The following is a 72,089-nucleotide window of genomic DNA, read 5'->3' as shown; positions in this document are numbered from 1 at the left end:
TGTATACATTCTTGTGTTTCATATTACATGCTATTTTATATACATTTTGTTCATTTTACAATGTTTTTTTTTAAAGAATATTTGTACTCTATGTTTTAATTTTTATGTATTATTTATTGTTTTTTTGAACTGCTGTGACATCTTAAGTTTCTCCAATGTGGGTAGAATAAAGGTATATCTTATTTTATCTTAACACTCTTAGTCAGTCCAAAAAAGGATTGGGAGAAGCTCCTTCTGCGCCACGTAGAGTGAGTTATCTTCAAATTATTCTTATTTCCAAATTGTAACTTGAAACCAAAAGGTATTTTTCTGTTTCTTGTATTTTTAAACAACATTTTCTGAAATTTTCATTGAAATCCATGCAAGAGATTTTCCATCAACATTCTTAATGAATTACACTAATGTAAAAAAAAACGAACTCAAATATGTATATGTTTATTTATTAATTATATGTAATAAGTATCAACATTTGTATAATACATGTGTGTTTTTTTTATATTTTTTCATTTATTTCCCCTCAAAAAGCACAATTCGAAAAAACAATTCGAAAAAAAGGCCTTTTTACCTCGAGATGAACCTGAAAGTTCTGACAGTATGAGGTCACACACGTTAGTCCATCAGGGATCAGTCGGGTGGAAAAAACAATCTCCACAAGTGAAGAGCCGCACCAACATACAGGAGCAGCAAACTGTAAATTACACTCAGAAGAAACATCAGCGTCAAAGATCCTGACACCACTTATCCAAAGTGACGTGGAGGTCTGAGGGCAACTGTCCCCTCAAGGACACACGTCCGACATCAGAACTTCAAGAGCTAAGCTGCGGGAATAACACAATGTCACACACAGCTTAACTCACACCAACACACACAAACATACACAGGTGGACACACACATGCTTGAACGGACTCTAACAGACACACACGTGTATAACCCCCCGCAAACCCTCAAAACAAAAACACACACACAAAGTCACAAACTTAAACGAAGATACACAAATCCACAGACACACTTAAACACTCACTGATAGAAATACACGCACGCACAACCCCCCTCACACAAACAAAAGCGGACACAGACACAACCACTCGGTGAAACACGCACGCACACACTCACACCTATAAACACATAAATGCATACATACACACACACACACACGAACACTGACACACACAGACAGACAGAGAATAACACACACGCGATCAACACACACAAGAACACAGAGACACACACTAACAGAGAGACACATACATACACAAACAGAGACACACACACACACGGACAGAGACACTCACACACATGATCAGAGACACACACAAAAACAGAGATACACACACACAAACAGAGAGACACACGCTAACAAAGAGACACACACACACAAACAGTGATACATACACACACAAACAGACACACACACACAAACAGAGACACACACACAAACAGAGACACAGAGAACCACAGACACACAAACAGAGAACGAATGAGATACACACACACACACACAAACAGAGACACACACTCAAACAGACAAACACGAACAGAGACACAGAAAACGACAGACACACACACACAAACAGAGACACACAGAGAACGACAGACACACAAACCTATACACCCAAATGACAGACACACACAGAACAACAGACATGTACACCAAACGACACACACGCACACACACACACACACAACAACAGACATATACACCAAACTTCAGACACACACAGAACAACAGACAAATACACATGCACACAAAAAGAAATCAAAAAACAAGCTCAGGGGTTTGTTATGTTTTTAATCTTCTAATCTTTAATCTTCAGAAGCTTTTTAGATTTGAGATGATTTTTTAAAATTCACCCTCAGGTTCGTCACTTTAATAACAGTAAAGTTTCAGTCCATATTTGTGAGTGTACATCATGATGTCATCTGTACAAGTGCAGTTCAAAGGTCATCTCTTCATCGTGTCGTCATCGGACCACACTTGATGAATTTCCCGTCCAGTCGGAGCCTCTGGAAAGGAGGTCAAGTGTGAGTCACTGTGATGAACATATGGATGTTGAATATGAAAAGCGCTCGCAGGCACATTCATCCTCTCACATACAGGATATGAATACCACATAAATCATGCACAACACACACTCCCACGCACACGCACACCTCATTATGTTTCAACACACCTCTGATGGACCTGAATTATTCACGACCACCATATTTTATGAATCGTGGAGCTTTTAATCAATAAAATCAATCGAGTTAGTTCCCCGTGGCGACCCCAGCCTCATTGTGGAGGTAATATCACGACAGATTTAACTTTTTTTTATCGCTTTAGCTGGATTTTAATCTGCTTTCTAACTGTTTTTTTTTAATCTTTTTTTTATCCTGCTATAATCTACCACCTTATAGTTTTGAGGGTTTGTGCATTTTTGATCATTTTAAATTGTATTTGTCGACAAACTCAAACATTTGCATCAACAGATAGTTAATAAATATACCTATAATTCAATGTATCATGTTTTTCTTTATATAAATGTTGCAATTATATACAATAATAGAGCAAATAAGTGTGTTTTGGGTGGTATGTGTACGTTTTGACTCAAGTGAGCAGAGTCCTCCTCTGAACCAGACTCAGGGCAGTCACGACTGTGTGCGTCAGTGTACTTGTGTTGACACAATGCCACTTGACCTCGTCTTCACATCTTTGTTCCCGTCCTCGCACTTCTCGCCGGCAACATAACACCCTTTGTGTCTCACTCGTGTGGAAAAAAAAAAACGCTTACATGATCATTTATTTTGTCATTTTTAATGTCGATGGTCAGAACCAAAATAAATGTGAGCATATTTTTACTTAACTTGAATAAAAGGACAGACTTCAGATTCAGGTTTCGCTATATATGGTATCATATTTTAAATTATTGACTTGTAAATGCACACAGTGAAAATAAGAAATGGCAAAATGAGGAAGCCACTATATTGCAGTTACAGTATTCCGACACTAGGGGATCCGGAAACGATTCTTTAAATCTTACTTATTGGGTATTTAACGTCACATAATGTCAGCCCATTTTAACCTAAAATAATTCTCTTCTTCATCTTCCCAAAGGTTTTTGATAAGAATTTTCTGATCTTTTCATGTGGAAAATAAGAATAGTCAAAATGAGGAAGCCACTATATTGCAGTTACAGAGTGACACTAGAGGGATACAGAAACTGTTCTTAAAAATCTGACTTATTTTGTATTTAATGCAGCATAATGTCGGCCCTTTGATACTTAAATAAATCAGCAAATCCTCATAGGGCTCTTTAATGAAAATGTTGCAGATATTTAATGTGGAAATTAAGAAATTATAAAATGTAGAACCACTACATTGCAGTTACAGTATTCCGACACAAGGGGGATCCGGAAACGATTCTTTAAATCTTACTAATTGGGTATTTAACGTCACATAATGTCTGCCCATTTTAACCTCAAACGATTCTGTGAGTCTTCGCAAGCCACAGATCAGATCTTTTCTTTTGAAAAATAATGGAAGAGCCACTTAATTGCATTTACAGGGCTCCGACACTAGGGGGAATCGGAAAAGTTGCTTTCACTCTTACTCCTTGGTTCTTTAATTCAGTGCAACGTCGGCACATTTAAACCTCAAAATAAGTATTTCAGTCGTCTCAAGGATTTTTGATAATCATTTTTCTTTATATTCATTATGTGAGATTCGCAGTCAAATAATAATGATGATGGGTTTTATAAATGACTTAATAATGTTCATATTTGAGGAATAAAAGTTGGTGTACAGCTGGTATGAGTTGAAATGGTTTGAATCAAATGTCCAAACCTTGTTTTTCTTTGGATAGTCACACGCAATTTTGTAGCGAAGGTCACCTTTCAATTAAAAGTCTAGCAACAGACCCGGCCAAAATTGTAGCAGCCGCTTTTTAGTTTTGATTTTCTTTTTTTTTTTATGTTCCGACCTGCAGCAGAGGGAAAAGGGTGTTGGCTTCTCCTTCAGGGGCCACATCAAATGGTTCGGTCTTTGAGGCAGATGAGAGAGTCGCGTCGTCTTAATCTGTCGCTCCCAGAAAGAGCCTCTCTACCTTTAATCAACTCGCCGAAACTCTCACTGCTGACTCACACTTCCTCTTTTTTTTCATCTCGTTCGCTCCCAAACGGCGAGGCCGCCGAGGACGGCCGAGGCGACTCATTAACACCAGACATGTCCTGGCCTGGAAACATGCCTGCTCCATGTCTCAATTAACGGAATTTAATTAGCACTCTAGCGATATTGAATTATACCTATAATCTAATATAAGAAAATGATAATAAAATAGGATTTTGCGGCAGCGTGGATTAAAGGGGGAAACGCTGAATAACACCGGGTGTATAATATAGTAACGCTAGGAGCCATATGCTCCACCATTAGTCACGTTGCATCCGAATGTTTTGAGGAGGGGTAAACAAATTAAATATAGGCGCGGATTTGAGGAGAATCGTATCACACTGAGGTAATATCAGTGTCAGAGTCTTCCCTGCAGACAATGACACTAAAGAGCGATTAACTATGCGAGATGACTGTCGATTCACGGGAAAGAAAAGAAGCGCAGCTAGCATTTTTTATTTACCAATCCGAGTGTCTTCTAAAGACATATAATCTGAGCGAGGGACCGTGGGGTGTTATTCATTTGATCTCCCTTTAAAGACTCTTTGAGATAAGAACACAAGAAGAAACATTATTTAAAAAAATACTGTTCACAGGAGTCAATCAAATCCAGAGATTGACATTGATCAGCCCAAGACGGAGGGAGCTTAAGGTTTTTTTCATTCGCCAAAGCCGAGATTACATTCATGCGTTCTTTCAAGGAATCTCCGAGGGGTTAGAGATGGTTGAGTTTAGCTCAGTTTTAGCGACACGTCTGCAGTACACGTCAAGAATAGAGAGCGGTTTCCATCACCTGGATGATTAAGACGCCCCTTGTTTTTGTGGCTAGTGCATGGATTGCATTTGAGTTACTAAGATTTCTGGTTAAGACCAGGAGTCATCAATATTCTTCCCCCAATGGAAAAGTTAGCATTGTTTTATGGATAAGCCAGATAAAAACTACAAAAAAAAACAAACATTAGGGGCAAAAAATAAGCAAGTAAACATCACCAACTAAAATGTTGCTAGTTCACAAGCTTCTTTGATTCGAGGGGGATTCTGGCGGCGAGTTGAACAATATGCAGCGAGAAGTCACAAGAGGCCTGCAACAGACTGTCAGTCTGCTGTGAAGTCAGCCAGATGGGAGACAACATCTTTTTCACCGCAGGGAGAAGCACTGGACAGAAACAGGTGAAGAGAGAGAGAGAGAGAGACAGAGGCGTACAATAAAGAAAAAAAGTGAATTAGTGAAACCAACTCTGGAAGGGGAATAACCACGCAGCAGAGAGTGTGAACAAAAGAATAAAACAAGAGAGAGAAGAAGCTCATGAAATCTTAAGTAAGAAATAAAATATATGTACATAATAAGGCAAATATATGTTTTGTGATTAAAAAACAAATTATTTAATACTGATATTAAAGTCAAACACGGCGTCTGACCTGTCCCGGGTCTTATACTTCGATTTTGTATAGGAAAGGAACAATCCAGAGTATGTTCGCGTCGTTTATTTACCACTTCCAAGCAAAATAAATACAAGCTTCCTTCACGATCGACCGGGCGTCCGTCTTACCGCGACTCAACAAATTGACAGTCCAGAACAGAACAGCGTCGAGCTGTAGAAAGCTTGACGCTATTTACATCCATTTCCCCGACCAGGTGGTCGGTTCTTCCGGCCAAATTGTTCTTCTTTCAAGTTTTCTGATTCCCCGGTGTCCCACTGGGAGAGCTTTCCGGTTGTCTCATGTAATCTAATAATTCAAATGTTCCCGGGCGGATGTCACACCCGTTATTGGCGTTGGTTCCTGTCTTCGCTTCCCCCATGGGGTCTCGTCGGCCTCGTTTGTCCTTGTCCTTTTGGGAACATCTTTAGGTGTGGTTTCCAGGGAGACAGAAATGTTTATTCTACCGGTGATTGGACTCTAACTTAGTAACCAGTATGCATGTATGTTTATTGTGTGTGTGCGGGGGGGGGGCAAAAGTTCCTCGCTCTTAGCATCAAACATAGTATATCTTATTATTAACACTTTATTTAGTACTAGTAAAAAAAATCGAGTTCATATTTTAAATAAACCCCAGACAAAACTAATTCGCATTAAACTTGAACGTTTCTGTTGGTCCCATTATTTAGCTTTTTACAAATGCCATGGCCTATTGGAGTTTCTTGCACTTTTTGGCGACCCAGTCCTGGTCTTTTAATCACTGTTTACGTCAGAGACTATCTCCTTAGCGAAGGAGTAATTGGTTTATTGATCCCTCTTTGGTCAATTCATCAATAGCTATCGCATTTAGCCAGATATCGGCAGATTTGCACTTAATGGTTCTCAAGAAGAAGGGATGCGAGAGCTTAAGTGGACGGTGCAAATCATTACTCGTCGATGCTAGTGATTTTATCTGACTGTGGTTTGGTCCTTCAAGAACTTTTTGTTAAAATGTAAAATATTAACCTAGAAAAGCAAAATTCAAGGCCCACAGACCAAACAGCTACATCATTTTAAGTAGTCTCTGAGTCTTGGAATGATGTATTCATTGCTGTCAGCTTCAAAAATCTGTTGATTTCCCAAATCTACTTATCAGAGGTTGTTGTTGAAAAGCGTTGATTAAAAAAAAAGGCAAGCAGTTATTGGTGCTGTCTTTACAAAGCAGCATTTTGCACTGTGAGCACATTTGCCAATACAAGGTTCTCATATCAACATCAGTTAGTCTTTTAGGACGGCCAAAAATGACATATCTTTCCCATGAGGTAGAAAAACTGCAAGTGGTCGCCATACATTTTGCTAATTCAAGTAGAAAAAAACAGCTACTGTTAGTGCTGAAGTACAAATGCTAAATACAGCAACAGACAGACTTGTATGGATGGATGTATGGATAGGTGAGGCAAGTCACTGTGGTGCCTCACCGCCCGATTTTTTTTCAGCACAAATATTTTAGGACATTACACAGAGACCTTTAGAATGTCATTCTATATAACAAATAAATCTGTAAAGGTTATGTTGGCAATATGCTAAGAACAGAAACAGAAAGACTTTTTGTGACCCAGTTTGTATCGGATCTTGCAGTCACAAGTTTGATCGCCACTTGAATCATTTAAATTTCAACCCCTTTTTTTCAGAACGTTAGCCACAGCTACACAGCTTTGTCTTAAATAGGGTTTTCAAAAGTATAGATTGATGTTTGGATAGAGGTGAGGCAAGTCACTGTGGTGTCTCACCGCCCATTTATTTTTTTCAGCAGAAATATTTTAGGACATTACACAGGCAGTAAAATGTCATTCTGTATAACAAATAAATCTGTTAATTTCATGTTGGCAATATGCTAAGAACAGCAACAGACAGACTTTACGTGACCCAGTTTGAATCGGATCTTGCAGTCACAAGTTTGATCGCCACTTAAGTCATTTAAATTTCAACCCCTTTTTTCAGAACGTTAGCTACAAAACTTCATCTTAAATAGGGTTTTCAAAAGTATAGATGGATGTTTAGATAGAGGTGAGGCAAGTCTCTGTGGTGCCTCACCGCCCGATTTTTTATTTAAGCAGAAATATTTTAGAACATTACACAGGCTGTAGAATGTCATTCTGTATAACAAATAAATCTGCAAAGTTCATGTTGGCCATATGCTAAAAACAGCAAAAGACAGACTTTTTGTGACCCAGTTTGTATCGAATCTCGCAGTCACAAGTTTGATCGCTACTTAAGTCATTTAAATTTCAACCGCTTTTTTAGAAGGGGTTACACAACTTTGTCTTAAATAGGGTTTTCAAAAGTATAGATGGATGTTTGGATAGAGGTGAGGCAAGTCAGCGTGATGCCTCACACACTCATAAATACAGACAGTAAGTTCCTGATTATCGCTATCGAGCTGAAAATGTCAGTATCAGGACAACCATAGTCGTAAGGAGGGGGGGGGGGACAAATGGCAGCTCAGTTTAATTGACATTTCTATTTCCAATCATTTGGAATGGGTTTTTAAATTGATCGGACGATGTTTCTAAAGTTCCACAGGTAACTGAAATCTTTCATTTAGGGTAGAATCAAACCCTGAAGGTGATTTTAATCCCCTACTCTGCCTTTAAGCGACAAACAAAGATGCCTCCTTGAGTTCAAACCAACTCGCTACTTCATTTATCGTTTGGTCTTCCTTTTCCTTTTCGTATCGCAGCCCTTCTGTACGACTCTGTAATTAAGATGTAATATATCGACGGAGCTTATTTCCTCCGACAGCTCAACCGACAACCGCACGTCTCAGATCTCACTCGGCGTCGGTCGCTCTCCCCCGTCAAGCCGTCATGATGGAGAACTATTACAAGGGCCATCAATTCTGACAACCAGGCCTCTATCAACAACAACAACAACAGCAACATATGCCACGACAAGATTTATCACCTTCGCACACCGTTCTCTCGATCTTGGCCAAGCTCTCTAATCTACAACTCGTATTTGGACGGAGGAGTTATTTCCTAGATTAGCCAGAGGACGGAGGTCGCTCGCGTCGTGTAACCCTGGAGAATCGGCACTCTAGACAGCTTCGTCACGAGGTCGCCCCGGTTAAATTACCCCCCCTCGCTTATTAATTCTGTCTGTCAGACTCGGGGTACAGTTGAGGAAATTATTCAGGTCAAAGCCCTTCAGCTGCTGAGCAATGTCATTTCTATGGAGACGATTAACTGGAGAGTGTGAATGCTGGTCAGCTCTTTTTTTTTTTTCTCACGTTGCTACATTCTTACATCATCTTTTCGTGGTGGGAAAAAAAACCCCCAAAAAAACCTCTTGAATCGTAGAAACGTACTGTACGTTGAAAGCCAGGTCAGAGAATGGCAGCGTGAATCTTTTTACCAAAGCGTGCATGGAAAAAGAGGAGCAGATTAGTAAATACACCCATGAGAAAGGGAAGTACTGTACAGTACATTCAAGAGGCGTTGCTAGGAAACGCTTCTGCTGGGTGAGTCAATGAGCAATTCGCCGGCTCCAAGAGGCGCTACAATAAAACAGAGCAATACAGCCACACAATAATCTCAATACACTCGGCCAGCGCGATGAAGCTAATAATTATCATCGGAGGGGCTGTAGCGACCGCGAAACGGAGGCGATCCGTCCTGAAACGGCCCCTCAGCACCTTAACAAGCCGGACAATGGAGAATAGTTTTTCCTGTGTTGAAGCTGATAGAATTACACCTCCGAGCACATGGAGGCGCCAAGTTTGTCCGGAGAGGAAATGAACACATCAATTATTTTTCGAAGCAGTAGCCTGTGAAACCGAAGGACAAAAAAGTAAAAGAGTTGTCGTAAATTTATTTAAAAAAAACGTTCTCCTCACAGATGGACACAGTCGGGCTGGAATCTTTCTTGACTCACGAAACCGCTGATTCTATTCAAATTCATTTATAAGTGTTTATAAATAAATCAGCTTTTCCCCTGGTGCATAATCGTATATACCGTTATCATGCTCTCGAGTGATGGAACATATTGTACTCAGCATATTTACAGCTTTATAATGGAAAACAAATTGCAAATACTCTCTGTACCGGACATTACAAGAAGAAAGAAAAATAAATTGGCGTCCATTTTGGGATTAAAGAGCCTCCTTTACATTATAGCTGTAGGGCCACGAGATGGTTGGTTTAAATCAAACTGGAATAATCTACCATGGTGATAACTGATTGATGATATATCTTTATTACTACCTAAAACTTTTTTTTATTTTCAGCAGTACATATACATTTTAGGACATACAGTATACACATTTAAAACAATAAAAACCAAACAATAATAACTAAAAAATAGGTATAAATAATGATAATAATCGAAATAATTAGACTTCAATAACTCTAGTAAAACAAACGAACTGATAATAATAATAATAATAATAATAATAATAATAATCTCTATTTATATAGCGAGTTATTAATTATTATTTTTACTTCACATTGTTACTTTAAAATGAATAAATACTTCAAGGAAACGTGAAAAACTTGTTGAAGCATTAATGCATAGTCACCCAAGTACAACAGTGACATCTACTGGACTACAGTCCAATTCTCTCTAATACATGATGAAACGACATAGCATGCAGCTAAAAGTACTAAACTAGTACAGATAATATTCAATAAAATAAATGTAGGATTGCTGAAAATATATTGTTTGAATTTTACGTCATTTTATTTTTGATCCTCAAAAGGTTTTTTTTCAAGTTCAAGCTAATTTTAAGTTTAACATATGTATTAATTTACAAATTACTAATGATGCTTCTCCTTCGATGTTTTGATAATTAATTCAAATAAGTAAAGAAAATATAATAACGTGCATTTAAAATGGCACCAGATGGCCATAGCAGATTTGTACAAGGGGACAGCGGCCTCTAGTGGGTGTTTGGTTTACTTGCAACACAAAGTAATGATGATTTGATCGTTTAAAAAATATTTTATTTTAGTAAAGATAGTTTTAAAATGTATTTCCATTTATCTTAATTATCAAATATAACTTATCTTAACTCATTCCAGAATTCGTTATTTACAATCTCATTGGCGGATTAACCTGTCAATCAATCTCATCTGGCCAATGCTGGATTTATTCACTTTCCAAAATGCCGTCGCCGGCGTTTCGACAAAGTTTTGATGGAGATAAAATACTTGTCAATTCCTGCAAAATAGACACGTTTAAAAATTAAAATGCTCGTTTTCAATTACGTTTATTCCTTTCAAAAGGAATTCAGGAAGATAAAGAGACGTAAATGCAACTTAAAGTCACTTCCGGTAAGTTAGCTAAAGTTTCCATGACTAGCTAACAACATCAATTTAATGTTTGTTCAACTTAAGGAATGATCTTTTTTGAAGAATTCTGTTGTTAACCATGAAACAAAGTGGTTGATACTTGTATAAGAAAGTGTTTCCACGTCGAATTATGCCTGAAAAAGCTTTTTTTTCATCCTTTCTCGTTTCTTTTAACCTAAAAAACATAGTTTTTATATTTAAATATTTTATCATTTGTCGAGCCTAAAACTTAAAAATACATTTAATATAAATAAATGTATCGTTTGTAGAGCTTTCCTGTGAAGTATTACACTATTTCTCTTTCCCTTAAATACTACTGAAAAAAAAACGCTTACATTTTAAATCAACATCCATTTTTGTTTATAATATTTGGTGTTAAATGAAACTTCTAACCACATGTATTCAGTTGAAGCTCTTCCAGGTTATATTTGTGTCACACATTTGGGTTCACATCTTAAGAGCCAAGAAAAACAAACAAAAAATACTTATAATAATACTTAAATAATAATTTAGTTTTGTTTGAATTATTCCATAGGTTATTAATGGGAAATGATAATCTCTCATGCTTTGAATGTATTCTTTTTAATATTTGAAGTCGTGTATAAATATTTATATATACAGTATGTGTATATATATATATATATATATATATATATATATATATATATATATATATATATATATAAATCCTTTTTTAAAGTCTATTATTTCAATGAACCTCCTCACAACGTTGTAGTGAATGTTTCGTCCACTAGATATCAGCATAATACCATTTTATTTCCCTTCAGACTTTTAAATTCTTTGTCAAAGCAAAGACTATTATGCAACAAGGATAAATCACGAATGGGATTTATTTTTGATTATTAATACAATTTTTGGTTTCATAGAGCCAAAAGAAAAAAAAATACAAATTGTAAGTAATATTACAAATATTCTTAAATTCTGTTTACGTTTATTTTACCCCAAATTTAGGTTTGTAATGTAAATAAAATTGATAAATGTTGAAATAAATCTACTGCTAGAGATTCTATTTCCAAAAGAGGGCGACATTACATTGTGAACGACTTCATGTTCACCACATGTTACTTCTTTAACAATTTTGAATAAACCTAATTGAATCTCAGACGTAATGTTATGTCTCATTAAAGCCTTTTGTGTTTGTTTGTAACTTATAGGAGGACGCCGCAGTAGTAGCAGTGATGCAGAAGAAGAAGAAGAAATGCAACAGCGTGGAGCTCCTCGCTCGGGCCCTCGGTGCCGGTGGTCCAGGGTGACAGCGGCACAGCGGTGAGCTCCAGCTTCTATCTGCCTGCTGGAGATCTTGTAGTGGCTGCATGAGTTTGCCCTAAGCCGCTCTCCCCACGCAGGGCTCCCTTCACCGGCATTCACCTAAATCTGTCACACAGATTTGACACTGCGTCACTTGGAGTGCACTCTGAAATGACATGTATATAATGTGGAATAGTGTGCACATTTACAGCCCCAACCTCCCTCTGAGCATTTACCCATTTGTAAAAACACAAGTCGGCGTTGAATAAAACACATTGTGTTAATATATTAAAAAAAAAGGAAAAATCGGTGATGCATCCGACCAAAAACAAGTGGTTTCGCTTTTTATTATTTTGGATATGATCAGAAAACGTGTTAAAAAAAATGAGGTGCCGTCATGGAGGCCCCGGCTGGCGGGGAAAGAATTTAAAAAAAATGCAGGTTAATGTTTTTACAGTGCGGTCGTTAATTAAATGCAACGCTGGCTTAATGTGCACGTGGACAGTTAAGATTTAATGAAGATTATTAGTGAGCTTAAGCTACTCATTTAATTCTAAATTTAAATACTTGCTATTAAAATGTAAGCTGTCATAGTGGAGCTGGGATTGTTTTTTACCATGAAATGTCTGGATATATTTGATAGTATTTGCTTAAAATGTATTTTTCCGGACAGATTTCTTACGACCACTTTTTAAATATATTAAAGCTAGTTTACATTTGATTGACTTCCTTAACATAATCACATTATTGTTTAGGGTTTTTTGGTGTCGACTTTAAAATGAGGGTTTTAAGTGAAAGTAATTCAATCAGAGCTGTAACTAAAGTGATGCATGTCCTTCTCTGCTGATTACATGCTTCTTTTATTTATCTATTTTCAAGACTCTACTGGTAAACAAAAGGATCTGCAACGTTAAACTTACATGCACACGATAAAAAAAGAGTAAAGGATCAGTAAAACGACTTAATGTATCTACACTGAGAATAGAAAACGGCTAATAAATAACTCAATGGAAGAAATGTGTTTTTTTTATTGTCCATGTACAACCGAATTCACCTCATAGCCCCAGGACTGAAGCCCACAAACGCAGCTTTGAAATCTTTCATTTTGGTTTCTTTACCATGAATCGCCCTCCCGACAAACCCAGATGCATAAAAAATTGTAGTTTTATTGTGTGTTTAATTCTCCGACAGGCCTCCGAGGATAATTAAGACGATTCCTGTTGTAAATGAGGACTCCAGGAAGAGGCAGCTCCTCTGGGAATCTCCAGCCCTTTGAAATGAAAATGGAGGTTAAAAATCTGCTAAACGAGTTGGAAGCGTCCAGGATTCTCCAACAGGTAATGAGTTTGATTAATTTTTGACCTTTTGAGAAACTTTTTTTCCTTTTTTTTTTCTTTTTTTATTCTCACCCATCTTACCCACAGTGGGATAATTAGCAGCTAAAACAGACACATTGTTTCGCATCATGATTATTATAATCACCGTTTACCCAGCGTTCTTAATTGTATATTCCTTAAAACAAACACTGACGCGTCGTTAAATAAGGAATGTCGTCTAAAAAAATCTTAATTAAATAATGACTGTTTTTTTAAGATGCTTTTTTATTAAATAAAAGTGATTTATATGTCGTATTCATGTCAGATTCATTTGAATTTAACTTTGTGAATCAACTTCAACTAAATGTAAATTAAAGGTTGAGATTAAATGAGTGCAAAGTGTAAAAGAAGTCAACTTCGTCGGTGTTAATTCAACATCTCAATTTAAAAGACTCTGTGTGACAAACTCTTAGTTAAAGGTATGACATTATATTCATGATTTTATGGCTCATTATCAAGCAATGTAATTTGCTCAAATCTAGTGTTCCTGTTGTTTTTTTTTCTTTTCCACTCCTGTCGCTCAAAGATATACCGAGTTAAACTGATGACTTAAAATTGTCGGTGGATGTGTTTGCTAAGTGGTCGTCTGTCTATATGTGCCTTGCATGATAAGTAGCTTTGAATAAGTGAAAGAAAAAGGTGTATTTCTGTCGTCCATCCTCTTTAGTTGTGATTTTCTTATTTAAAAATAAATGAATGTAAATGTAAACCATGACGAGCGTCTTCACAGACATTGTTATCTTCTTTTATGATTGAAATGTTTTTTAAGCATATTTTTTTAGCTTAAGATTTTCAAAGTAAATGAATCAATGGGGAAAACGACACGTTAATTATTAAACAAAAAGAGAATAATGTTGGATATATTGTCACGGTAACACTTATTAGGTAACGCATATTGCCATTAATAACCAACATACTTGTAAGTCTATCAGCAGCATAATCATCTTGAAATAAACAACTTTTTTAAGCATCACAATAGAAAAAGAGTTGATTTTAACACTAACCTGGGTTGTTATTACGGTTATACAGAAGTAATCCATGTATTAATGGTTTTAATGTGTTGATTTTTCATGTTACTTTTTATGAAATTACACACAGAAACTTAAAACAATGTTTTTTTAAACACATTTTAATTGAGTTTCAAGGATAAAAGACAAAAGTATTACACAAGTAAAACATCCCTCTACCCCCCAAAAAACAGCTGGCAGCATTACTTGGGGAAAGAAAGGGAAAATATAAATAAATATTAATGCTTATAAAAGTAATAACAAAGATGGACATAAATCGCATTCAAATATACATCGTTTTTCCAGGTGTTTAGTTCTGATGTCATACGTAAATGAGTTTAAATCAAAACATAAATAAAATAAATAGCAGGTGAATATTCACGCACCATGTCTCCATGTTTTAAGCATTATCTTTTAACTCCAAAATGTAAAGTTTTGTAAAAAAAAACCTATGACGTCTCAAAGTTTCTTGTGTGTGATGTGAAAAGTTCTCCATAACTCCGGGGCCAGCCAATGACGTTTTTCCAAGCCTCTGTTTTTCCCGCTCTCACACAGGTGTTTAGTGATTCTCGCTCGGATAAATCATGATTTGTAAACTTTCCCTAAGACAGCAGTGACAGCTTTCCCCGGTAATGTAGAAAAATGGGGGGTGAGGGGAGCGAGGGGGCCGGGCTTAAGTAGAGCTTTGATTTAGAGCGGCGAGATGCTGCATCTCTCCCTTCCAGTGGAGGCCCTCCTGGGTTTGATTTAATTCTCTCCTCGCACTATTAAAAAGGCCTTCCACTATCTTCACGCCGTACACCTTGCTGTCATAACCGGCACAAAATCATTTATCAACGGTAGGCAGAGAGTACGAAGGTCCTTCACTGTATATATGTTGTCCATTATTGATCGCGGCGCCACTACAAAGTCTCCACCTATGTTGGGGTGAGCGCGTGAGTTCAGGGGTGCGTCGGATTGATGAAGTCGCCAGGCTCCACCTCGCCAAGATCTGATGCCGGATGTACAAAGAGCGAGTTATTTTGGGCGGGAAGCCTGTGAATGTCAACGTCCCCTCTTTGTTGTTTAATTTATTTTCTTTTCAAAGTGAAGGGGTGGCGTCCTCGCTGCGAGAGTTAGTCATTGATGTGGCTATAGTTAGTCCGTCCCCCGCCGCGACCGTCCTCTCGTCTCGGAGGGATCCGTTCGAGGGACTCCTGGTCCTACGTCGTCCCTCCGTCCAGAAAGTTTCAAATATCAGGTCAAAATGTTTAGTTGTTTACTTTTAAAAGTCTCAGCATTTATTATAACAATACTTTTAAAAGGTTGGGTTGGATAGGCAGCGGTAATGGTTAGTACTTCTTAAGGCTGGGTCTCTTCCAAACATTTTTGATACTGGTACCAATACCTTTACTTTGACGCCAGTTCTTGAGCAATACTATTTCAATATCAATTTAATGATTTTTTTTAATCTTAAGATCAACTTGGAAACTAAGAAAAAAATGTGAATGTTTTCACCTTTGCTTAAATTTGGCCAAATTGCCAACTAGGTCAAATTGGTAAAAAAAAAAGGTTTGGAAATTGCATTTTTAATTTACTACCAGTTTTAACTGAATTTATATTATAAGTCTACCATGTTAAAGCTGCAGAATAGGTACCGAAACTTGCCACCAAATGACGAAGCATGTTTTAATAGTGTACTCTGAGTACTACTTAGGAATTTTAGTTGGTGCCACAAAAGAACTGAAGTTTGGTACTCGTGTCTTCTTGTGATTCTATTTAAGGCAACTCTTTATTTGTATGTTCTTTTATTCTTCTTCCAAATGTCTTTTGAATACTGTGTAAGTAGTTGTCGGTGTATATATGTATATATATTTATTAACTAAAATATGTATCAATAGGAACATGGATGAACTAATGAAGTGATCAGTACTGGAATTTTGGAAGCTAATCCAGGACTAGGGTTACATTAAAATACTTAATTGGCTCTGAAAGCGTTGGGCTTTAATCTAAATATATCTTTAATTTATAATTTATTATCAATATTTGAATTGAAGCAGTGAGAAGCATTGTATTTTTCTCCTTTAATTTCTCCTACCTTGCCTTTGTGGTTGATATTCTTTTATTATCCGGTTGTTGATGTTGTTAATGATATTGTTGTGATGTGTTGCTCATATTGTTATCATCTTTGTTAGTGTATTGTAGAGATGGGCTGAAGATTCATGAAGCAGTGTCATGTTGTTTTGAGTTCAGTAGGTGGCGCCATCAGTTTAAAAATGATGTGATGTTTCATCAGAACAGTTGTTCAAAACAAAGGAAAATATTGCAGAGACCGCCATCTAGTGGACTCTGAAATAAATGACACTGCATCATGAATCTTCATCAGAACATCACTATTGATGAGGTTAATGAGGCCTCATTGAAGCAGATGCTGTATCGTGATACAGTTGAAAAGGCCACTAGATGGCAGTCTTAGTTTGAAAATCATGGTTTTAATTAACTTAGTAAATAGAGTTAAAAAAGAAGACAGTGTATCACGATACATCTGATGGTGTATCACGATGCCAAAGATACCCATCTCTAGTGAATTTCTCGTCTTTAAGTCGAAGGTTCTTGAAAAAGATTTCAAACTTAACAAACTTTCTCAAAACTCAAGATCTATTTCTTCACACTTCACAGAACAATGACTTGACCACAAGGTAGATGATTATTTCTTTAGTGTTCATCTGAGTCTACTTATTTTTTTTGTTCCCACAGCGAAACGAAGAAAACACTCATCTCCATGGCAACCAATAATTTCTCCGTCTGAACAACAGCATCTCTTCTCTGATGAGGTAAGTTAAGGCAATCTTTTTTTTTCTTTAATGTTACTTTTAAATGTAAAGCATCTCAATGCATAGTCAGTGATAAGACTTTGTATGACCAAGGTCTTTTAAATATGAAAAGATATAAAAAGTGGTCTTGGAAAAGTTTTACTCTGCATTTTGATTTGGAAGATGGATCCAAAAACTCTGATCTTGTGGTTTTTTTATCCTCCCTGTATCTGTGTGAGATGCCTGGCCACCAAGGGACATCATATAGGTCTCTCTGCAGGCTTTGTGCTGTATTAAGAAGTCATAATCCTCAAACAAACTTAAATTCCTCCTGAACGTCTCTTGATCCCGAATCCACTCATTTTCTTCAAACACCAGAAAAGAGGGAGATTTGTGCATGATAGGAATCTGCTACAAGTGGGCATGAACACACACACACACACACACATCCCTGTGGTTGTCCATTAATGCGTAAACAAGCCACACACACACACACACACACACACTCGAGGTTGTCGCGAGGATTCTCTTTGAACACTTATTAAAAGGTAAACCTCTCTAAGGCCAGGGAATCATGTCAATCATGGGTTGTGTTTTCTGCAGCGAGCCCAAAGCCGGCGCTCTCCAGTCTGTCAGCAGACGTTATCACCCTCAAAGCTATATCAGTATAGTGTTTGTTCTGCGCTTTAGCTTCACCCACACGGCGGATTCAAAAAGGTACAGGTCTATTTGATAGTGTATATTTCATCGCCGGGGAGAGACTGTGTTTGTCTTGCCGTGTTTGTCAGCTCATATTTGAGCTGAGAGTTCCTATTAAAACTAAACACCACATCAGAGGAATATTGCCACTTGCTAGGCTCTTTAAAATCGCATATCGAGCCCCTTGGAGTGTGGAAGCAATTTAGTTGTGATGTAGTTTTTTTCTGTACTCGTGCTTTTTGCTGTTTACTCTCATCTATTTATTTTGCCGTAAAGCGGTATCTTCCCCGCAACACATTTCATTGACTCTCATACTGGTTTGAAATTATATTTTAAAAATACCTTGTTTGCTTCTCGTTCTGCTTCATACCAAGATAAATATTCATATTTATTATTTTTTCTTCTCTAATTAAGTCATTCCTTTGACATTTCTACTAATTGAAGATGTGACTAAATGTTGTATTTTGTATTACTTAGTGGTCACATATCAATCCCCAGTGACTTTTGAGTCATTGAATTTAACATTTTATTTTTTAAATATATTTTTTATATAATTTCTCTATTGAAAGGTTTCAATTGATGAAAGGCTTTATTGAATTAAATAATTCGAAAATTGAAAGTTTGAATTAGTTTTTAGTGAATGAAAATTAAATGAATGCATTTTTTTACATAGAGTTTAATATTCGTATTCCAATAATTCAATAATACATTTTTGAAATTCATTATTTTTTTTATTTATAACCTTTTCAATTCAATTTTTAATTCAATATAAAATGTTGGTATAATAGTACCACCGGACGATACCAATTGATTGAACTTTCAGCCAATCATGCGTCGCGCTGCGATCATGTGATTACAACTCTGAATTTGGTGACGTGGCCCAGAGGGTTGTTCAGGCGACCAATGACATTCATGGATGTAGTAAGTGAGGTCATATGACTAGAGAGGATGGTTGTGATAGGGTAAAGGAGGATGAGGCTGACCTGTTTGGCAACTCTTGATCTTGATGCTGTAATACTAACATTCTTTTTACTATTTCCTTTTATGTTTTTTTTGTATTTTTAAAGTTGTTCAAATAACTCATGACTCTCTCCCTACATTTATATACACACACAGTTTTTTTAATATATGAAAGTAGTTGTGAGGAAACTCTCTTCACCTTCACGTTAATCGATCAATAAATGTAAATTGGAAATATTAAATAATCAGTCTTGCGTCTGCCGTCACCCTCTAAACCCTACTATTGATTTTGTGGCTGCAAATCCCTTTTTATCTGGATAATGGGCTTTAGATCATCTGTGTATCCTAATATACGTCAATTAACTGTCTTAAGTAGCTGCTAAAGCACACCGACCAATGGATAATTAAAATAATACTACATGCAGTAAATCTGCCTCAGCCATTGGTGGGTTTTGGGGCGGGTTTGCACATCTAACATTGTGAGTGACTGGGGAAATAAGAAGGTACTTACATTAGTATTGACCTTGTTTCCAGTCTTGCAGATGTTTGCTCAGTGGTCACCCTCGCCGCAGATACACACATGAACACACACTTTTGATTTTGCATGCATGTCATGAGGAAATGAGTGTTTTAAAAAATGATTTATGACACGTCTCCTTCTCATTTTCTTAGTTGAAGAAATTAAATAATGCAATTATGATGGAAACTCCACTGATCTTTTATTGAAGACACTTTTTCTCATTGTTTTGTTTCTATGCTAATGGAAAATAAAGTCATAATTTGGATGTGTTCATTAGTATTGCTAATGTTGGCGCCACTCCGGTGTTGCTCAAGAATCCGTATCCGAAAAACAGTCCGAGAAGGTTTGAGACGGAACGCTGTGTAAACAACTCATTACTGCGACTCCGGCTGATTAACATACGATTGTAATTCATCATATCATTCGCAGCTGCTGACATCTCAGCGCCGCCTCCGTGTTGATACATGCCTTTTGTTCCTTTTTTGACAAGTCGAAAACAAACAGATCGCAAGCTGTCGCTACATTTGTTGCCGATAAATCCCGAAGTATGAATCAGGAAATCAGGTGTGTCAGGTGATTAGCACGGTGATGCCTGAGAGCTTTGTTCAATCACAATCCATGTTTAAAGCTAACGTTGCTAATACTTTGTCGATTAACATGGAAATTAGAAACTGTAGAGTTACACCACACTACAGTAAATACCTGTCAACTTTATTTCACAGATTATTCTTTGGGTTCCATGTCATTAAAACGATTCACTTTTTTTTTTTTTTTCAATCATAGCTGATAAGACGTTCCTAAAATGACTTGATGGATTCAATCTTTTGTCAGACCTAATTTGATCTTAGACCATCCTGAGGAAAAGTGTGGCCAAGTGGGTACATTTGGCCCTTTGCCTGTTATTACTTGAACCAGGTAAAAATTTGGATTTTATCTCATACTTCCTTTTTTAGATCTTCATTTTCAGTTCAAATAAAACTTTACCTTTTCTTCTTCTTAATTATTTTGTGTAAATTATTTATGTGCGTAATGTATCTGCCTCAAATTAAACAAAAGTAATGATAAATATATATATATGTCACAGTACAGATTGGAATCCAGTAGGATCTGGAATTCCATGATTCAGTCTATTTTCGAAAACATTTTGATGTAATCTGAATTTTTCCTATTAGAATTGGAGATTGTCCTGGTAGAATTCTCATTTGTCCTAGGACAGATTGGAATTCCAATATTCAGACCCCAATACAGTAGAAGGATTCCAATCTGTCCTAGTAGATATTGGAATTCACTAGTAGAATCTGGAATCCTACTAGGACAGATTGGAATTCCAATCTCTACTCAGATCTCAAATCCTGCTGGATTTCAATCTATACTCTGACATATGTCAAGTTGGGCTTATTAGAAAATACAAAAGTGGAAGAACATTGCAATATAATTTTTCCATGATACTGTACCAATATTCGACAGCACTGTATTGTTTTTTAGATCTAAACATTTTTTTTCATTTTTGTGTTACCATAGTTGTTTTATGGTTTGTAGTTCAATAAAGTGTGTCAAATAAAATAATTTCAATTTATTTTAATTACACTTGACATAAGCTGCTCAAAGATTTAAGAGTGTAAGGGAGCTTATGCTGTTGAAATATTTACAGCCCAAACTAAAAAAAGGTTGAAATTGTGCTTTAGATTGCAAAGAAAATGCTGAAAAAAATGAAAATGGAATAAATTAATTGTTAGTTCAAATAACTTTATTTAATCACTGTATCTTTTTGTCCAAATTTCTACAATTTTTTTAGGAATCACTTGAATAAAGCCCCTTGATGATTTCACAAACTTCTACCTACGTGAACAGAGTAACTTTAAATGCAGTGCCTAAGAGAAGGTGAGCTGTGAGTTTGCTCAAAGGCAGAAACTTAAAAAGGGGCTTTAGAATTAAATAAAGAAATTGGACCTACAGCAACTTTAAAGTTCTTTTGATGAATAGAATTGGTGTTAAAGAATTTACTGGCCTTTTTTTTCAGGCTGAAATTTTAACATCAACTTATTATTTTGAGGCAATATTTGAATCAAGAATAATTAAAGATGTCTCTTCTCCGAATGTCAGAGATTTGAAACGAATGCCACAGTCGTACCTGTGCGACTGAAGTGTCTGTCGACGCCGGCGTTCCATGCTCTGTTGTGCAGCCGTCTCCAGACGGCCATGTAACGCAGTCACCGGGGACCCCCGAGCATGTGTGCGCCGAGCCCCAAAGTGACAGCAGCAGAAGAGAGCGGCGAGAGAATCAAACGAGCGAGCAATAGTGAGGGGAAATGGAGGAGCGTTTATACGGTCCTCTCCGCCACTGAAGTTGTAAAGTGGAAACATATTTCTCCCCTGACAGCCCGAGTAGATCTAACACCCCTGAGCTCCACTGCTTATGATGTTGTGCAGCATTGAGGTGGACCACGGGGGTGTCCCTAAGGCTTGTTGTTTCTTGTCAGAGATTAGATTGAACCAAGCGGCTTCTGGTTCATACTCATGAAAGATGCCGGGACTCCCCGCCAACGATCGCAACCCTTGAGCTTTGCTCTGTAGCTCTGAATCCAGATGTATTTCTTTTGTGGAATAACACTCGCGTTATTTTCAAATAGGGTCGACCCTCTTTGGGGGATTGTGTGTTGAATATTTGTTAAGACTGGCTGCATGGCTCGCCTGAGGAATGATGAAACTATACAGTGTATATATATATATTTATATATATATATATATATATTTCATACATCGCTGAAGTGACAATATCTAGCTATCGTCAGTAGAGCTGTGTATTAGCAAGAATCTGGGGATATGATACGTATCACAAGCAACAATACGATATATTGTGATACTGTAGTAACAAGGATATATTTGTAGGATTGTCGAGTACTTGACTTGACTGGTGTTGCAGAATTTACAGACCACGTGACTCTTGACGAAGTCGTAACTGCTTTCATTTGTTTTGAAACTAAAATATGTCCAAGCATGAGCTTTAAAAGTTGCTGGAGTTAACGTTTGTATCCTCTCGTCCTCAGTCATTGCTGAGATCTCACTCGATTTCCTTGTTCCTTTAGCTGTGGAAGGTGTTAAAATTGATGCCATATAGTGGCCGGATTTTAAATAGTTACCAAAAATTGAGCAAATGAATTAATGAAATTAATCAATAAAGTTCTACCTAACTAAATGCTATAAAATAAACAATAAGTGAACGAAAAATAAAACACAATTTTAAAGCCATATTAAGGTGAATATAATATACTGTATGTATAATTTCTTACATATTCTTAGTCTTCTTACTAAATTATATATTTTTTGTCTTTCCGTCTCATTTTTGAACTAAATAAACACTTTTTCTTGCTCTATATTTTATTCTGCTTTCATTTGTTTTGCAACTAAAATATGTCCAAGCGTCCTCTAATTTTAATCCTTTAAAAGCTGGAGCCGATTGTATCCTCTCGTACACAGTAATCACCGGGATCTCTCACAGGATTTCATTTGTTCCTTTAGTGGAGGATATAATGACTTCTGCCATCTAGAGGCTGGAGGTTTAATTACAAGATAAAAGGGAACAAACGCTGTGAATATTTGCATGTCAATTGCAATAAAAGAAAATACATGTAACCGTGAATTAACAATTATAAAATAAAATATGATTTGAAAGCACAATTTGAAACTGATAAAAATCAATACATTGCTGTTGAATATTAAAAAAAACAACCTTTTCATTACAACATATTGATATTTTCTCACAGCCCTAATCGTAAGTGTCTTAAACAAACTACTTCATTTACTGTCTCTGCTGCTGTTTCCTTTCGTGCTAATAAACGACTCTCAACGAGACACGAAGGACAGACGCGTCAGTTGTTCGTCACGTCAAGGCAGCCACAACAATGTGACAGGAACGCTGTGATTTCACAACTATAATTGATTTTTTTTTTTTCCTTTTCATCAGCTTCAAGAGGCGTTTTAACAAGCATTAGGGGTGTTAGTAAACGGGGGGGATCGAGGGGGATGTCATGTCAGGGGAAAAAATGGACACTTAACTTTAACATTTGTGATGTTTTTTCAGGTTTATAACAATTACGGCTTTATCAAGACTCACCATCTGTTTATCCAGTAAAACCGATGAATCAACTTGACAGATATTGTCAACATTTAGTTGTTCCTGCAATTAGTTCAGTTTGTATTTTGTTTGTCGTCTTATACTTTTTGCTTTACCTTGATTTAACCTTGGCTAGCTTGAAGGATGTTTGTTGATGATCAATGTTGGTAATAATTGATGTTAATTCTTGTTCACTAATTATTTGAGAAAACTGACATCATGCCAATAAAACTCCTTTTTACAATTAATTGCATATTGTTCGAAAATCCATGTAACGAACATATTTTTAAACCTCCTTTGAAACGCAATAAATCATTAAGAACTTTGACGTTGCAAACCTTTGTCAAAGTGCTCAGTTCACTTTTCTTAATGAAATACACATCAAACATAAAATTGCATAATGTTTATTAATGGCAAGGGTTTTAATACTTATTTTAAAAACAGACAAGACTAGAAAAGCACTGAGATCATGCATACCGCTGCCAAAGGGCTCATTTCATATTTCTTTAAACATCAAATCGATAAAAACCATCATCGGAAAACTGTGTTGGCTTTACAAAAAGACTATGTACTTTCACTGCTAATCACAAAAGAAGAATTGTTAGTGCCAACACATTTTGTCATTATAATCACTTGAAAGTTTGTTTTTTTTTTTGTTTTTTTTTAGGAAACCTCTTTAACACTATGTGGATTTTCACTTTATATTTTTTCCATTTTATGATTGTAATATGTTAATATTTAACTTTCGCTCACTAATTAACACATAAAATCTTTTGTTTTCACTAATATTTTGACATGTTTTACAGTCATTTATTCTGTTTTTGTTTATTTTTCCTGTTGGAAACGGCAGCGGCCTATAAGCACATGTTAAACGCCATAAAAGTTAATAAGAAATCTTTCAAAATCCTTCCTTAATACTACTAGAACTGAATAAAAACAATAACAATTTAAATCATCTGTTCCTCCGCCATCAGTTCTTCATTAAAATTCCTTCAGAAAAGAGATTTTGCAAATAGACAGACAGGTAAAGGTGATAAATAAACACGTTTTGGTAGCCATTTTGAAACTATCATTCAACGTGAAATAAAATTATACACTGAAAACATAGTTTAATCTTGACACAATACAGTAATTCTCAGCTAATAACTGTTCAAAATACTTGACGTAAATGAAGTTTGGTGCATGACGAATGCTCAGAGGCTAGACGTCCTCTTTAGTTTCAGACAGAAGGAATAAAGAGTGATGCACTGAAAGCATCTGTCAGTGAGGTAAAGAGCACTGACAGCCATACGTCTTCTCCGCCCGGTGCAGACCCCTGTATTTAAAAGAGTATCGCAGTCAAAAGCCCATAAAAGTGAGTGACTCCTCAGGAGCATCTGCCACGGCGTGCGGGGAGGAGATTCAATGTGAAAAAGGGAAGATAATGTGCTCACTCACTAATGGGCACCCGACTAGACACAGGCTCATTTTTCACATCATGTCATCTGTAAGGTTTGAATAAAAGTAATGGCCACGACGAGCCCGGGATCTTCTCCCAGCCATTACGGCTTCCGCTTCCTCACTTTTTATTTGTGTTGACTCGTACAGTCGGAGGAGATGACAGTCTCCGGACCAGTCGGAGTGATGATCTGCACCGGGCTCCCCATCGCCGCTGACAGGTCCCTTCACTCCGGCAGACGCGTGAGGCCAGACCGTCGCTGCTGCGTCATATCAGATGCTGTAATCTGACAGAATGAAGGAATTTAGCGCAACTGGGGGGACATGGCAAACTCTGTCCGTTGTAATTCTCTGACAGAGACGGAAAGAGGGAATGAAGGGATTCCTTACAGTTCCGTGTAGTAAGAATTAGTGTCACTCCAAGTTAAGTGGCTATTTTAAGATAAATGGGAGAGGGGATTTTTTCCCGTGACATGTTTTGGGTGTTGCTAATGTGAGGAGATACTGATTGGTCATTGGATGTTTTCATTCCGTCAGCATCCAGAGTAGTAAGACACAGCACGTCTTGATATCCATTTTGAAAAGGTTAGGGTGTAATTAATGCTTAAATTCTCTGCCACTCTTGGACGTGTTAATTTCGGGAGAAACCATAAGAACTCAAGCCCCCTTTTTTATTTTTTTTCCGACCATGGAAAAATCCGTACAAGGGAAATGGCACATATAAATGGTAAGCATATACAGTGTCTTGGCCTTTTTTAAGTATATAGTTTTAACTGTGAATTGTTTTTGATTGTCAAAAACTCTGTGACCCTGGTCTAGAAAGGCGCCCTACAAATAACTATTACTTACTTACTTTATATAACAAAATAAATACATTTTAGAAAGATAATAATCGATTTCTAACTCTGTGTGTGATCCTTCTATGCCAGAAGCATCAAAAATAAGGCGGCTTGGGGGCCAAATCTGGCCAACCACGTCATTGGCCCCCGGATGGTTTGCTCATTTAAAAGTAGAATAATGTTCCTATTGATATTGTAATGTATAAACATTAATGTTTTAAATAAGATAACTAACTCAGATTATTGATGTCAACAATTATTTGATGACTTAAGAATAAGTCAAACTGATGTTGAAGAAATTTACTTTTAGGGGTGTTAGAAAATATAGATATGGCGTTTTTTTTAAATGTATTTATAATTGACATGCCAATATTCTTGCAGTTAATTGTTGTGTTGCAATTAAACCCCCTGCCGTTACATGGCAGCATTCATAACATCCTCTGCCGCTTAAGCAATAATAAACTTGAGATTCAAGTACTCGGCAATACTACAAATATATCCTTGTTTCTACAGTATATATTGTATTGTTGCCCCTGTATTCTGTATGAGGGATTCTTTCAAATACACACCCCAATTTACTTGGTGAGTATTTGATGAAGGAACACAAACACAAACAATTTAGTACTCAGACTTCTTGGTAAATATACATCTTGTTCAAACCTCAACAGGATTTTAGCCCCTTGTGACAACATGTTGTAAGTAAGTAAGTAAGTAAGTAATATTTATTTATATAGCACTTTTCGAGACCAGGGTCACAAAGCGCTTAGACAATCAAAACAATACTCAAAAAAGTACATACTTTAAAGATCAAGATAATACTGAGAACAACACAGGAGTTCGAGAAATTCAAGGAAAAGCCTGAACAAATAGAAACGTCTTAAGGTGTTTCTTAAAGGAGTCAGTAGATCCATCAAGCGCAAAGAGAGAGGAAGATCGTTCCAAAGCTTAGGAGCAACAGCCTGAAAAGATTTCTCTCCTCTGGTCCTGAGCCGTGTGCGTGGAACCATCAATAGATTCTGATCCACAGACCTCAGAGCCCGAGCTGGGGTGTAAGGCTGGATCAGATCAGTGATGTAAGGAGGAGCCTGACCATGAATAGCTCTGAAAGTAAGAACCAGAATTTTAAAGTTGATCCTGAAAGAAACTGGAAGCCAGTGAAGAGTTTTAAGGATCGGAGAAATGTGAGTTCTCCTACTTGAACGGGTCAGAATTCTCGCTGCAGAGTTCTGAATCAACTGCAGGCGAGACAGATCCTTCTTGTTAAGACATGAAAACAAACTGTTACAATAGTCCAGACGAGAAGAAACAAACGCATGGATTACAAGCTCCAGATCATGTTCCGACAACATTTTCCTAAGTTTAGAGATTTTTCTCAGTTGAAGGAAACAGTTTCTGGTCAGTTTTCTGCAGTGTCGAACAAGAGACATGTCTTTATCAAATACAAATACTACTAGTTGTCTACTAGAGAGATTTGCTTTTCAATCGCTCTGTGCAAAAGATTTAACCCTATACTTTTGTCTTTCTTTTCTTCAACTATACAGTGCAACATATAGTGTAATATATACATCTACTTAGTTTCTATCTCACTATTGACAAAACTCCCAACACAGCATTCACAAAAAGAATGCGAGCCAGCCAGGAGTCGAACCTAGAATCTTCTGATCCGTAGTCAGACGCGTTATCCATTGCGCCACTGGCCCGGTGGAAGGATTTGTGAGAGAAAAGAGGAAAATCCCAGCCAGTGACCTCTTGACCTTCAGTGGAATGCTCGCTGGAACAGACGAGCACTTTTTCTGGGAACAAAAACACCTTTTCAATTGAAGAAATGACACAATACAGTACCTATGAATTTATACTTCCACGAAATATAACTATAGTTTTTATTTACTAATAACCTTCCTTTAAAGAGGTTGTAGTATCTTTTTTTTTATTATTAGTTCATCTGTCTATTCCTAACATAATTTATAGTTACTAAAATTTGAAAATTTGAAGTTTCATCATTTACTTTATTGGCTTCTTACTGTAGCAGCTCATGACACTGCTGAAATTGGTACACAGTGGCCACTGGTGAAAAATATTCTAGCTTGGGCTCTTTTCCAGTACATTTCCCTGCCTATACCATTGAAAGAAGCAGTGGAAAAATAGTCTTATGTTAAACTTAAACTTAGACAATATTAATCACATGTAGAAGTCAACACTTTGACAGCTATTGATGAATTATCATGTTTATTATGCTGCTTTTAATTATACTGCGACATACATCATATAGAATAAACTAAATTATTTTTAAAGTAACCTGTTCTCTGCACCAGAACATCATAGACTCTTTCTACCCACTCATCACAAACCGACACAAAGACACTGCAAACCTTTGTGACCTATAAAGATTTCTTCGTAGGGATATTAGCAGGAATCTGGAAAAACAACACATACCACGATACAGGGGAAACGATATTATATACTATTGTGATAAAACCGCCATATTGTATTGTTGCATGTATTGTATTTCCAGATTCCTGCCAATATCCCTATTCGCTTGGTGGATGTTTGAGGTCATGACTGGGTCACAAAATAATGCGAGCCAGCCAGGAGTCGAACCTAGAATCTTCTGATCCGTAGTCAGACGCGTTATCCATTGCGCCACTGGCCCGGTGGAAGTTGTGAAGAAAAGAGGCAAATCCGAGCTGGAACCAGTGACCACTCCCTTCATTGGAATGTTCAACTGACGAGGGCTTTTTTTTGGGAACACAAACACATTTTCAGTTGAACAAATGACACAATACAGAACGTATTAGTTTATACTTCCTGGAAATACAACCTTGTTTTTCATGTACTTATTACCTCCTTGCAATAGGTTGTAGTATGTTTTTTAGTATTTCTAAGATAACTTAAAGTTACTTACATTTGAATGTGTTTTCCAGTTCCATCTGGAATTCTAAATGCTTTGAAGGATTCATCATTTACTTATTGGCTTCTTCCTACTGCAGCTCATGAGGCCTGAAAATGTACATTTTGCGATGATTTGGACGCAAGGATTTTGGCCCCTTGTGTCTTTAAGTTATACAACCCTGTCCTTTTTCAATTAACATGTTGTCTACTGAAGAGATTCACTTTTCAACTCTTCTTCAGCAAAAATAAATGTTACTCTGTAGTTGGATAAAAATGCGAGCCAGCCAGGAGTCGAATCTAGAATCTTCTGATCCGTAGTCAGACGCGTTATCCATTGCGCCACTGGCCCGGTGGATGGGATATAAGGGCAATGCCAGATCATACGAGTGACCTCTTGACCATTATCGGAACAGACAAGCACTTTTCTTATACAAATATTAGTTCATCTGTCTGTTCCTAACTTTACCTATAGTTACTAATATTTGAAGATGTGTGAAAGTTTCATCATTTACTTTATTGGCTTCTTACTGTAGCAGCTCATGACACTGCTGAAATTGGTGAAAAATATTCTAACTGGGGGTTTTTTCCAGTACATTTTCCTTACGTTATGGCGGTATATCACGATATATTTCAACACAATGTATCATATTGTTGCCCCTGTATTGTGGTATGTATTGAATCGCCAGATTCCTGCCAATATCCGGATCTATTTGCTTTGTTGGTGTTTGATACAACTCATGACTGGGCCACAAAATAACACGAGCCAGCCAGGAGTCGAACCTAGAATCTTCTGATCCGTAGTCAGACGCGTTATCCATTGCGCCACTGGCCCGGATGGAAGGGTTTGTGAGAGAAAAAGAGGAAAATCCCAGCTGGAACAAGTGACCACTCCCTTCATTGGAATGTTTAACTGACGAGTGCTTTTTTTTGGAAACACAGACACATTTTCAACTGAACAAATGACACAATACAGAACATGTTAGTTTATACTTCCTGGAAATACAACCTTGTTCTTTATGTACTTATTACCTCCTCCCAATAGATTGTAGTATTTTTTTTTAAATCTAAGTTCATCCGTCTATTCTTAAGATAACTTAAAGTTACTAACATTTGAAGATGTGTTTTCCAGTTCCATCTGGAATTCTCATTGTTTTGAAGGATTCATCATTTACTTATTGGCTTCTTCCTGTATTAGCTCATGAGCACTGGTTGTTCAATAGCAAAAATACAGCCTTATGTAAGAAACCAAATACATTTCAGGTAGATAACAATATATTCAAAGTAGGCCAAAGTAATCTTAAGTGGCCCACTGGATGGTTGACTCATATTAAAGTAGAATAATGTTCATGTTGATATTGTGACCTATAAAGGTGCTTATGTTTTTAGATAAAATTGTAACTCAGATTATTGATGTCAACAATTACAATAAGATTCAACTGATGTTGAAAGAAAGGACTGTTTGAAGAAGGAGGAAAAGCATGTATAATTAAGGTATATTAAACCTAAGGACTAAAGGATTTTGGCCCCTTGTGTCTTTAAGTTATACAACCCTGTCCTTTTTCAATTAACATGTTGTCTACAGAAAATATTTGCTTTTTAACTGTCCTTGGGCAAAAATAAATATAACTCTGTAGTTTGATAAAAATTCGAGCCAGCCAGGAGTCGAACCTAGAATCTTCTGATCCGTAGTCAGACGCGTTATCCATTGCGCCACTGGCCCGGTGGATGGGATGTGAGGGAAATCCCAGATGGAACCAGTGACCTCTTGACCTTCATTGGAACAGAAGTACTTTTCTTGGAAACAAAAACAAATTGTCTATTGACCAAATGACACAATACAGAACCTATGAATTTATACTTCTAAACTATAGTTTTTATTTACTAATTACCTTCCTTCAAAAAAGGTGGATCTTTTAAATATATATATATAAATTCATCTAGCTATTCCTAACTTAACTTATAGCTACAAACATTTGAAGATGTGTTTTCTCAATGTTTTGAAATATTCACAATATAAAGTATTGTTGCCGTTGTATTGTGGTATGTATTGTATCGCCAGATTCCTGCCAATATCCCTATTTGCTTGGTGGGTGTTTGAAGTCATGACTGGGTCACAAAATGACGCGAGCCAGCCAGGAGTCGAACCTAGAATCTTCTGATCCGTAGTCAGACGCGTTATCCATTGCGCCACTGGCCCGGACAGGAGTCTTGTGAGAGAAAAGGGGGATATCACAGCTGGAACTGGTGACCAGGTTGCAGTGTGTTTTTATCTTAGTTCATTTGTCCGATTGGAAAATAACTAAAAGTTACTTACATTTGAAGATGTGTTTTTCACTTCCATCTGGACTTCTCAATGTTTTGAAGGATTCTTCATTTACTTTTATGACTTCTTTCTGTCCCCATAGGACAAACACTGGCTACAATACTGGATTTAGAATCCAATATTTATAGCATAATATGGCAATAACACTTGTATTTACTCTTTAAAAAGTGCCAGGTACAGATGGTAAACATTGAAATTAGTTTTGCCACAACTTGGATTAATATTTTAGACCCTTGTTGCGGTTGCTCATAACCTAATGTTCTGATTCATTATTGTTTCTAAGCTTACGATTTTGTCATTTCACCCTTTAGACACCAGTTTAATTGACCTGAGCATCTTTCATTCATTGTTCAACAAAAGGTACTAGATTAGTGTTGGCTTTGGATGACAGTAATAACAGACGTACCATTTGTAATCTTCTCTGAAAGACAAACTCTCAGCCTTAAGTAGTTTAACGTCTCATCATCCTTCAAAATAAAACGAACGTTTGTCAACCACGGTACGACTGCGATGATGGAGGAGAAAACAAGGGATTCCCGCATTAAGTTGAAGAGTCAAAGGCCGTTTTTTTTGCGAGCCATGTGCTTCAAGAGCCTGGAAGATTAAGACATATATTGGATTCATGATAGGGGGCACAAAGTTCATTTATGGGGGGAAAAAAACAACAAGTGAGTATTATTCATTCTTTTTAAAATTCAGATTGCCCGCTGACCTGTGACTTTGGAGTAGTGTATTACATTTTCAATGAGCTGCCTCGAGACCGGGAGAAGGAAAAAAAAGATTTCTCCAGATTATTTGCAGGTGGAATTATGGGATTATACCTTTGTTTTTGACATTGTTTAAGGGAATATGAGATTTTCTTATAGTAAATTGTGAATAAAAGAAGACAAATAAATGCTTTTTTCTTTGTTTTCATATGACTTTTTCAGCACATTGAGGCTTCGTCGAAGCTCGAACTAAGACAGTTATCAGACCTGCCCTGTAAAGGAGTAAAAATCTCCCAGCTGTGATATTACAAGAGACACATGCACACAGCTCCGGCTGATTTTCATATATATTAAAATCACAACCCAGTGTGGCATATGAAATTGTGCAAAGCACTAAGGCCTGTGCTTACCGTTGTAACTTGTCTTCCATGCAGAACGCTTTCCCTGACCCTCAATAAGGTGTCCAATATCATCACTCCACACTCCAGTTTTGATCGCATAAACTACATAAGACCCAAATACGTAATGTTTGTTGAGATGCATGAAATGCTCTTGTTTTACAGAAATATGATGATGAAGAGGTATCGCTTTCCCCCACCGGAACAACGCGGCTCCCGTCGCCCGAGACATTTCCATCTAAACCCCTTTTGAAATTGGAAATATGCTATAGGGAGTGTTTGCTCTGAATTAATAAGATAATATTAACTTTTTGAAATCTAATTTTATTTGCCGAGGATGTCTGAAAATCTTGAGGATGCACACTGACAATAATCAGACTTGGTGGAGGGGACACCAGACATGCTAATAAAGCCACAACTTCAGGTCGGCAGGCTCATTCTCGTAGTCCCCCCACCCCACAACCCCCTCGTATGCAACCCCCTCATCGCCCTGCACCAACGCCCGCCTCATCACTCCACACCAAATATCCCAGCCTTAATTGGTCTGTGCTCCTCCAACATGTTTGTAATGAAAAAAGCAGCACATAACTCTTAGTTTGTTGGCTGGCAGAGCCCAATTTACAAAAGTGGAGGTTGGTGATAACCAGAGACAGTGTGGCTGCAGCGTGCTCAGAACAATGAATCACCCGGCTGCCAGGCTTGAGCAGAATATAATTGAGTCCAACATCTCTGAGCAGTTTCACCATAATTAATGATAATCTGTAACAGAGGAATCTGAGATTCCAGTTCACAGAACTGTTTAATTAGGCCCTTTAATGAAAGCACAGGCACTACAAGAATATGGCCGGGCCTCATGATTAATGATTTGTGCTACTGAACACAAAAGTGCTGCACTGTTAACTCCACGGATGCTGCTGTGTGTCTCTGGCATTTAGAGCACACCAAAACACACACACGGAGCTCTTTGCACCTTCATGTATACTCCTAAAATATAAAAAAAACATACACTTGGCCTTATGATGAAAGTGGATGAATATAAATATAAATATTGACAACAACTCTGTCTGTCTTTCTGGTTGGAAACGACACACGGCAAAATGTTTTGTTTATTCAATAACGTGTTAAAACATAAAAGACAGTATCCAAGTTTGTTTACTATTCAATACAAAGAGAATATTATTTTTTGTATGCTGTCAAATGAGGCCCTTGGTGGAAGTATACCCTATATCAGTGCTTTTCTAGGTACTTACTTACTAGTTTGGAAATCAACCCTGATATGATGAGATCATTTCTTTTTGGTGGTTGTATTCTCTTTGTATACCTCTTAACTTTCTTCTCATATTTATTTGGTCATTTGCTAAAGCTTTTTATATATAAGAGGTCATGGTGCTAACCTTTTAAAACTACCTCTTTATAGCCTAAATAAGTGAAAAGGTGCAACATAGCTCGGACGGTACATTAAAGCTTGTGGTCTAGGAAGTTGCAGGTTCAATCCCAACTCTGAATTAGATTTTTTTTTGTTGTGTTCCTAAGGAACACTCAAGGGGAGCTGGTGCACTGCGTTGCAGCCTACTCCCATCAGTGTGTGATTGAGTGAACGGATGACCCTGATGTTAGTCACTTTGACTGAAAGCGTCAACTAAATAACTGCATAATTTAATAGTGATTCTTAAGTTTTTGCTGTTAACCAAGATAGACTGATGGACAACAATGGTTATTTCATTTAAGACCCAACTATTTAAACATAGTTTCATAGTATTTCTTCGGATAAATCAGCAAAATTGGTGCTTGTTCAAGTTGGAGTGCAAGATTTTAGATACAATAAGATTGACAAAAACATTGTACTTGCAATATATATTTCAAATACAGATTGGAATCCTACTACTGAACTGGGATCTTAATATTGGGATTCCAATCTGTCCTATGACAATCTCCAATTCTAATAGGAGAAATTCGGATTACAGTTCCTGACCTGGAATCAAACCCTAACCCTAACCCATATCAATATTCAGATCTCAGTTCAGAAGCCGATCTGTTCTAGTACAGATTGGAATTCCAATCTCTACCAGTAGGATTCCAGATCCTACTGGATTCCAATCTGTACTGTGACATATATAAATGGTTTAAATCATTTTTCCCTAGTAGGAAAATATGGTTTACAACAATTTAAATCTTTGTGCTGCATTCAACATCCAGGAACAATCAGATTTGTATAATGTTATTTAGCTATTTTCCATTTATTTCCTTGTGAGAGTGTAAAAAACACACACACATTTATACAGCTGTTGTAAAACTGCGAGCGGACAGATTGACACGTGGCAGAAAAAGTGTGTTATGCCATTAACTGAAGTCATAAAAAAAAAGAACAGAGACATTGAGATTTTTTTTTACTTAAAAGTACAGATTACATTATTGAATGAAATGCTCCAGCTGCTGCTTGTGCCTCGCAGGCATCTTTTGTCGTTATTTCCTGGTAGTATAACCAGAGTTGTGCGACTTCATAACAGCTACGTAGCAGCTATGTGCTACACTGCATCCACCTTTAAATGGATATCGTGAAATGCACAGTTATACCATTACTGAAACAAAATAAGCTTTTTGTTTGGCAGAAATTGGATTCTTACCCAGAGAAAAGCTATTAGTCACTGCTTGTCACGTATTTGACTGGACCTCAGAAGTAAAACTCTCCAGCCATGAGCGAGGCTCGTACACTGCCAGCATGGTTTTTCCAAGTCAATACACGTTTTTAAAAAAAAGACGCCGTTGTGAAATAACAGGAGCAGTCGTCCATGCAGGTGCAGGTTTTATTCATCATTTTGCGTTCAGTAAAATATTGAAGTCTCCATTAGGCGGACATGTGCCTTTAGGAGAAGTCGGTGTGAGCGGCTCGTAAATCTGTGACAAAAACCCTGATACAGACGGTAAAATAGGACATAAAAACGGAAGCAAACGCAGATTCAGTAAGAGAAATGACTGTACCATCCCACCCTTCTTCCTCGCCCACGTCTAAATCTTGTTTAGTTGTTTAATTCTACAGTTTCTGACCTGGATCTGGCCATTGCTGCACATGAAAGAAATGAGGAAAAAAAAAGCCTCTCAGTCACAACGAGCCCAGCTTCCTCCTGCACCGCAGCATTTGTCATTGCCAAAACAGCAGAGTTTAATTAAGTGTTGTGAGCAGCCTAGTGAGAAACACACTTTAATTTAAACCTCTGAACATGCTGCCATTGGTCCTCTACCTTCTCAACAATCAGCGGGGTATACAGCATAAATTTCTATCTCTCGAGGGGGAAGGCGTCCGCGGCACCTCTTGCGATTCATAAACGGCTCCTCAAGAACAATCTCTATTACTGCACATTTCATTAAAGCGCCGCTTGGGCCACGGCGAGAGGACGGACGTGATAATTAACGCGCTTTTCACACGGTTTTATTTACTCTCCGTGAATTAAAAAAGTGGACGTCTGGATTAGAGCGTCCAAAGCACGTGATGTATGTCGATACATCCGAGCAGTTTAAAAAAATTACATGGCAAATTATCTCGGAAGGCATCAAGCGATTCTTAATTCACTCGGCTGCGCTGTAATGGATTGTCTCGAGTGAGTAAGCAGTTGGACGATGCGTTTATTTGATTTCTTCATTTCATCCACTGGTTGAGAGGAAGACGTCAACAAAAATAATTTAGCTCATGACGTACCCGATTTTTGTAAGGTGTGTTTCAAAACCATCCGGTACTGCCTCTTAACATCACCCATTCATATGCACCAGTGCGCTGCTACTGTTCCTTTAAGTAGAGTTCAAGCATCTTGAAAACTAGGGCTGTGTATTGGCAAGAATCTGGCGATACGATATGTATCACCATACATGTGTGACGATACGATGTATTGCGATACTGTAGTAACACGTATATATTGTTTCATTTGAAAAACGACACCTTTTCTGGATTTTACAACTAATACTTTCTGTAAACCATTGTGAAAGTGCTTGTGGAAAAGTGCTTCTCATAATGTGAACAAAAAAGTAAACTTATATTAACAATACACAATGAAGTGCATTAGCAGTGTCAAACAACCTGGAGCAAAATTCAATATCCAGTATCTATCAGTGCTACATTTTTTAACTTTAAACTTTATTTTAAAGCCAAAATGAGTCCAATTATACTTTGTTTTGTTGTTACCTTGGCATGAAGGTACTGACGAATGTTGCCAACTAGTGGCCAGATGTTTAATTCTGCACACAAATTAATAAACGTGTGAATATTTAAGTATTAGTTGTAAAATTAAACATTGAAAGATTGTCTGTAATACACACACTATTGAAAAATATATATTGAATTCATAGTCGTTCTTAAAGTATCGCAATTTATGACAGTATATAACAATATATATTGTATCGTCTCACATGTACCATGATACGTATCGTATCGCCAGATACTTTCCGATACACAGCCCTGGTATGAATGAACTGAAACATAAAATCAAACATGCACTAATCCATTTTCTAACACATATACCACTCACATCTACTGTCAGTTAAGACTTTAATCAATGGCTGTATGTTTTTGGACTGTGGGAGGAAACCAGAGTTCACCCAGAGAAGCTGGAAGAGAACATAACTCAGCAGTTTGAACCAAATGTGTCACTGAATCTCGACTCAAGAATCAGGTCGAATGGTATTTTTTTTAATATATATTATCTGTGATTAAAAACCTTCAAGACATTGGCCTTAAGATCCACTTCTTTAAACCAATGAATATAAACACATTAATAGAAGAAAACCTGCTGATTTAAGCCTTCAAACACACGTTTTTTTTAAAACCCCCTGCGAAGACGAGTTCTGGCACAAACATAAGAACCTGTTAAACTCGGGGCCCAGATGAGCCTTAAACAAAGACGAAGGTTCATTTCCTATCCGTGTTGGATGACATTTCCTTGTCCTCCCATTCCTGCTGCTCGTACGTCTGACTGATCAGACAGCCATTACAAGGTCAAGGTTTATTAGCGCCAGCGTATTGGCCCAAAGCTCACAACGGTAGAAGTGTAATTCTCAACCGTGAGTGTCGGCGTTACCTCTATTGACTGATTCGCAACAGCTGTTTGAAAGGGACCCGCTGCCCCTCAGAGCAGCACCAGCAGCTCACTGAGCTTTTTTTTTTCAATCTAACTTGTTCGGATCACAGCAGTCATCGATACAAGCAGACGTCCAGGCGCTAAATTGGAATTTTCGCCATCCTCAGTCAGAAGCTTTACGACTCAAATGAGCCTACGACTGCTTCTTAGGCTACAACAGTCAAAGCAGGAATCTAACATACATTAAACTAGTCTTCTGCAGAAACCACAATCATTTCCCCCTTTTTTTCAATTGTGATTTAAATACATTTAAACCACAATTATATTATTATATACAATTGGCCCAAATCTTTGAAACGTTTAGGTCGTGGGTAGAAACATTTGTATATTAACCAAACTACCTTTGACATGGAGTGTGACTCTGTTAGCAATATAGTCAATTTTAGAAGCGTATTCTTAATTATCTGTGTGTTCCTTTCCTTCAACATCACATTGACTCTTACTGGAAGTGTCTTATCTTAGACATTCATAGGTCACCATATCAACATCAATATTAATCTGCTTTCATTTGAGCTTAACCGTCTGCCGGGCCACGTACAATGACTTGGCAGAGCAGATTTGGTCCCCCGGGCCATGAGTTTGACTCATGTGAATCAAACAATCTATCTATTATATTATTATTATATTATATTTAAATTGTACTTTGACATTTATACTTCTCTGAAATATCAGAAATCAAATCAAATACATGAAGATCAAGAAGGTTGTAGGTTTGAATCTAAAAGTTTGGAGCCAACATCATATACGAACATTGTTGTATATATTAAAATAAATGGAAATCAAGGTAACGTTGTACAAGTTATTTATGTATCAAACAAACCTGTACTCTTTATAAAAGTGGCTAATGGTATCTCATGAACTTCATTACACATTGGAAATCAAAGAAAAAAAAGTGAAATACAGCGACACTAATCTTACTCTACTATTTTATGGTGTAATGCTTTTGAAAATTAAAAAATAATGGATCATTTTTGGACACTTATTCTACAAATATTAACATTAAATACTGAGTATTATTCATGTAAAATTGTCTTTCCTTCTTGGATATAAATCTAGATAAAAAAAATAGCAATAAATGGAAAAGATTTCATCGTAAAAGATTAATTTAGGATAAAATAGTTAAAAAATGTGAATTTACACTTAAAGAAAGTGAGTAAATAGCCTTTATAATTTTCAGAATCAATTTAACCAAAAGCTGCATTATTTCCCTCTCATACATGCAGTCCAGGTCTCATTTAAACACAATTCCCGCATTATTTAGTTGTGAATATAAGCATTACTTAGGGAAATATTGCAAACGACTTCCATTAGTCTGGAAAACTGCAGAATTGAATCTGATTAGCGACGAGAATAGATCATTTTCATTGTCGATCATTCCGCTCTCCCACTACGGACTTGCTAAATGATGTATGATCGCTACTACATCGCTAGTTAATGTAGACTATTAGCTCTGTATTTAAACACGATCATGTAATTGATTCACAAATTGATTTATTGATGTTAATTCAAGTGTTTCATGTATTAATCAAAGCAAAGAAATTAATTTACTATATTTCATGAGCACTTGTGTGATCGACTAATGATATGAATTAATCAACTTTAATAAGAATTCAAACTTGATTGTTTGGCTAATTTGTCACTAAGAAGGAGAATCGGGGAGAAGCTTTTTTTGATTTACAGCCTCTTACTCTCGCCGACTGTTTTAGGGGTTTGATTTAACAAGTTTATTAAGTACAATCTTGCACAGTTCACTAAAGCAACACTCGTTATTTGGGTCATTTTTCAATGAAGATTGAAATCCTATTACAAGGGGCAGTGTAACAGTTATTCATGCACATTTTTAATGAACGAGGGGTCAGATTAAATATTGAGACAAAGCTAACCAGATACACTTTCCAGAATGTTCTTGCCCCTTCTTTCTGGGTGAACAAAACCCCCTACCATGATGCTTTTCTTTTGCGATGTGAGTCAAAACGGAGATACTACACACAATAAAAGCAGTTTTTTTTTACACTGACAGGCCCAGGTTTGGTCTCTTGTCGAGGTTCCATTTCCACTGGTTGTTGATAGATAGATGAAGTGCCTGATCCCCATCTTTTTTGAGTTGCAGCGGGTTACCACACAGTGATAGAAGAATGGCTTGAAAGTTTTGAACTGTGATAAGGCAGGTAAGGGGTTCTCTTTGTCGTAATGTTGCCTTAAGCATCAACATTTATAAAAGTTGTCTTTAGGATAAAAGCTCGCTTTTCACCCTCTTGCAGTCTACTGGCAACACTGTAAGCGCTAGATATATTTACCCGGAGTACTTCCTGTCTGTGAAGGATGTTGGCCTAGCAGCTAGCCTAGCAGTGTCCGCTAAAAACAAGCTTAAAAAATAGACTTGTTTAAGTTTTTCAGGAACAATTCCTCTTGTGGAAGCTTTAATGCAAAATTGACTTTAAAGACCAGCAGTATGGAGCTATTTAGATGTTTTTAAGTGTGTCTTATTGGATGAAGACGACGACAACTGAGCTCCAGTCGCAACGTTGAAATGGACATGCAATTTTTCCCATACCAAGAAAGACATAAATTACTCTGAAAATAATCCCAACCCTTATTCGACATTAGAATTTTGTGTGAACTAACCCTATAAAATTAAAGTAAACTCAATAAAATGGCAGTTTTTATGATAAAGTGAAGAGATTATGGATCTAAATGCTTATAGTATGTAAACTAACTTTTGCTGTTAACATAATGTTGAAAGAATAGTAATAATAGTAATAAAAAAGACTGCATAGAAATCTGAAGCCTACTTCCTGTAAGAAAGTTTGACTAACACACATATTGTTTGGCTGTGGACCTCAACTAATAAATACGTTACGTTTATTCACCCTTGTTTTAAATCCAGACTTTGATCGTAAAAGAGATTGATATTTAATTATTGTATATTTGTTTTTTATATTTTATTTGGATAAATATGAATACCGTTGTAATGGCATCTGTTCTAATAGACCGGATCGACTAGCCTCATTTGGATATTTTGATATATTGCATTAATGCAGAAAAAATAATTTAATTTGTTGTATTAACCAAGTACCTTACAGACTAAATGACTCTTTACAAAGTCTTTATTGCAAAATTAATACAATTCAAATGTTCTATGTTTTCTTTCCTTGAGAATCATTTCATACATTTTTAATAGAAATTTTAATTATTTACAATTGTAGCTTTTTAATTAAAAACATGTAAATTTCATTATTTATCCTGAACAAAATTTATCTTTTCTTTTTCTTGTGACTAAAATTTGATTTACTCCAGGTACTCCAGGTACTCCAGGTACTGGATGGATGGATGGATGGATGGATGGATGGATGGACGGATGGATGGATGGATGGTCGGATGAATGGATGCACCACCGACATGAGTTCAGATTCTTAAATTACATTTTCCTGAAAGTGAAAACATTGTCTTCCTGTGGTAAAACAGGTTGTTTTCACTCTCATCTCTAAGTAAACACATTTGTTTGGCCCTCTAGAGATCCCAGTAAGTAGTTCATTAGTGGCGATGGCCATGTCTTTAAAGTATCGATCAGTGCAGTCAATAGAAAAATAACAACACCTCGTATAAGCTACTTGTCCTCGGCGACGGAGCCACATAAATTATTAAAAAAGGGCAGATTCTCTGCGGCCGCCCAGCCATCAATCATAAGAGATGGCGATGACAAAAAGCTGCTTCACAGGCTCCTCTATCTCCCCGCAGAACAATTCTATCAGCCAGGTGAGAGTGAGGAAGCAGCATGACCCGATGTCACTCACATTGTTGCCTCTGTCTTTGAAGGAATCGCCTCCGTGCTCAGCCCTGGGATGGGATGGCTAAATAGATTCTCTGTGAAGCCACTGGCCTCTTCCTCAGGCTGCACTTCAATTTGTCCGACTATAACACCCCCAAGTTTCACAAACAATGGATGAATATTTGATCAAGTGGATGCAATGGTATTCATAGGGTTTACTTCCTGGATGTTCTTGTGTGTGTGATGCGATATTTTGTTTTTCACTACAATATACTGCTGGCCGTTGTATTTGATAGAACAGATACAAAATAACATCTCCTAAATCGATATACTTTCTTTATTTGTCACCCATTATCCATCTCAATATTATTTACTTCTAATATCTAAATTGTTTACTTCTACAGACTGTCTGCTAACATTGATATTTTTAGATTTTTGTAAGCATCGCAAAAAATACACTATATTCAGAAATAAGCATAACATTAATTTAATTTGCATGTACATTAAAAAAAACATGAATATATTTCCAACACTGTTCATTTTAAATAGCAAAATACATTTATCAGACCAGGTAAAGCGTGGACTGGGGGCCACTCGCGGAACTTTGACTGTATTTACGGGGCCCTATTACACTGATAATTTAGAATGGTTTCCAACAGCTAATATTTTTTTTATACTTTTTGTTACTGGTCTGATGAAGCTTCATGAAGCAGTGTCATTATTTTCATAGTCCACTAGATGCTGGTCTCTGTACAATGTTCCTTTATTTTGAACAACTGTTCTAAACATTATTTTTAAACTGATGGCGCCACCTACTGACCTCTAAACAACATGACACTGCTTCATGAACCTTCATTAGCCCATCACTACTTGTTGCAACTGTGATATACATATGGTGGCCAAATCAGAAGAAAATGAATTATATATTACAATATTGCAATCAGACTCATACTTCCTGTGAAATATACACTCTTTTTTGGCCAGTGACTTGGGCATCTTCATTTTCTATATTTTACCATGCTTTCTTATTTTCTTCCCTCGGAATAAGTTTAGGTAAAAACTAGGGTTGTAACAAATATTTATTCTCTGATACAGTATATCTTGCTGTTTCACTCTATTAAGGTTAGTATTTTTTTAATCATAGTTATTTTATGGTTTACATTTCAATTTCATAATCTTATGATTTTTTTTTCATTATTTACAAGGAAATATTCACAGTGTTTGTTCATTTGTATGTTGAAAATTATCTTTGGGTCACTAGATGACAGCAATTATTACCTCCTACGCTTTATGATGACTGAGGATGAGAGGATACTGTCGACTCCAGATGTTTGAACATAATTTTTATTTCAAAACGAATGAAAGCAGTTACAACTTTATCAAGAGCCAGGAGGTCTGTAACACCAGAACCAGGTACTCGGGCAATACTACAAATATATCCTTGTTACTACAGTATTTTAATATATCATATTCTTGCCTCTTTAACGGAACTCGTATCATATCAGCAGATTTTTGACATTTCACATTTTTATGCCTTCTGCCAACTGTTCTTTAGTTAATATTAAAACAAATATATATAAATAAAATATTATACAATAAATAACAGCTTTGTTTAAAGTACATAACGTGATGAAAGCATAAAAGGAAACTAATGAGACACTCATAAGAACATTAATGTGCTCCATTAAAAAGCAACCGTGCAAATACAAAAACCCTTAAATAGTGTCTTTGAGTTTGAAAACTTTTGATTAATTATGGATGATCTGATGCGCTGCGACATGAAAGGCAGGAAGAGGTGGCCTTCTTGTGAACAAACCAGCCAGTCAAACGAGGCTTTGTTGTTTCCGGGGCTCGCCTGCACATCAGTGGTCAGCCGGCTCACCGAGACCCCCCTCCCGCCCCCTGCACAACAAAGAGCCCCTGACAGACGGCTGTGTTGAAACGGGACACGAGCGACTACATCTGAGCGGTAATTGCCGTTAAGCAGCAGCTTCCCTCCTCCTTTATTTAGTCTATTAGCAATTGATGGCAGAACTCACCTGTGCTCAACACAGGAGGGGTGTCTTTCTTAAATCTTCTTGAGCTCTGAGGTGGAACCTTTGGTCGTACGCTGAACATCTTAACTTTATATTTCTTTATTTTAATTACCATATTCCTCCCTTTTTTGTGACGTAATCATAGACCGATACTGTTCCACTATTGTCTCTTTATCGATTGAATTACCTTCTTTTCTTTTTTTTTTTTAAAGAAGGTAATTCATTCATTTATTCTTTTTCTTCTGCCTAATGAGGTTCCTCTCCCAGCTTGGGGTCCAAGGAACAGATCACCAGCCAAGTCACTGTGCACACATGGAGACAACAAAAAGAAATTTGTGCAAACACTATTTCGAGTCAGCGGTCACAAATAAATTCAATGTTTTAGGACTCATTCATTCATTCATTTTTTGTACCATGTAGTCCCTTATGAGTGTCGCAGCCTATCCCAGTTTCATCGGACGTGAGAGGGGGACACCCTGGACAGACTGCCAGCCTGTCGCAGGGCACACAAAAACATACAACCATTCACACTTAAACTCATCCCTTTGGACAATTTTCCCCAAGATCTCAATTAACCTCTGTATGTTTTCGGACTGTGGGAGGGAAATTGGTGTGCCTGGAGGAAACCCATTCTAGTCACTAAGGAAAAATAAGATGAAATTCTCATTTTAAAAGTTTATTGTTATTAAAATATATATATAATTAGAATTGGATGATATTCTTATACTGTTTATATACTCGTCTATCTATCTATAGAACAGTGTTATAGTGTAAGGAAATATATATGTCAAAGTACAGATTGGAATCCACTAGGATCTGGAATCGTAATAGTACAGATTGGAATTCCAATCTGTCCTAGGAGGATTCCAGATTGTACTAGTGAATTCCAATCTCTACTAGGTGAAAGATATATACTGTTTTTATACTCTTCTATATATCTATAGAACAGTGTTATAGTGTAAGGAAATATATATGTCAAAGTACAGATTGGAATCCACTAGGATCTGGAATCCTAATAGTACAGATTGGAATTCCAATCTGTCCTAGGAGGATTCCAGATTGTACTAGTGAATTCCAATCTCTACTAGGTGAGAGATATATACTGTTTTTATACTCTTCTACAGTATATATCTATAGAACAGTGTAATAGTGTAAGGAAATGTATATGTCAAAGTACAAATTGGAATCCAGTAGGATCTGGAATCCTACTAGTACAGCTTAGAATTTCAATCTACTAGTACAGATTGGAATTCTGAACTGGGACTGGGATCTGAATATTGGAATTCCAATCCGTCCTAAGAGGACTCCAGATTCTACTAGTGAATTCCAATCTCTACTAGGAGAGATTGGAATCCTACTACTGTATTGGGATCTGAATATTGGAATTCCAATCTCTCCTAGGACAAATGGGAATTCTACCAGGACAATCTCCAATTCTAATAGGAGAAATTTGGATTACATCAAAATGTTTTGGAATCTGTACTGTGAAATATATATACTCAAAACAACCTTTTAATATCGGAATAACTCACAATAATATGTCTTTTTAATATTCCATCTGAAAAACTGGATAAGAAACCAAATCCGTCTCCGTCAGTAGATTGTCCACATAGTGTTGGTTCTTGTGTTTGCTTGCGAGTCTACGTCGGCGGGGCTTCACGCTGCTGGCCGAGGACAAAGGTGGAGGTGTTGGTGCTATCACAGGCCTGTCTCGCTAATACCTGGTGTCAACCCCTCACTGTGTGGGTCTCATATATAGATGTATTGGGGAGAAGGGGTGGGCAGTTCCGACCAACTCAACAACAACAAGAGTCTAAGCGGGGCTAACTCTGTGTGACGGCCTCACGCCGCTCGAGACCCACGGCCCACACGACCAGACACTGGGCTCTTGTTAGCTGATACGTTTGGAGTCGAAAGACAATGTTGTTAATTAAATACGTTAAAAACATGTATTACCACTGGTTAACGACAGAAACGTAAATGTGAATTTATTATTTGAATTAGTACAATTTTACTTTTAATTTATAATTATTCATTTTTCGTCGACTTAAACTGCAATGATTGAAAATAGGATGGTATTTGTATTATAGTTGGGATTAATTGTGAAGTCGGTTAAAATAAATCTGTATACTTTTTTATATATATTTGAAGGTAAAGCGCTTTAAGATGTGACTGGACTTTAAGGCTAGTTTGTTAGACTGTGTGTACGAGGCAACGACGACGTGTTGTCCCCTTCGGGCCCCCCCACTGTTCCCGGGCCGATCCTCTCTTTACTCTGTCTGGCACCTGACTCGGCGGGGGGCCCGGAACCACCAGCCCACATGAGCGTCTCCCACTGGGAGGGCTCGGACCTCGTGTCTCCCCTCTTCGGGGTGACCTCTGACACACCCAGTTTGCGCTCGCCGGCCTTGAAGAGGCAAATGTTGGGGATTTCTCCACCAGCCAAGCAGCAGGTCGTAATTGATGTGGCGTGGACGTCGCCACTAATCTGTGGCTCTCTTGACAGCTCCCTCTGTAAGCCCCTCTTTTTTTTCCCTCCACTCCACTCCGAGACCTGGTGCTCGGACGCCCACAAACTGTTACCTAGTCAATTAGATCTACTCTGTCTGCTTTCCTGTTAGGTGTAAATGCATCTCCCTGCAGACGCGCAACATGTTCAGTTATCTACTCCGACACATTCATGGTGATTTGCTAATGCCGCCGCATGCAGCTATCAGCAAATGGAAAGCTGATATCTCGTCCAGCAGTTGTGGCTGAATGTGTTCAGAACCGGAGGAACACTGTTGATTTTCATATTTCTATTCAGGATGACTATCTTCTTCTTCTTCGTACCGGTGCATATGAATGTTGTTGTGAGATGTGCTCGGCACCTGCGGACACCGTCGCTAATATGTTGAAGAGCTTCTCTACAATGTCAACCGCAGACTTGGAGGACAAACCGGTGACAACTTGTTAAACCGGTGTCGCATGAAGGATGTTCAGGTTTTTTTCATTGATCGGTCAGGTTTGCGAATTGTAAAAAAGGTTATTTTTCAAAACATCCACTAAACTAGTGGAGTGTCTAAGGTGGACTTAAAAAAAAAACACAAGTGGTTATCGCTGATTTTGGCACATTTCTATTTTCATCCTACCTCCACCGCCACATTAACGATCCCTTTTTAACCCTCCAATATCATCATATCATTTTACTATGATATTAAATTATGTATATACATGATATATTTTAATGCTTCTTCACAGATGCAACACTAATAGACTCAGGGACTCATTTATTTGTTTGAACTTTGTTCTTTTGCTTGACTTTGTTCTTTAACGTGTTTTTATGAAACTTTTGTACCTTCTATCGTCTGCTGTGAACTGGAAACCCAATTTCCCGAAGGAGATTCCCAGAGGGATTGATAAAGTCAATCTATCTATCTATCTAATAGATAATTTTATCAGAAACATGTTGTAAACGCAACATAGTATTTTTTGGTGGGGGTATTACAGAACAAAATAACACTACTATCACATTATTAATATGCCTTAAACAATTACAATAATAAGCATTACAAATAATTGTTGTTTTGTCTCAATGCAAAATATAAGTTATCTCCCTTCCCACAGTTATCAACTTTAAAATGTCAAATGACGAAACTACCGGTTTCATCACTTCTGTTTGCTAGTTATCTTGTTATCTAGGTAGCAGCAGCAGCGATTAAAAGCCATACAAGTGAATGATGTAACCTTCAAAACTTTCTAGTTTTCACATGACACTACAGACAACCACCAAATCTATTAATCTGTTCTTTGTCTAGAATAGTGGAAATACAATTTAAATGCATGAATAAATTTGCTTCCAGGTCGACAGACAGGAAGGAGAAAAAATGGGGAAAAGAATGAATACATTTTTTAGTTCCATAATTGACTTTATTTTAACAGGCTTAACACTTGATTTGTTCATATTTATCAGACTTCAAACAATATAATTCAAGCTTGATTTACTGCAAGGTGTCAACTTAAGCTTGAGGAGTTTTCAGTTTATTTCATTTAAAATTAAAAACCTGCTTACGTCATCTTTCTTTCTTTCATTTTCATCAGGATTGCGTTTGTCGTAATTTGTAGAAAGATGATTTGGTTACACTGTGTGTAATTTATTAATATTATTGTGAGCTAATAATTATATTTCCCTCGATTTTCCGCTAATAAATGACGTTCCGTACAAGGCTCGACAAAGCAGGGATTGAACCGACACGTCACCGAAATCATCTCCCGGAGACACGAGCCGTCTTATCTTGTCCCGTGTTTATCAAAACTGTCAAAAACATCATCAAACGTCTGAAAATATAATGAGTACAAAATGTCAGGGGAAATAGCACAATGCTACAGGAAGCGATGCCATTTCCATAAATGTTTAATTGATTGTAATCATTTGTTGATGAGACATTTGCACACCTGCCCGCACACGGAACAGGATATTGAAATATTGAACCCAAGTAATAACCTGGATCCATCTGTAGCTTAATTGTTGATGATAATAATCATGAACTTGTCCTTGTTATCAGTTGTTACGCTGTTGTCCATCTCCCTCCGTCACGCCGGTACAGTGCTAACACATGAGCGACGCTTAGGTTTACTTAGTTTTTATCAAATAGTGTTTTTAAACTTGAACTGGTTTGTCTTGGTTATTTTATTTAAAAAAAACAATTTGTATAAAGATCACATACAAGGAGGGCATAGCAAACTAGAATTTACGTTACGATACATTCATAAAGTTAATAACTAAACTAAGTAAAAGAGATTAGAGAGATATTAGAGAAATGGCAAGAAAAATCAAACTAGAAATGATCATTACTTACTTACTTGTATAAAATACAAATGCTATCTTAATAAAATACAATATACCAAACTTCGATCTTAGTACACACTACAAAAAAAAAATACATCCTTGATGAAATGAAAAATACGATCATGATAAAGTACAATCTTGATGAAATACAAAATATAAATGTTATAAAATACAAAACAAAATCTTGATAAAATAAAAAATACAATCTTGATAAAATGCAAAAATACAATCTTAATAAAATACATAATACAATCTAAATAAAATACAATCTTGATACAATAAGAAATACAGTCGTGATAAAATACAATGTACAATATTGATAAAATACAAAATATAAACGTTATAAAATACAAAACAAAATCTAGATAAAATGCAAAAGTACAATCTATATAAAATACAAAATACAATCTAAATAAAATACAAAATATAAATGTTATAAAATACAAAACAAAATCTTGATAAAATAAAAAATACAATCTTGATAAAATGCAAAAATACAATCTTAATAAAATACATAATACAATCTAAATAAAATACAATCTTGATACAATAAGAAATACAGTCGTGATAAAATACAATGTACAATATTGATAAAATACAAAATATAAACGTTATAAAATACAAAACAAAATCTAGATAAAATGCAAAAGTACAATCTATATAAAATACAAAATACAATCTAAATAAAATACAAAATATAATCTTGATACAATAAGAAATGCAATCTTGATAAAATACAAAGTACAATCTTGATGACATACACAAATACAAACTTACTAAAATATGTAATACAATCCAAACAAATTTCAAAATACAATCTCGGTAAAATACAAAATTACATTCTTGATGATATAAAAAATAAAATCAATCTTAAGAAATACAGAATACAATCTTGATAAAATAAAATAAACCAATCTTCATAAAGTACAAAATACATTCTTGATAAAACGCAATCTTAGTAAAATACAAAATACAATGTCGGTAAAATACAATATGCAATCTGGGTTAAAATACACTTAACAACCAAAATTCAATCTAATTCAAATACAAATTTACTTGACGTAAACAGATGTACAGAGAATAACTACACAACTGACTACAGAGACTCATTTTAAGAATAAAAAGATAACTCCGCAATCAGAATCATACTTTCTGATACTGACAGTTAAATATACATTTAGTACTAAGTACTGCCTAAATATTGGACAACACCAATACACAACAGTTTATTGTATAAGTGTAACCAAAATTTCAAAGCAAACAAGAAGGTATTTGTGAAACAGTTCCTAATAAAAATAGAGGCCACGCCTCCAAAAAAAAGCAAAAATATCAGTGTGACAAATTGTCCCTGGGGCTCCTAAGAGATGAACCACATATCCAAACACCATACTCTGATTATCATGCATGTTTCTGTGGCAAAACACCAGGATCATTCACGGCAGAATACCTGCTCTTCCAGTGGTCATAATCCTCTTTACATCTGGTCCTTCATTTGTACACACGGCGCTTGATTAAGTCGTACGGCGTCATGCAGCCGGGTGAACGGTTCCCACGCCAGGAGGCTGCGAGAGGGGCGGCGCTGGCGTAGTCATTTTCCTTAATACACATTCAACCAGCCACTTTCAACCACAGACCTGCTCCCAGTCAGGTTTGCGGGCAACCATCTCTGCTTGAGCTGCTCGGCTCGCCTCAGCCATGACAAGATTCACAAATATCTGCCTTTATTTACACACCATCGCCCCGGCTTCCCGTCATGTAGGAGTGGTGTGGTTGCACAGTCGCGGCTGACCTCGGGGTATAGGCTGTCTCCACTGATCCAAGCCTCGCCCGCCAGGGGACCTGGCCCCGGTCATGTGACGCACAATATAACTGCAGCATTTCATGCCACCACACAAATGTCCCGGAGGAGATGAGGAAATGCATCATTTAAGGTTTAGCGATGATTTTACGTCGACTTAACAATGATTGAACCGAATGTTTTAGCACTTTCTTTGGCTTCTATAAAGCATTTGCGTTGATTTCTCAATAACTTCATTAATCATGATAATACATATTGTTTATTTATTCTTCTGCTGACTATACTGTATATTCATGAATTAAATGTATTTATAAAATGACATTTTCACCAAGTGAAAAGTAAAGTATGAGGGGAAAAATATTAAATATTAAATATACTTATTTACAACATAACCTACTAACAATAAGAGTTGCAGGTTCTGGATATGAATGTACCAGTGTATCCCTAAGCAGGACACTTAACTCCGATTGCTCCTGTTGTTGATGCAAGGCTGGGTCGCGGCCTACTCCCATCAATTTATGATTGAGTGGCTGACTTTGTGTTGAGTGCTCTCAGTGCTGAACAAGCATATATAGAGCAATATGAATGTAAAACATAAGAATCATAAATCAAAACAACAATTACTACTTAATTAAAAGCGTAAGTAACAGATTTTGAACCTGTTACTGACTCTTCAATGTCTTTCATCTATTTGAATGGTTAAACTTTATTTTAAAATCGTACCGTAGATGTCGGTGATCTTTGTTTTAAGTAGCAACATTTAATGAGTAAATCATCTAAACATTGGATAATTAACTATAACTAAAACTATTTTTAAGATAAGGACTTCCTAGGAACTGTTTTTTTGTTTTTAATAACTGATGTAACTGATATAACTGATATAATATAATAATATATTATTTAATTTAAATTATTTTGTTTCTCATTTCTTCTTTACGTTTTTTCTAGAAGATCTTACTACTAATTCAAATTGACTAATGAACATATTTTTAACATTTTCCAACAGTAAATCCCCTTTGCTAAGAGCAGTAAATTCAGGATCACGATAGATAAGCAACCTCAAGCACTTTTATATGATAATCTGGATGTTGGTGATTTCCACCACAGATGCATAAGATGCATTATTTCCCAGAGCATGTGTAACCAAACCAGAAAGCTGCTGGAGGTATCTTGTAAATAGCTAACTACTATTAATGAAATAGGCTATAAAGTGATCTTTAAGTGGAGTTTTAAGCACCCCATAATGGCTTGGACTGCCTTTTAGCAGACCATGTGACTCCCCCAGAGTAGTGATTATGAGTCACGGATGAAGAGGTATTGTGTGTAGGTCAGTCTGGAAGCATCACTTTCACCTGCCAATCTTTACTTTGGCGGGATACTGACATAACCATGTCTTTTTTAATACAGGCACCCTGGACTCGCACCAAAAGTGTCCACTGTGTGCGCCTTAGCATTGCGTCGCCTCACACCGAGAGTGATGAGGCTACACACATTATCTGTTCACTCACATTATTCTTGAATAACATAGCCTTTTTTTTGTACATTTCGCTCTGTCTTTCATCATTTATTCTTTCACTGAAGGATATTTATGACCTTTTCTTTACACTACACGGTCAAGGAAGTGCTGTTTGTGAAAGTCTGGTTGGTAGGAAAATAAGATCCAACAGCTGTCAATCAAAACAGCTGATTTGGGGTTTTGAAGATCACTAAATCAAACCAATGAAAAAGTGTGTTTTGTGTGAGTCCGGGACCTTCCAGCAGTAGGTATCTTGTAAATGATGTTGATTAAACACAGTAAAGCTTTATTATTTACTCAAGAAATACCACAGTGAAGTAAGAACTCATGCAGGAATTAAACAGCTGTTTAGGAAAAGCGTTTTATTTTCCATAGCACTTCATTGAAATGATTGGCTGTATTGCCAACCGGAGAATTTAAGGAGGTGGTTTTATGAGTGTGTGACATAGTCGATGTTGTGGTTCGGTAAAATGCGGCAGATGTGTCCGACTCTCCCCGGGGTACTGGAACTGAATAACTTCTGCACAGCCTCAGTAAATTAGCCATTTATGCCGAATAAAGTCCCGGCTCTGGAAGGAACCAGCTTTTCCATTTTGGACTCCTAACCTTCTTCTAATCTACTGAAATAAATTGTGATTAGTTTCAAAATGGTAACCACAAGTTTGCTGTTACCTGGGCCTTGTTGCGGTGGTACCAACTTTTAGAGTTTGTGCTGTCGCTGGTGAGACAGCTGTTGTTTTTGATTTTAAAACAAAAATTTGACAATTAAATAATCTCAGAAATGGATAAAACAACAATATTAAAATGTGGTACTTCCAAGTTACTGTTATTGGGACTGATGGGATATGTTTGGTTTAATTTCTTTCCCAGTTCTTCACCATGGTTTTATTAGAATGTGTTGGTTTCAATTCACAAAACATATTTTGTTTTCAATACAAAAACATTTTCAAACAGGAAACTACCTTTTTGCCAAGAACAGAAAATCCTGGTGCCTGATAGATCGTGCACTTTTATATGTTGATAATCTAGATGTTGGTGATTTCCACCACAGATGCATTTTTTTCCCAGAGTAGGTGTAACCAAACCAGAAAGCTGCTGGAGGCATCTTGTAAATAGCTAACTACTATTAATGAAAGGGGCTTTAAAGTGATCTTAAAGTGGAGTTTTAAGCACCCCATAATGGCTTTGACTGCCTTTTAGCAGACCATGTGACTCCCCCAGAGTAGTGATTATGAGTCATGGATGAAGAGGTCTTCCATGTAGGTCAGTCTGGAAGGCTCACTTTCACCTGCCAATCTTTACTTTGGTGGGATACTGACATAACCTTGTTTTTTTGTATACAGTCATCTGATGAGTTGTTCTGTTGAACCAACTTTCCCTAGTAATGATTTTAGTGAAATATGCAAAAGTCAGGTTAAACTCTTCCGTGATCATTCACCCAGAGCAAGGCAGAATTCTAACGTAGTAATTCTAAGGGGAGCGTCTAACAATATTGGTTATAAATCTATTATTGGACAGTATAGGAGACATCTGTGCACCGCAGCTTATCACATGAATTACGCATAGTTTATTCTTGAGCTTGTACTTTTTGACCTCGTCTAAAGATTACACCTTTTTAAAAGCACTTTTAGAATTTGACCTTTATATAAAGTACAGCAAAGTACATGTTTTTTTTTTGTTGTTTGAGTCGGCGTTATCGGTCTTGCTTCGGGTGGTATCTTGTATGTCGAATAAACATAAGAAAACTTTGTTATTTTCTCTTAAAATACTGCTGTGGGGACGAGGCAAAAGGTTGTTTTTATTCCGGAGCGCTCCATTGAAATGATTGGCGGACACATTTTCCAGCTCCTGTTTTCTCCTGCCTTACATTACACAAGGACACTGATGCATGGTGCATTTAGAATTTTGTATTTGGTTGGAGGTCAGGGTGCCAGGATTCAGAAAGTGTCCTTAATTTCACAGGGTTAAGGAACAGCAGATTCACGGGAATACAGATCACTTAGCACAAGCACTGTGACCGCCTCCGAGTTGGTTGAGCTTTCTCCCCATTTGTTAACCACATCCTTACGCCTACTGAACCGTTGAGACGGCCAAGGTTGAACACGCGGTCCCAGAAGGAGGCTTTGCCGTTATAGATCAGTGAAACAGTGATTCAGCTACGCCTTCGCGTTGGAGTTCACTGGTGAATATTGTTTCGTCGGAAACGTCTGCACCGCGCCTGTGTGTGTGTGTGTTTGTGCGTCTGTGTGGGCGTGCTGGAAATGTGTTTAGAAATCTCAATTTGTAAGGTCTCGCGTGATCAAAATACCTAGTGATGCGAGATGTTCCTGCCAAGCTGCTGATTTATTTGTCATAAGGATGAATTAGTTAAACCTTTTTTAGATTAAAAACAGGATTTTTACTTCATTGCTTTGTTCGTGAAACTGATAATGTTTACGATGCACCTTTTCCCAGCTACACAGGGCGAGAAGGTGAAAATGCTTTGGACAGTAAACCAGTCCATCATATAGCCATACCATAGGGCAGAATAGTTTTTTTTTTAGTTTACTAATAAACATTTTAACAGTTTTCTATCGTCCGTATAGGTCACTAATTCAATGATTTAATTTGATATACAGTACGTTAGCTTTAGCTAAACATTAGCCTTTTTATTTTGTTCTAGTGGTGGGAGGAGCCTGTGGATTGTTATTTTTGTTATTATTAGTTATTGCAAAAGCCTTTTCTTTCCTACCTAATAGACAAATCTGAAACCAGGCCCTTGCAATGTATGTTTGCGGCCCTTATGAGTCTACCAAAAATTATCAAACTTATGTAGAATTTTTCTGCTTGTTAAAAGAGAAAACAGTCCTTATCTTAAATCTGTTTTTACTATCTACTGAACCCTTTTAAATATCCAGTTTATTGTATTAAATGTAGCTCTGCATATAACTTTTCCCTCTCTTGTCCATCCTTTCATTTAAGAAGAAGATATATTAGTTGATTTAATCTAAAATATATTCTCTTGAGTCTCTTGATATCGTCATCATACAGTATAGTACATTCATATATAGTTTAACTATCCAATAATATACATTTTTTTGGTTATTTAAAACATACATTTATATAAACTACTGTCTCACCCGCAATCAAAATGCTTTCATTAACCTTTTTTAAAAATATATATATTATTGAATTAGCTCTATATATTTCTTTCCCCTCTTGTCAGTCTTTTAATTTATGAATAACATGTCCAAAATAAAATTGGATCCATTTAGCTTTGATATTGATTCTGTTTTATCTTAAATATGGTTTAGTGCAACGTGACAAAATAAAGCCGAGCGAGTTGATCTTCCTCTCCATGTCCGGTGCTTAATTCCCTCTATTATTCCCTCCGACTGATAGGAAGTGTATCAGTGATAATCCAATGATCATGCTGCTTCTAAGCTTTTAATTTGATTAAGTGTGTGAAATTGAGGTGAGAGTGTCTCGTGGAGGATAACGTCACAGACAGCATCTCCTAATTGGTGCTAGATTTACATATGGATTCCTGTTTAATGTTGAACCGTCTCATAATCCGCCGTGATGTCCGCGACAGTGGTGCCATCGCTTTGAATCGTCTGAAGCTTAATTTTCTTTTTTTTTACCGGAAATGGTAACAATTAGTGGAGAGCTTTAAGAGAAGGAGCAGATCCTTGTTTACTTTGGGAGCATGTTCTTAAAAAGCTTTCACTGCCCAAAAAAAAAGATAGATTAAGCAAGCACACGAGGGGGTTTCGTTTTATTGTCTCCTGTTTGGAAATCGATGGGCCGCTCCCCGGTGTTGAGAAATGACAGATTACAGTGATCATGTTGTATTTCTAAACTCATTTAAGACGCTGCGCGTCGTCGCGTCGACTTTATTCCGCGACTGTGTGTATTGGAAAAAGCCGGCGACACCTACGCAATTAAATATATAGACAAGTGTGTGAATCGATGGTGCTGGATTAAGTGTTATTGCTGCATTATATGAAGTCACATGGAGGTGAGACATTTATTACTATCCAGGAACTTCTTTTTTTTTTCTCCACTAAACCCCTTCCGTCTCCCTCCCTTTGTTTGTTTCCTCTTTGTTTTATTAACAGGCTGAACAAAAATAATTTGAGTTGTTTTGAAGGCTTGGCTTCACTTCCCCCGGTCCTGAATCCACAATGACTTTATTTCCATGAAATTCTCAAATGGCATAGATTTAACTTTTGCATAAAAGCATGAACAATGCGTCTAATATCGGGGGCCGCTAAGTGGACATTTGCATGGGTGCGAAGGAAGGGGAGAGGGAGTGGCGCTCTAACCTCCCGGGGTGACAGCAGTGCAGGGGGATGACATGTGACAGCTGTGACAGTGCTGAGGGAAGGGGAGGGATGGGGTTGAGGAGAAGGTGGGGATGGGGTTTTGGCTGGCGACTTGCTGCGCCCCTGATCCAATTACGCCACACGGACCCCTGTCAGACCCAGCAGCTTGACTCCAGCCACTTTCGAGGACAGTATTGATCTCTTGTCAGGAGGACCAGTTGCCCTCCCTTATAATCCAGCCCTGGTGAACTTTACAAGCATCAGCGCCGGAGCACGCCAACTGGATGATGCCCCTCTATGTTGGCAAGCTCACCTCCTGTTGCACTGTTACTGCTGGACAGCTACTGACAAGTCAACAGTTAACCCTTATGGACTATAGAATAAACCTCTGTTTTCTCCTTCTATCTCCATCTCCCTCCCAGCTAGTCACTAAGTCTGGTTCTGTTTGAGGTTTTCTGCCGCTTATTTTGATCAACAGGGACTTGTTTTTCTCTTCTCTTATATAGTACTTTTTAAACAGAAGTTACTTAATATCAAGTTGAACCCAAAACATCACGGAAGTAGCTTCAATCAAACCAGTGACCTTTCAATGCTTAAAAAACAAACTACAAGTGCAGTGTATTGGAAAATACTATATATACAGTATAAAAGAAATCCTCATCATAAATGGAATGACAACAATAAATATAAATGTATTTTTACATAGTTGATGGTTGAATTATTTTGAAGAACAAACCCTTTTTTTGCATTCAAAAACCTCAAACTATGAGGCAAAACGTGTATTTAATTGCTACTTTTTCCTGACATATAGAAGCAGGAACAATCAAGAAGTACAAAAATACGTTCAAAAACAAGATCTTAAGCACTCTTTTTACTCAATAGCATTGTTTTATTGACTCACAAAGCAAAGCAAAACAATGAGAAACACTCAATCAAATTTAATTTTAAGAATTACTGATTTAAAGTTTACTATATCAAAACAAACCGCATCACGTTTTTCCCAATACTGTCAGTTTTGTGCAAAGGAACGTAAACATCTTGGACTCCTGCATGAGGCTGCGTGATAAATATTCCTGAGGTGCCGTTGAGCTTCCACTACTCCACTAATAGTCGGGGAAGAGCTGCCTCCTCTGCTTGTAGCGAAGCCTTTGATTTGAGATGATGAAAAGGCCACGGCAATTAGCAGCTGCAGTTTGTTTTTGCCTCGCGCCGGACGGAGTGATTGAGACGGTGGCAGCTGCCAATAACCCCGGCTAACCAGGAGCAGACAATTAGGCCCCGTTGCCGCGGCGAGTCCCACGTTTTCAGACCTTTGCACTGGACCCGCACCGGCCCAAACCCGGCGGGTCAATAGACGATGATAATGTGCGCGGCTCGGAGCAGATGTGATTCAAACACGTGAAACACATTCATGCAGGTTATTATTCTCGCCGCAAAGGCCAGGACCAGGGAAGAGAAACTATCCCTTCATATACTGCTTCACTGAAGGTGGAGTTCGTCCTTTTATTAACGCCGAATGAGTAAAAAGTGGTTTCCTTCCAGCAAATATTTCTCTGTATTTGTTACTTAAATATTTCTTATTACAGTGGTTCTTGTTGTATTGTGGATTAAAGTAAACTAGTGACAGTAAAATTTAGTATTTACCAACATATATTTGAACGTCTACCATCCCTCTCAAAAACCGAACGGTAACCTGAACAGCTCCTGTAATGCTTTGCCGCCCAGCCAACCACAGCTATCGATCCCTTTTAACAAAGCAAGATAAACTTGGAATTTAAATGAAGTATTATAGTGACAATAGTCAGGCTCAGAACAGATCAGGAAGGCATCATGGGAGTTCACTGTTTGTTGGCACCATTAGTAAAGTCGGTGCGATAATGAGTGCCTCCCAATAAGTAATGTGGTTGTGTCGTACTTTATCTACTGTTTAAATAATTCACATATTCATATCTCTTAATAAACAATATTTGAAATATCAAGCAAAGTGCCCCCAAAAAATACAACGCCGAAGGTGAACCACGATAAAGCCATGGACCCTCTGTATTTATTTAGACTACCAAGTCATTCTTACCTTATATGTGACTCTAAAATGAACAAAAAGTACATAAGCGTTTTCATAAATACCATTTAGTTAGAATCATATGTGCATGTATTTGCATATTTTTTAATTTAATTATGGATACTACTTTTGTTGTTTTCATTTTTCTATTGCGTTTTTGTTTTTGCCGCTGAAAATTGAATTTTCGATTTCAAATGCAAATAAAATATAATTTATAACACCAAAAGTAGAGTATTCCAGTTTCAAACCTCACAATGTTTTAACTGTGTGAAAAAATGCAACCTCTAATACATTTTTATACCTTTTATTTGTAGGTTTAGCTTTATTGTTCATATATAAAAACACATTTTAGGTTCATTAGTTACTAATTTTCCATCTTTTTCTATTTTCTCCACTGATGATTTTTGCTCCATCAACCGATATCTGTTATGTTGCAGAAAACCTTCAAAGGCTCAGAGAGTTCTAGATGAATCTAATAAACGGGTAAGATATGTTCGCTAACGCGGTTATTTTTGATTGAATTGTCTTAATGGTTTGTCAATTCTAGGTGCTAATTTCAAAGTCTCAAGTGGAAAAAAAAAAAAAATCTGTTACACTGGCTGGACTGTCATGTGACGAGGCTCGGCGTAGACAGCAGAAAAACATCCACTTAATGGCAAATCAGTGTGATCAACTGATGCCTTGTGTGAACTGCAGCATGAAATTGGGCACAATCTGGAAAAAGAAGCTCATAGTCACTTTCATGCTACATGCCGTGTGTAGCCAATGCAAAGTGTGAACATTATCCTGGTCACTGGTGCGTTCACTTCTGACACCCACGATGTCTGGTCAGAGGTTGTGCAGAGGTAGACTGGAAATATGGATGTAGACACTTCACTGGGAGCGCTTAGTAGTTCTGTTCATTGTAAATCATGTCGAAATATCTCCTCTGCTGTTGGTCCAGGTTTGGGGGATTCAAATGAAGATAACATCTAGATGGATGGATGGATACATGGATAGATAAATAGATGGATAAATGGATGGATAGATAAGATAGATGGATGGATGGATGGATGGATGGATGGATGGATGGATGGATGGATAAGATAGATGGATAGATAAGATAGATGGATAAATAGATAGATGGATGGATGGATAGATGGATAAATAGATGGATGGATGGATAGATGGATAAATAGATGGATGGATGGATAAATAGATGGATGGATGGATAGATGGATAAATAGATGGATGGATGGATGGATGGATAGATGGAAAAATAGATGGATAGATGGATAAATAGATGGATGGATGGATAGATGGATAAATAGATGGATGGATGGATAGATGGATAAATAGATGGATGGATGGATAGATGGATAAATAGATGGATGGATGGATAGATGGATAAATAGATGGATGGATAAGATAGATGGATGGATGGATAAGATAGATGGATAGATAAGATAGATGGATAGATAAGATAGATGGATAAATAGATGGATGGATGGATGGATGGATAAATAGATGGATGGATGGATAGATGGATAAATGGATAGATGGATGGATGGATGGATGGATAAATAGATGGATGGATGGATAGATGGATAAATAGATGGATGGATGGATAGATGGATAAATAGATGGATGGATGGATAGATGGATAAATAGATGGATGGATAGATGGATGGATAGATGGATGGATAGATGGATGGATAGATGGATGGATAGATGGATGGATAGATGGATAAATAGATGGATAGATGGATGGATAGATGGATAAATAGATGGATAGATGGAGGATAGATGGATAAATAGATAGATAGATGGATGGATAAATGGATAAATAGATAGATGGATAGATAGATAGATGGATGGATAGATAGATAGATGGATGGATAGATAGATAGATGGATAGATGGATAGATGGATAGATGGATAGATGGATAGATGGATAGATAGATAGATGGATGGATAGATGGATGGATGAGATCTGGATCTTGATGATTGCAGGGACCAAAAGGTGCTTTTTTACAGCTTAAAACAAATATATCCTAAAAACTTCTACAGAAAAGCAGTACATTGTCTAGTCATATAAAATATATAAGGTACTAGCTTAAGTTACCAGTGTTTCATTTTGTTTTGTTGTCCTCTGCTTATCAGTGTTCGGGTCGCGGGGGCAGCAGCTTTAGCAGGGAGGCCCAGACTTTCCTTTCTTTTGTGAAAAACAATAAAATATAAATTTACTTTATACAAATGACCAACATAAAAATAACAAAAGGATGATGTAAATAATGCTTGTGTTACATCTTGGTCAAGGTGACCCTATGGCCCGAAAACAAATGTGTTCGAGGTATCCCTTGTGTTGCTTCTGGGTCAGGGTGAACAACCTCCCTGGCTTCCAAAAGTACATATGCAGTGGTGGAGGTCGTTCACTTTGACACAGAATCAACACAAGGGATACCTCAAGTACATTTGTTTTCGGACCTTTGACCCTGAGATGACACAAGGGTTGAAACCAAATGTCCCCAAAACAAGAGGGAAGAGGAAAGAAAGTATGTTCAAGTAGACTATTGGCCTTACAGTTGCAGAAAGAAGCTGACATTATGTAAATAAAATAGTGTTAAATGTGGTATAAAATGTATATATTATGTATATATATATATATATATTTTTTTTTTTCATGTTTTCATGGGGGACATCTGCCTCTCTTGTGCCCCCTTTTTCCTTCAATCTCAGAGTTCAGTAATCTACATAATACAATTTCAAGTAGAAAATATATCTTTTGTTTCCAGCCTAAATTAACCTTGTTTTCTTGGTATTTACCTAGTATGGTAGTGACACCATAATTATCATATTATCTTCTACTTAAAGAAAAGTATTCTTGAGAGTCGTCTACTTTAATTTACACCCTTTAAAACTGTGATAAAGTTGACTTATTGTGATAAAATATGAAAGTATTTAACATCAAAGTCGCTCCAGCATCCATATGTCTTTATTCGCTTCATATAACAGAACTAAAGAAGAAGAAAAATAAAACGTCTACTCTGACACACGCAAAAATGCTCGCATGAAATGAATTACAACAGTTGAAAAGAGAGAGTTAAAAACAAGGGACTTTATTCCTCGCGGCCAACTTATCAAATTCTCAATCTCAGCACCCAATTTCCACATGTGCCTCTAATATAGCCGCGCGTGAGTTAGATGGAGTAGCCTGTGTTTGCACCACTGACTTGTGATTGGCTGTTGTGTTACTGCCAGCAACTGTGTTGCTTTTCTAAGCAAGGTAATCATTCATGTAATTAATCTAGAGGAAACTTGTGGGGAGGAAAAAAAAATGACCCAGATCTATGGCAGCAAAAAAAAAAACAACACAAAGTTGCCTCTGTGTGATATCTGAGTTAAAGCTTGAACAAATGAATGAATCAAGTGTGTGAGTCTTAAGTGCTCACTATTGTGTGCGACGGTCAGTAGATTCAACAACACGCAGATAATCCCTGTGGCTCGGATGGATGTAAATGACTTCTGAAGAAACCAAATGTCACACGTTTAAAGATCCGATTATAAAAGATTTGTCTGGAAATATATTTATCAACGTGTGCTCGTCCACGGTTACCATCAACATGTTTAACTCCCCGAGACAAGCGGGCGTCATCTGCATATTAAGACATTTGGACAGTCCCTTTTTTTTTCTTTTTTTTTTGGGCGACTCCCAACAAAAACGTGTACGACTCTGACTTTTTCCCCCAGATATCATCTCACCAGCTCTTGGTCACGTCAGGGGGAGGAGGAGCCCAGGAGGGGGAATCAAGGAATCTGTCGAATTAATACCCACAGTGCAGATTCCTCCTGTCATCTCGCCTCTCCCCTCACCACCGGCTATTAAACGCCATTTAAAAGGCGGGCGAGTGAGCGGGCGAGACGGGCCTTGACAGCGACTCCTGAAAGAGCATCTGTCTGCTCTAACACTCGTAGGAACAAACCACCATTTAAATCATCTTAATTGTAATTAATGAGTTGATCCGGTGTGTCAGTGACATGACAAAAATGGTTCCACGGAAAATACGCCAGAGGCGACCTGACGTACACAATACCTTCAGGAAAACGCGGCCGGATTTTTACATTTATATTGCGGTCTTTTATCCTAATTAGACATGCACTTGAGATTGTAATTAGCGTGATTATCGGTTCTAACGGCGTTATCTCTCAGCGTGTTAGCGGAGTGACGGGAAAATACCGTCTGGTCGCGGAAGTTTGGCGTTTTTTTTTTTTTACAGATGCCGACGATACGTTCATTAGCGCTCTCAAAGGGTTTTAATTTAACCTCCCCACGATCTCGATTGTCCTCTCTTGATCCGGACTCTCTTTGAAACACAACAATTCATCCTCGGGTAAACGAAAGTACATTCGTTCTATTTTTTTCCTCCAGTAAACTTCCTGACGATTTTCTCGTTAATGATTCCCCGTAAATTCCTTAAAATGGTAATTTGTCATCCTGTCACTTCATTTGTGACCTAAAATTCCTCACTGGAGGCATCATCAAATAAATTAATCACTACCCAGGATCCATTTCTCCCCCGTGTGCGCTATTATACCCGACTCTCTTGTGTTTCTCTTCATTTACATATATTTAATGGCCCAGTTGTGGTCGGTTGTGCCGTGTGATTTCCCCGCGAAGCCGGTGTCAGGTGAAATATTCCGACGGCTGCAGGAGTGTTTAACCAAGCTAACCGTGTCTTGTTCACTTCCCGTGAAACACAGGGGAATAAGAAGAAAAAAAAGACGTTAAAAGATTAGAGAGGAGAGATTTTTACCGGATGAAAGTGAACTTCGTGGATTCTTTTGTGTTGGCGAGAGGCTTTTTTTTATAGGACAGTCATGTTTTTCAGAAAAACAATATGAATGTGTTTAACAACAATTTTATTGTGATCTGAAAGTTTGATAGTTGTTGTTTTTTGTCTCTCATCTCAAAGAACGAGAAGAACTACTTCTTACTTTACTCTCATGAGTCCTTTTAAAAGGCTTTGAAGCACAAATGGTGTAACTTTGGTTATTTCTTCAACTATTTTGTCCATCATTTATCTTATATCATTTATCATTGTTAATATTTTAGTTTTCTCTCAAAGATATTGTACTTCTGGTGTGTTTAGAGATGACACTTCTGACGAGAAATACCTTTTTTTATAAAATGTATCAAGAGAAGAATAAACTCAACAAAACATGGGTTTGAGAAAAAAATAATAAATATAAATATTTAACTTCACAATGCTGTATCTATTTCAATAGCACTGTATCATTCATTCATTCATTCATTGTCTACCGCTTTATCCCTTACCGGGGTCGCGGGGAGACTGGAGCCTATCCCAGTACCATAGGGCGAGAGGCAGGGGACACCCTGAACAGGACGCCATTCAAACACACTCTCATACCTATGGACAATTTCCCCCAAGTTCTCAATCAACCTCTGTATGTTTTTGTACTGTGGGAGGAAACCGGAGTACCCGGAGTAAACCTACGCAACACGTGGAGAACATACAAACTCCACACAGAAAGGTCACAAAATGGCTCGGCCTGGAAGCGAACCAGCAACCTTATTTTTGATTTGGCTTAATTTTTTTCTGGCTTTCAAATCCTATTTTATTTGCATTATTAGTTATTTTATGGTTTATTTTAGAATAAAGTGTGTGTTAAATAAAATAATTAGATCTTTTTTTATAATTAACATGCAGATATTCACAGTGTTCCTTTTAGTGTTGCAATTCAACAATTGGTCGCTAGGAGGCAGCAGTTTGTACATCCTTCGCAGCTAAAGGAAGATTGAAATTCCAGTGAAGACTGAGGACGAGAGGATACAGTCGCCTCCTAGCTGCTTTTAACGCCGATGTTTGGACATATTTTGGCTTTCAGCCTTCATTAGTTATTGTTTGTTATTTTATTTACGTGCAAGAAGGTTTTATATATATGTGTTATTGTTACTTTGGATCATGTACAGTCATGATGAATGTGGACAAAATACTTGAAAACTACAAACTAGCCAACACTTCTCCTTTAAATTTAAAAGGCTATTTGAAAGGTATTTATGATTTGATTTATTATCTCAGTCTTTTTTGTTAGTTTTCATTTTCTCCCTATGGTTTCCTTTGATCCCTCAGATATTACATGTATTATAGGTTAATTATATAATTTGCCAAAGTGTCTGTGTGTCAACAAAAAATTAACAGATGTTTTTCAGGGTATATTGATAATTATATGCGTGTTGTGCAAGCAAGTTCTAGATTGTCTGTTGCCATCTTAGCACTGAGCACGATGCTATTGCTAAATAAATAATAAATAAGTGTTTCATTATGTAGACGAAATGAAGATATATAGTAATATAGGGAATAAAATACATTTAAATAAAAGTATAAGTTGGTGATCTAGTGGAGGTGCTTTTTTTAGTTTAATTCTATTTTTATTTGATCACTCACAGCAGTTTGTTTGTTGGTTTTGGTGTAACTAAGCTGAAATAAAATAATATAATAATATAATAAAATAATAGTTTTTACTATTTTGCATTTTGGTTGTTTATTGGTCATTATATTTTCTTATGATTTAGCAAAAACTCAAGAGTTTGTTGTCTACTAGGTTAATGTTGTTCGTCTTTACATTATATTTAATCCTGAATTTGTTATTGTTTTTATTCGTATTATTATTGTTATATTTACACATGTTCCTTTTTTGGCAAAGGGTTAAAACTAACCTCATAAATTAAAAGTTATATTATCTTATGTTGCTTTTTACTCTCTGTGAGTAAATGTATATACACTCATGATAGAAATAAAACTCGTCTATCAAGTGTCTAAGGTTATACTGTATAATTGTTTTTTATTCATACACTAAATTCTGATTCTAAACGAGGCACATATTCGCTCAACTCGACTGGAACATAAAAAAAAAAAAAAAACCCTCCTGTAATTGTTTAAAATTTTGACAAGGTAGCAAGAAAATTAATAACATTGTTTCCCGGCGATACATTTCCATGACAGATAAAAAGCAGCCAATTATTTCTATGAGAGTCATGTCACGTCTGAACTTCCTCTCCTCGCTTAAGGGTCTCTAACAGCAGTCGACATGTAAATGCGCCCAGAGAGAGAAAAAAAAAAACAACGGCTTCTTCATGTTGCCGACGGACGCTCTCTCCCTCATCACGCCCGCCACCTCACGCCCGGGTTTCCAACGCCATTAACATAATTAAGAATTAACATGCATTAATTGTTCGGGCCCAAGCCAAACGTGTCAGTGGCTGCAGAGGAAACTGCTAAATGCTTTGTCACCTCCTGCTCATGGCGGCGTCGGACGTGTGAGGGACGAGGAGAGAGCGAGAGGAGGCACTTGTGGAGGCAACTGTGTGATCCGTCGCTGACACCTCCTTCTTCAGCTGAAGGACTTTTTTTTTCTGAAAGTTACAGCAAGGAATCACTCTGGTCCGGAGTGTGATTCCTCCCAAGATGAAAGGGAATTGTTGCAAATTGGTGGAAGCAGGGCTCAACCCAGCAATAAAGTCTGGCATTTGACGAGAGGCGAGGGTCACGGGTCGCTCCGCTGTAATACTTAGGATGGAGGGGAAGGTGTGAGTTTTTTCTTCTGTCAGACAGAAGCGCAGATCAAGGACCGGTGGGCACTAACTGTGAAATTGCAGAACCTTTTCTCTCATCGACTTTTGATCTTTTTTAAGAGAAATAATAAATACGTTCCTGAAATGAAGCCGTGATTGTTTTGTGTATATTTTTTTTGTTCTACCTATTAGTTTATTTAATGCTAAATTTGATACGATACAGGAAAAAACTTCTGTGTTCTTGTGCTGTCATGTAGCAATATAGCTTATAGCAAATCTATAACGACGACAAAAATGTGTCACCGCAACCACACAATTTACTTTTAGTTGTATTCATGTTTTGTTAAATTACACAGCGTTGTTTTTGGCAAATTGTCCGGAACGTTGCATCTCTTTCCAGATAGTGACAAATCCTTCAAAAGATTCCTGGATCCAGATGTTTATTCACACAAGCAAAATATAATATAATCATAGTTTGTTTTTTAAAGTTTCAATAATAATAATAAAAATCATACTAGTACTATTTCTACTACCACTTCTACTAACACTACAACTATTACTAAAAATAAAACTTACTTACTTATTACTACTACTCCTACTACTACTTCTGCTAACACTGTTGCTATTACTACAAATAAAACTTACTTACTTATTTACTTATTACTACTACTACTTCTAATACTATTACTAATAATTATACTACTACTAATACTAATAATAGTACTAATTCCAGATAGTGATTAATCCTTCAAAAGATTCCTGGATCCATATGTTTATTCAAAGGACAAGCAAAATTTAATCATTTTTCATCATAGTTTGTTTTTCAAAGCTTCTTTACTAATAATTATTCTACTACCACTTCTACTATTAATACTTATAATACAAATAATAATACTAATAATAATTATACTACTAATAATATTACTAATTCCAGATATTGACAAATCCTTCAAAAGATTCCTGGATCCATCTTTATTCAAAGGACAAGCAAAATATAATCTTTTTTCATCATAGTTTGTTTTTCAAAGCTTCTTTACTAATAATTATTCTACTACCACTTCTACTATTGCTACTTATAATACAAATAATAATACTAATAATAATTATACTACTAATAATATTACTAATTCCAGATATTGACAAATCCTTCAAAAGATTCCTGGATCCATCTTTATTCAAAGGAGCAAAATATAATCTTTTTTCATCATAGTTTGTTTTTCAAAGCTTCTTTACTAATAATAATAATAATTATTCTACTACCACTTCTACTATTACTTCAAATGAAACTTACTTACTTTTACTACTACTACTACTACTACTATTTCTACTACCACTACTGCTATTACTACAAATAAAACGTACTTACTAGTACTAAAACTACTACTTCTACTACAACTACTATATATATATATATATATATATATATATATATATATCATGCTGTGTTTTCTATCCTAATTTCTCACATTATTTTACTGAATTATCCTCCATCAGTCAACAGATCTCGCTCACTAGAGTTTACAGGAATCTAGATTGTTGTTACATGTTAATCTATATTTGATCTGTCCTTCTTCCGTTAATTAAAAGTTAACCACACATCGTACGCTACATTATCCCGCTAACGGCCCCATGTGGGGATCATGAAGTGGAAAACGAACGGTTGTAGACTTTAGCATTTGGGATCTTCTTGGGTCATTTACATGTGGGAACAGGGATGTAGCTCTAGGTGCAAATGAGCAGAACCCTGTGTGTTCCTTCCCTCGCCCAGTTTACCAAGGAAGTCAAAGAAGAAGTGTTGCCTCTCGCCGGCGAAGGTAATGAGATTCCTCGCACCCTCTATTACCAAGAGGATGAGAAATCTGATTATTAAGGAGAGGCATGTGGCAGTAAGAAAAATATGTTTGTTTTTTTTCTCTCATTGCATCACCCCGAGAAACAAAGGTGACCCCCATGTTCCGTTCATTAAATCCTGCCTCCTCTAATACATCAAGGTAAACTATCCCAGGTTCTGCTGAGCTCATCAGGAACAGGCCAACTTGTTAGGTGAGCCTCGAAAAGGACATCACAGGATCTGGAGAGGACTTGTTCACGTCCTGGCTGCTGCTTGTTGAAGCCTAGATGCTGCGAGGACTTTAGCAGATTTATTTTGTCCACACTGTAAAGGTTTCAGGATAATCCCAATGAATTATTACCTCCATCATAGCACCGGCGCAATTATTTGAAGGACATAAAGTTGCAGAACAGATGCGACGATGACCTTTTTTAAGGCAACATTTGTTTAGAATCCAAACATGTAACTACTCTCCTTCATTCTACAACATCTCTAATGGAGATAAAGCTAAGAAAGCTAAGAAGGAGAAGTTCCTGGTGTCAATCTCAATCACACAAGACGCCAACATTCTTAGCAATACTTCTTGCTATGAGTTGTTGAGTCTTTTCTCCATAAAGTATTTTCTGATCTCGCTAACTTGGGCACTAAGTATTATGCAGGATCAACAGTACCCGTTTGTAAAAACTTCCTTTATGAAAAAAAAAAACGGATCATGTTTCAGAAATACTAACAGTAGTAATTATGATGAAGTGGTATGTATTGGCAAGAGTATGACCATATACTGTATATGCGTATTATGATACAGGGGCAATGATAAGATATATAGTGATACTCTGTGAACAAGGATATATTTGTAGTATTTTCGAGTACTTGACTCTGGTGTTGCAGAATTTACAGACCACATGACTCTTGACGAAGTTGTAACTGCTTTAAAAATATGTCCAAAAATCAGCTTTAAAGCTGCTGGAGTCGACTGTATCCTCTCGTCCTCAGTCATTGCAGGGATTTCATTTTTTCCGAAATTGCGGACGTAATAACTGCTGCCATCGGTTTAGTAGGAACACAAAAATGAACAAACACTCAAAATATTTGCAAGTTTATTGTCAATAAAAAAAAACATTAAGTCATTTATTTAACACACATTTTATTGAAATATAAACCATGAAAGAACATAATAGCAAAAAAATTATAAGAAAAATATTAAGATATATCTTTCTTTCATCCATTTTTTTATTTCATCTATTTCATCATAATGGAAGGAATAATAATACAATGTTAAGATATAAACCAGTTCCAACAAGAAAAAACCATTTATTTTTTAAAATCCAACATTCAAGTCTTTCTATTATCTTCAGTAACTTTTACTCAACTTTTTATATACTCTTTTGAGAAAATTATTTTGTTTGTTTGTTACATTCAACCCAATTTAGAGAAAGCATTACCTTAACCTGGTTGAGTAAAAACCGTCCCTGGGTGGCGTTTGTGTCGTCGTTGCAAAAAAAGCTATTTTGAGGAAGCGCTCGGTGCGAGGGGCTTTGCCTAGAGAGATGTGAGAAATGTCCCACACATCAGCGAGCTGAGTCATCACCGCACGCCTAACCAGCTACGACTCATGTCTGTCCCTCCTCCCAAAATGTCACATGAGCTCATGTCACTTGTGGCAACGGCGCCGCGTACAAAACAAACCCGACCGATTCCTACGACACAATTTAGCTTGTACAAATTAGCCTGAAGAAAGCTGGATGATTCTAAATTCTGATTATTTTTTGCTAAGGAAACATCTGGTGGTAATATATATATATACATAGTTTAATTAAAAAGTATTATTAGAAATTAACCTACTGGCTGTGTCCATGTAGCTCAGCGTGGGCCAGCGATAAGCAGATCTCTTTGGCTACTTTGCCTTCCGGCCGGGCCCATGATGTGCACAGCATGCTCTGGAAAACCTCGTCTAAATGAACCAGCGCAGCTTCCACGGCCGCCGCGTCCTCACATGAGAAGTTTGGCGTGTAATTAATATGTGCGGTGAAACGCACCCCCCCCCCCACACCACTGCTACGTGTACATGCTAACATCTGATGACACCCTTTTCTTCAAAGACGCTAATTAATCTTAAAAAAAAAAACACTGGACGCTGATAGCGTCATGCTTAACAACACCTTGTTGTCCTGCACGACTATTGTGTGTATCTTTTTTTCATCCCCCCCTCTTTGTCTTATGTTCCCCGTCGTCCCACCATGTGAATAATGACACAAAAACAGTGATTAAGATAATGAAAAATGTATCACAGAATGAGACGCACTTGACATTTTCTTATCTTATTCTGGGTAGCGTGTGTGATATTTCACGTGTGTCCAAGCTAGCCTTATCTGGGAAATAATGACAACAAACATTAGCATCTAACAAAACATGACAGACGGCCATTTTTCATGGATGAAAACCCAAGTTTTGTTTTTTTTGGTGTGTTTTTTTTTTTCTTTAGTGTCTATTCTTGTCTAAATGTTGAGTTAATTAATGATATGTGTGGACTATTGTGTCTCATTTTTATAATGAATGCATTACAGCACTGTCACGGAAACCATTGTGACAAATAGGTGGGTGGGTAGATGTTAAAAAAACAACAACAACATACATCGGTGGCTGCCGAGGGGTTAGATTTTGAATTAATTGAGGAAAATGAATTCAGCAGTAATAGGCCCTGACAGCAGACTGTGGCAATTCTGATGGTGATGATTGATGCTTGATACACACACACACACACATTCACACACACACACACACACACTCACACACCGGCTTGTGACGAATAATGCTTGTTTGCCTTCTGGTAGATTTTGGATTGTGTGTTTATTAAGAGCGTATACATCAAGTAAAGAACCTTTATCCTCCATTGGTGGTCTGATGAAGTGGAGGTGAGCCACCACTAGGGGTGTTAGAAAATATGGACACACGTGTATATGTCGCTATATTTATTTATTTCAAGTGCACTAAAGGTCAGTTATTTCACAATACTGTGTCGATGCACTGTATTGTTTTATTTTTGTATTCATTAATTAATTAAATTTTTACCTTTCAATCCCATTGTTGTTGTATTATTTTTACAAATTTCTATTATGGTTTATATTTCAAGTGTTTATAAATTAAACCTTTTTTTTATTTACAATTAACATGTAAATACTTGCAATGTTTTCGTTGTAAACTCCCAGACACTAGTTGGCAGCAGTCATTACGTCATTGCAGTGAAAGGAACAATGAAATCCCGTTATGTCCTGACAATGACTGAGGATGAGAGGATACAGTTGACTCCGGCAGCTTGTAAAGCTGATGTTTGGACATATTTAAGTTTCAAAACAAATGTAAGCAGTTACGACTTTGTCAAGAGTCATGTGGTCTGTAATACTATAGTAATAAATACCTACAGTATCACAATTTATCGCAATATATCATATATTTGTGCCTGTATCGTGATACGTATCATATCTCCAGATGTTTGCCTATACTTAATTGTTCATTGAGAACATATACCATCAAATAAAGGATGTTTATCCTCATAGGTGGTCTGATGAAGTGAAGGTGAGCGACCACTAGTGGTGTAAGAAAAAAATGGATTCACAGATAAATCGCATTGATTTTTTTCATATTACTTAAATAATATTTAGCAGCACTTTATTTTTATTTTTTCAATGTTATTATTTTTTGCATTTTAATCCCATTTTATTGTTTTATATATTTCTATTATGGTTTGTATTTCAAGTGTTTATAAAATAATAATAATAATTGTTATTATTTTTTATTTAAATTTCTATTAACATGTAAATATTCAAAACCTTTTCTCATTATCAATGAGCGGATGTTAAATGACAGCAGTCATTACTTCCTCCGCAATTTAAGAAACCCCTGCAATGGCATGAGGACGAGAGGATACAGTCGACTCCAGCAGCTTTTAATGCTGATGTTTGGACATATTTTGGTTACAAAACAAATGAAAGCAGTTACGACTTTGTCAAGATTCATGTGGTCTGTAAATTCTGCAACACCAGAGTCAAGTACTGTGTACTAGTACTAGTGGTACTGTTACTACAGTATCACTATATATCATATTGTTGCCTCTGTATCGTGATATGTATCATACCGGCATATTCTTGCCAACACCCAGTGTTCATTAAGAACACATACATCAAGTGAAGGATGTGGGAGTCTCTCCTAACATGAGGTCCTGATGAAGTGACCAGGTCCACGGCGGCCCCGCTGGAAGGCTGTGGCCCCTATCACCGCTCCCATCACACTCCTGCAGTCAGAGCCGCCTGACAGCGGCGTAATGCTGATCAGATAGCCGTGTGGAGTCACTGCTTACATGTGTCACAACCGCCGTCCATGATCATGTCAGAGTCCTGCTGGGCGCCAGGGCCAGTACCCGGGGCCTCGGCGGGCCTGGCTGGGCTCGTGGCTGACATTTCCCCAGCATGACCCGACTGGTGGAGCTCCAGTCGCAGGCCCCGGCCAACGTGGCTCTCCTGGGCCTCGCTGGCAGCTGGAACGTGGGGGCACAGGTGCCGCCAGACCCTGTTAGCTTTACAGATCCTCCCAGTGTGTGGCAAACAATCGCAGCGGGTTTCTTTTGTTATACCATGAGTTTATTAAAAGTCTAATGAACCAGTTGGTTCTGTGGGAGGAACACCGGTCACATGATCACGGGTTTCATTCTCATTTAACTTAAAGTAAAAAATGACAAGAGAGAGATTTAACACTTTTACTTATGATTTATATGAAGAATTTTAGTTGTATTAAATTGAAAAAATAGATGTTTAGGCAGCTATTGTGATATCTCAAAATATACTTTGTATGTGAAAATATTTATTAACAGTATTGTAAAAACAACTGAGACATTTTCTTTTAATACAGTAAAAAGTATTGAATAAAACAAATTTAAGTGAATAAAATTAGATAAATACAATTTAAATTATAAAAAATTGAATAATTACATTAAATTACAACATCTAAACAATGAAAGAAATTTAGATAATG

General features: G+C 37.0%; 6 non-coding genes across 6 annotated transcripts; all 6 read right to left on the bottom strand.

Moving 5' to 3' along the window:
• Positions 1-27,531: 27,531 nt before the first annotated feature.
• On the bottom strand, positions 27,532-27,604 carry trnar-acg (transfer RNA arginine (anticodon ACG)). Its single transcript has one exon. It is a non-coding gene; the product is annotated as a tRNA-Arg (tRNA).
• Positions 27,605-28,481: 877 nt separating this feature from the next.
• On the bottom strand, positions 28,482-28,554 carry trnar-acg (transfer RNA arginine (anticodon ACG)). Its single transcript has one exon. It is a non-coding gene; the product is annotated as a tRNA-Arg (tRNA).
• Positions 28,555-29,069: 515 nt separating this feature from the next.
• On the bottom strand, positions 29,070-29,142 carry trnar-acg (transfer RNA arginine (anticodon ACG)). Its single transcript has one exon. It is a non-coding gene; the product is annotated as a tRNA-Arg (tRNA).
• A 410-nt stretch (positions 29,143-29,552) lies between these two features.
• Positions 29,553-29,625, bottom strand: trnar-acg (transfer RNA arginine (anticodon ACG)). The gene has a single exon. It is a non-coding gene; the product is annotated as a tRNA-Arg (tRNA).
• An 815-nt stretch (positions 29,626-30,440) lies between these two features.
• Positions 30,441-30,513, bottom strand: trnar-acg (transfer RNA arginine (anticodon ACG)). Its single transcript has one exon. It is a non-coding gene; the product is annotated as a tRNA-Arg (tRNA).
• A 404-nt stretch (positions 30,514-30,917) lies between these two features.
• Positions 30,918-30,990, bottom strand: trnar-acg (transfer RNA arginine (anticodon ACG)). Its single transcript has one exon. It is a non-coding gene; the product is annotated as a tRNA-Arg (tRNA).
• Positions 30,991-72,089: the final 41,099 nt, after the last annotated feature.

The sequence above is a fragment of the Callionymus lyra genome, chromosome 12 (assembly GCF_982586985.1).
Source record: "Callionymus lyra chromosome 12, fCalLyr1.hap1.1, whole genome shotgun sequence".
In the NCBI taxonomy this organism is placed as follows: domain Eukaryota; kingdom Metazoa; phylum Chordata; class Actinopteri; order Syngnathiformes; family Callionymidae; genus Callionymus; species Callionymus lyra.
Note: the sequence above shows the minus strand (reverse complement) of the source record. Positions and strands in the feature narration are given on the sequence as shown.